Below are 72,089 nucleotides of genomic sequence, written 5' to 3'. Positions count from 1 at the left end.
TGATGTCTTCCCTTGGAGAGGTTGGAGAGAAGGAAGAAAAATCATCACCCTGTTTCCTCTTGGTCAATGTGCTGCCATTTCCCAATTTCTCTCTGTGAACAGCCTCATGGACTAACCAATCCCTGTGACCCCACACCTGGGTGTCATGGCCCAAAGGACTTCAACTGTCCACCATCATCTTCTTCAACATGAGGTGCTGTTGAATGAGTATCCGTAAGATACAATATTGGGAAATTTGAAAAGGATCATTTTTTAAATGGGATGGTACTGATTATGCTGTGGGGAGAGCAAGAATTGAAATCTCATTCTCATCATGTCACTCATCTGAAGAGGATCTTAGTCTCTGTAGGGCTGTGATCCCCTGTGAAATGGGACTTGCTATGCCTTCTTCATTGATGTCTGAGGATCAATGAGAAAAAGTATAACATGCCCATAGGATATAGCAGATTGCGCTTTAAGACACATCAATGGTGGCCCCAATGCCTCTTGCCTCCCAGGTGGAGGTGACACTGTCCTACACCCAAGAGCATAACATCATTTCCTACTACTCTTTTGCTTTCCTGTCCCCCTAGTTTACCATCTAGTGTGACACTGGAGGAGTAGTTTCCCATTGATTCTGAGGTAGAAAGGATAGTATGGTGTAACACAAGATGTAGGTTAGACAAAAGCCTGGACATATTCATGACTACAGAAACTTGGGTGAGTCATTTCTCCTATGCTGGCCTCACCCTAGAACAATAATGCCTTATAACAGTGGCCTGAGTTCTACGGGAAGAAAACAGTTTAAATCTGGACCACTGAAGTTTGAGTGATTTTTGTTTATTTTTCTTATCTGAATCTGTGTTGGACACAATTCGAAGCAGTCATCTAATGGCATGCTTAATTCTAAGATGACATCTAGTGGCACTCACATGTGAGTAACTCCCACCCCTGTGAGTGTAGGGAGAACCTATGAATATGAGATATCACATCCATAGTTATATTCTCTTATACAGCAAAAAGGAGACTATCTGTATAGGCCTGACCCAACAAGTCAAGCCCTTTAAAAGCACAGTTTTCTCTGGCTGTTCAAAGGAGAGGAAGTCAGAGATTCAAAGCACCAGAAACATTAACACACCATTGCTAACTGGAAGATGAAGGAGGTCACATGGCTGGGAATTGGACTAGTACTTAGGAGCTGAAAGCACCTCTAGATGACAACCATCAAGGGAATAGGGACTTCCATGAATAGTCATGAGGAAACAACGAGAAGAATGTGCCACCAATAAGAATGATCTTGGAGGTATATTTCCCCCCAGTGACCTCAGTTGAGCCTATACTGACACTTGAATTCCAGCCTTGTGAGACTCTGAGCAGAGAATAAGGTCATTCCCTGCCAGACTTCTGACATGTAGATCTGTGAGCTAAAGAATGGGTGTAGACATGTGTCAATACATACATGGTCACACAGCTGCAGAAAATAAACACATTCCAGTTAATCAAATCCATGCTCAATGCATATATATTATGTGTTTGTGTGTAGTTGATAATTGGAGAGAATATATGACAGGATAACAGCTTTTATTAGTATATGATGGTGCTGAAGGTTATAAATAAATTTATAGTGGTATTTGAATGCATTTTCCACCTTTTCTCTTTGTTATTATAATTACTAACTCATATTAATAGTACACATTAATGGGTTTTATTGTGTCATTTCCATACATTGTATATGCCATTGATCATGTTCATGCTCCCTTCCATCCTCTATTACCCTTCCCTCTCCCTGCTTCTGACCCCTTTCCAGTTCTTAATAGTCGATCTTCATTTTTCAGGTTACTATTTTCTCATTACTTTCCACATATGAGAGAGATCCACATTTTCTAAATGGATGATGGGTTACTCGTTCATCAGAAATAAAGGCCTATAGAGATTTACTCGTGTCAAATACGTTAGGTTTCAGACATTTAAAAAAGTATAATAAATACCATAGTAAGCAGGCATCTATACAATCAAGGTTATAAAATCCAAAATTGCAGAGTGGGTGCCCCTGAGTAACTTTTCTGATTACTTCATCTCCAGAGGGGGCCTTTATTCAAAATGTGTTTTTAACATTCTCATGCTTTGCTGCACATTTTCCTACTCATGAATATATCCCTAAACAAAACACATGATTACTTTGCTTATTTTAAGCTCTATGTAAGTAATATATATATATACTACTTATTGAATTTTTATTCATTTAAAATACTGTTCCTGTGAGCTCTCTAATAAAGCAGCTATGGGATTTTGATATTTTAGCCCTGCTGGGTGACTGTTACTTTTCTCTCAATGCTGAGACAAAATACCCAACACTCAAAGTTAAATGGGAGAAGGTTTATTTGGCTTACAGTTTGTAGAGGTTTCAGTCCATAATCAGCTGGCTCCAAGGCAGGGTGGCATGTGGCAGAGAGGCATTGGAGAGGAGAAACAACATGGCATACACAAAGTAGAAAAAGCAACGAGGGAACCTTACCAGAGTCTTCCTGCCCCCTTTTAATTTATTCAGACTATTTAGGGCAGGTAGCACTCACATCCTTGATCTCAGTGCCTTGAGGCCTAGCCCCACCATGAGTCAATCACATACTTTAGATTCATGCTCCTCTGCAAAAGCATGAGGCTTAGGGAGACATCTAAACACAAACCATAACAGTGACCATGCTTGTATGTGTCAGAGACTCTCTGCATTCTTGACTTCAGAGAACAGCAACTGATGGGGCTTCACTTGCAATCTTCCTTTCCCTGGTGGCAAGTGTTTACAAAGAAGTTGTACCAATTTGTCCTTTTCCACCTGTGTATGGCGATTTCATGACTCTGGAATTTCTATAAATACAAACTCAGTGATCTGGTTTTATTGACAAACTATTCTGAGGCATAAAGTGAAACTGTCTTTTCATTTGGAAATGCAATTTATATGGAAGTAAGATGGAGAAAAATAAAAAGTAATCTAACAGTCTAACAATGAGATATTACATTATCAAGTATTAATAACATTGGGAAGCATTACACAGATTTGAAACAGGTGCTCTTGCCTTGTAGTTGGTTGGGATACATATTATTAAAGAGATTATAATTTTAACTACAGCAATACTTCTTTTTGAGAATGTTTCTGTTGCAAACAACTTGGTTCTCAAACAAAAGCATTTGACAAAATTTTGCTTCCATTCACAAACTCCATATCAGGTGACAAACAACAACCACGGCCAGTCTTCCCCACAGAAACACAAACGCAGCCATCTTCCCCAAAACCGTAAAACAAATTAAGTTCATGAACCAAGGTACCACTGTATATAGTTTACATTAAAATGTTAAATGATCATTTTTTAAAATTAAATTCTTTTATTGATACATTGTAGGTATACAACGCAATTACATTTCTCATTGGGAATTGTACCTTTACATAATGCATCTTGGTTCTTATTTTTTCCCCATTCCTAGCCCTCCCTTCACCCCCTCCACCCTTCCCTATTTACAAAGACTTTATTTCCATTTTTTCCATTTCTCATCATTTTTCCTTTCCCTTCTTTCCTTTCCCCTGCCCCTCCCAGATCATGTTTTTAATAATACATGATCATCTTTAGAATTTATCCTCCAGATACAGCCTGAGGATTTATGGGGTGAGCAGACCACTTCCCTAGCTGGTTTTGTGACTTGGAGCACTCTAGAAAATTTGCCTCAAGGCTGAGATGGATAATCTACAGAGTAACCTCAAGGTTTGGTACTGGGAAGTGCTCAGGTTCCTTCTCCTGGAGGGACCTGTTGATCTCCCTGATCTCTGTGTGGCAATCTCCTTTCCCCTTTCATTGTGTCCTCAGTGGCTCTCTCTTCCCTATCATGTACAAGCAGCATAATTCTTCCCATGAGTTTACATTTTCTTAAAGAACTGAAGAAACACTAGCTTCAGACAGCTTCTGCTATCAGCACTGCTGTAAACCTCCCCTAAGTCCATGGGAAGAGCCACTAGGCCTGGCTCCCAGCTGGGAAGGGAGGGAAGGTAAACAAAGGGAGAACTAAGAATAATCATCACTTTAATATGTGTTCTGATAATAGATCTGCCATCAGCAACTCAAGATCCCTAGGCTGGCAAGGTCTCTCGTTGACTCTAGCAGTAGGCCTTGTGAGCAATCTTTTTGCCATCCAACTCTGTGGTTAGGAGCACATGCTTTGCAGTTACATTCACGAGGAGAGGATTAGTGATAATTCACAAGCACAATTGTCAGGAGATTAAATCAAGACGCTAATGTGAAGAATCTGGAGTTGGGTTCCTTTATACAATTTGTTCCATAAACATTAGCTGGCTTTCTTTTCTGGAGCAGGCACTTCCTGTGCCAACTTCTCCTGTCCCCCCAACCAGGGCTTTTTAACCAGGATGTACATCAGAATCAGCTTGATGAGTCTTTCAAATTTCTTACTAGGAACTCCCTTGTTGGTGAAAACAAGGCTTCTACATCAAAGGCCAATCAAGTAATCAATCTATAATAATATTGGCCTCAGTATGTGGGTACACACATTTGGATCCAATGGTGTATACAAAAGTCTGTTTACTATTAATTCCACCAAGGCTAGGTGTTATCAGCTTTTATCTTTATGCTACTTTGATCTGTTCCTTTCATCAAGACCGCCCCATTTTAAGTGTTATTAAACTTGTATATTAAGAGGTTCCTCTGAAGAGTTGCCAGAGTTAACAAATAAAAACACAGAGTGCCCAGTTGAATTTCCATAAACAAAATAATATTACATGCCAACTCCAGAAAACCAGAGTCAATAATGTATGCTCTTGGGGCTGGAGATTTAGCTCAGTGGTTCCATTGCCTGCCTTGCAAGTGCAAGGTCCCGAGTTTGATTGCTGGTCCCCCCCCCCCAAAAAAAGTATGTTCTCACACAGAGAATTTCTTTTCAGGAATCGGTTCATATGATTATGGATACTGGAAGCCCAGTATCTGCAGGATGGGCTAGCAATCTGGAGAACAGATCCAATGTTGGAGTACAAGTTAGACTACGTTTGTGATCCGAATTCCTTCTTACTCAAAGGCCAGTCCCTTTTTCTATTTTGCCCTCAATGAGGCTGACCCATGTTATTATATGAGGGCATTAGGCAAAATCCACGAATTAAATGTTGATTCTATTTTAAAAAAATAACTTTTTAGGAACTTTGAGATTAATATTGATTGGATATCTGGACATACAGAACAGCAATGATGAGATATCTGAACAATGTGTCAGAGTCAAGTTGTCACTTAGAATTATCACACATTTAAAAAAATTAGCGTAGCCAGGTGTGGTAGCATACTCTTATCCCACCTACTCATGAGGCTGAGGCAGGAGATCACTTGAGCCTAGGAGTTTGAGATCTGCATGGGCAAAATAGCAAGAATCCAGGTCAAACAATTATGTGTTGTTTATCTATAATTCAAATTTGACCACATGCCTTCTGTTTTATGTGGCATCTCCACACATGGAGGGCTGTGTGAAAGACCAGGTTGCTCCAGGCATCAGCTGCTATTTAGTTCCTAGCACTGGTCATCATCCATGTGAACGACATCTCTGGATGTCTTAGATGAGTAGAGCCTCCAGATGACCACAGCCCGGGTGCTAGAAAACATGGAGCAGAAAACATGGAGCAGAAAACATGTGGCAGAACCCATTCAGTGTAGGAATTCCTAATACATAGTAAATGGATATTGTTTAGGGGGTGTTGTTGAACATAAATGGATATCCAACTATTAGGCAATGGTTTTGGTGACTTTTCTCTCTTTATGGTTGTCTGGTATTGGATGAAAAAGGGATTCTCTTACCCTTGAAGACTTAAAGAGGGGGCTTTATTATAATTTTGACTGTAGTATATGATACAGCAATACTATACAATAAGACAGGCCCTGCCTTGACTCCATGTTGTTGTTTTTTTTTTCCACAGAATGCTTTGTTCCAGAAATGTAACAGTTTGTGCTGCCAGGCAGCCGCTCCTGCCCAATGTACAAAAATGTTTTGTAACTGAACTTCATGCCCTCTCAGGAATGTTCCATTAGCTCCGCTCCCTCTCAGGAATGTTCTATAACTCCACCCCTCTGTTTCAGTGAGCATGCTCACAGGGCATGTGTTTCAGGAATGTTCTGTAACTTCTCTCTGCTTCAGAGAGCATGCTTGCCTACCCTGTAGATCCCTATATAAGGAAGCCCTCATTTCTGGTAGAGCACTCAGACTTAGGAGTATGAACTCTTCTGAGCCTGCTGGCGTAATAAAGGTTTTTCTCCACCTCTTTGAGTGACCATCAGATTCTCAAGTCTTCAAATTGTGATAGCCACGACTGAGCGCTGTAATACTGAGCTGTAACATGCAGCTGTGCCTCAGAGTTGTAGCACTTGGCTGTGACACTGAGCTGTTCCGATTTGCCACAACAGTATATGTGTGTCGCTATGTCTAGGTATGTGATGTTTCTGACCATACCATCAATTCTCTGTTGAAGAGATTTCCCAGGAATATTTTCATATTGTATACTTTCAAAACCTGTCTTGAAATTTAGAACCTAATTATATTCTCCTTCTGTAAGATGGGCCTCCACTATACTCCCTTATGTTAAGGAATAAAGATACAGTAGCTAAATCTTGATCCCTGAGCCATGTGCAAAGCTGTATCTTCAGCAGTTCACTTGATGAGTATACAAACAGAAGAGGGGCCTTTAGCATGTCAAAAAGTGTTTCTCAAAAAAGGTGTGCTGAAACACTTTATCCTCGTACCAGGATAACCCATGTCAAGAAAGTAACATTCTTGGACACACATACACAAAGCTCCTTTAGCAAAGAGGTATGCATTGTAGGCCTTGACCTTTGTGACTGTCCCTAAACAGCATCGCTGGATGGATAAGTCTGTCTAATCCATGAATTCATACATAGGAAGCTGGTGTGCCAGCAATTATAAGTCATATTCCCCAACATCATGCTTATTAGAAATAAAGTCAATGTAATGTTCTTATTCTTTGGTAACATTTCTTAATTTTTATGCAGCTCAGATTTGGAGCAGAAGGGTATATTGAAGGGCCCTAAAAGACACAAATACTGTGAAGTAAAAACATAGGGATAGTTGGAGCCATAAAAACACAAAAAGAGAAAGCACCCTTCACCCCCTCCACCCTTCTCTATTTACATAGATTTTGTTTCCATTTTTTTTCTTTTCTTATAATTTTTCCTTTCCCTTCTTCCCTTTCCCCTTCCCCTCCCACCACCCCTACACCTTTGGACCTTTTCCTATTTCAAATTATCAATTATTCATTTTAATCATTTTAATCCTTATTTATACTTTCAGTTTCTCACACTAGAGAAACTATTCGGTATTTACACGTGTGTCTTATTTATTTCACTTGAGTATGGCCTCAATATGCATCCATTTAGCTATAAATGTCTCTAGTTTCTTGTTCTTTATGGCTGAGTATACTCTATTTTACTAAAAAACCCACATCTTCTTTATCCAGTTTCCAGTTTATGGGCACTTGGGCTGTTTCCAAGCTTTAGCTATTACAAACTGTGCCGCTATAAACATAGGTGCACATAAAAATTCTTGAGGGTAATGCTATATATATATTTCAATTGGAAAATTAAATCAATTTATAACTATTAAATAAGTATAACATTCCAGCCATTGTTCTGTGAAATAAATATAAGATTCCTCAGATGGTATTTTTTCCCTGGACATGTGATTGTGGACAGTCTCTTAGTTTTCTGCCACTAATGGCAAACTACTTAGCCATGTGTGTGAATTGTGCATGCTTCCCATCTGAGGGATAGATCATCCCCAAGGGCCTAGGAGACATCCTTCTGATAACACAACATGAAGGTCAGTTTTAAAGTGAACAAGTACAATACCTGGCAATAGGGACATGTATGTTCTACCAAGCTGCAGAGCTCCCATAATTATGTGGGTCCCAGTCTGGTCCTTCTAATTAGTATGGTTTCTCAGCTGGTGGCCTGAAGAATAGAGATTTCTCTCAATGCAAAGCAAGAGGTCAGAGGACTGTAGTGAAGAATTTCCAGTTTAGTGGAAGAGGCTGCACAATGTGGTCACCATAGTAACCTGACAATGTCAGCGACTGTGACAACACTGTCACATTGTGACTGGCCTAGCAAGAAAGGCACATTCCTTCCTGCAGGTGTTCACATTCAGGTGAGGGCTTAGTTCCCTGCCATGTTGTCTGTAACTCCCTGGGACATGGGGAGAGGGAAGGATCCCGGATATAAGTGGGCTCTTACCTTCCTTGGGACTCCATGCCCAGCTGTCCCCGGAGAGAGATGTAGGACACTCCTGGTCCCAGAGAGTTTGGTATCCTGCTCCAGGGCGTCCTGGAGCTACTTTCCATGTAAGGTGGGGAATGGGAGGACAGTATATGGGATGATTGTCTCTGAGACCAGCTTCTCCTTTTATAACATAAGGGTAACAGTGTTTACCTGCAGGATCACGGGAACCTTCAGTGATAATTTGGTGTTTCTCATGCGTCTCTCAGATGCCTGTTGAATTAACTCATTGGATTAATGTTCTTCCTAGAAGTTTGAGATTTTAACATGCATGCTTCAATTCTTTTTACCATGATTTTTCAAGAAACAAGAATTTATCAAGTATTAGCTATATTGTCAAAATGCCAGGGATAAGAATTCAGTATTTTCAAAAAATAAATCTGTTCTCTTATACTCACTTATGTCTGTAAAATAGTGAGATAGGCCTAAATATTATTATTTACCAGGATATAAAATTTGAGTTCTATAACACCTAGCCTTCCTAGCCTCCTAAATCCTTGCTCTCAAGCAAGCACAGCACTTCTTTTAGTAAAGATTAGATTTGACATCTCAGGAATTTATTTATGTGTAATCAAGGAGGGGTTTTGGTTTTGATCTGGCTTCTTTCAGTCACCTTATGTTTTTAGATTTATCCACTTTATTGCATATATCGGTGCTATCTGTCTGTCTGTCTGTCTGTCTGTCTATTTATCTATTTATTTATGGCAATGCTGCTGGGGGTTGAGCCCAAGGACTTGTGCTTGATAGGCAAGTGTTCTACCAATGAGCTTTACACACTGCCTGGTTCATTCCTTTTTTCAGTATTCCAGTATATGGCAATATCACAATTTGTTTTATCCATTCACCTGTTGTTGGCTATTTGAGTTGTTTCTAATATGGGACTGTTAGACATAAAGCTTCCATGAGCATTGATGAATAAGTCTTTTTAGGAAAATATGCTTTTTTTCCCTAGGGTAAATATATGGATGCTCAAGGCCTGGATCTTATCTTAGATATAAGATTAATATGGTAAAATTCTGCCAAACTGTTCTCACATAGTTGTATCATTTTTCATTGTACCAGTGGTACATGTGAACTTCGTCCTCCTCAACCTTGCCAGTGCTTGTATTGATAAGGCCTTTTAATTTTGGCCACTTCTGGGGAGTATAGTAATCTTTTATTGCAGTTTTCATTTACTTTTTCCCAATGATTAATGATGCTGAACATTTTAACCTTTGTGAATCTTATTTAGTGGAGTGTCCTAAAGTCTTTTGCTCATCTCTCTTGTAGATTATCTATTTTCTAATTGACTTCTGTGATATTCTTTGTATTCTGTATACAAATTCCCTGTCAGACATATAACTTGCAGACATTTCTCCCAGGATTGAAGAGAATTTGGTTGAATCATTATCAACCATGTATGTGGAAGAGCTGAAGGGGTTTTTTCATTAAGTTTATTGGAAGAGCTGAAGGTTTTAACTTTGAGGTATTATAATTTATCCAGTTCGTCAAATATGGGTTGTGATTTTGAGATTTTAAATAAGAAATCTTTGCTTGATTCATAGTCACAAAGATTTTCCCCTGTGTATACTGCCAGAAGTTTCACAGGTTTGGGTTTTATGTTTAGATCTATTATCTATTTTGAGATGACTTATTGGTATGGTAAGATATATGGATTGCAGTTTATATTTACATATATGGATATTCATTTGTCCTCTATTATTTCTTGAAAAGCCTATCCTATCTCCATTGAGTTGCCTTGGCATATTTGTCAAAAATCAGCTGTCAAAATAAGAATGGATATACTTCTGGACACTTTTATTTGTGCCTTTGATTTATTTGTCTTTCTTGATGCTAGCAGCATGCTGTCTTGATTACTATAGGTTCATAACAAGTTTTGAAATCAAGTAGTGTCCTCTAACTTTTTTTTCTCTTTCAAAGTTGCCTTTCATAGTCTGGGACCTCTGTATTCCATAAGAATTTTCTAATTGGCCTTCCACTTTCTTTAAACAATTTTGTAGGATTTTATTGGCGTTACATTGAATCTATAGGTCATCTTTAAGAGAATAAACATCTCAATAATATTGAGACTTCTGACCCATGAGCATGATTTGGCCACCATTTATTTAGCTCTTAATACTCTCCGCAATGTTTTGTGGATGTGGAGGGTACAAGCACTGCACATCTGAGGCCAAATTATAAATATTCTGTACTTCTTGACCCTGCTATGCATGGAAGTATTTTAAAAATAAACTCTGAATAATTATATGTTCAATCAACCTTCAGCCATCACATGTTTGGGGACACAAACATTTGGAGACATTAAGGAGATGTCTTTTGTGAGAAGTCTTTTTGGTTGAAAGCATAGGTTACTGCAAGATGCAAAAGGTATTTGATTTGTAGCATGGTTTGTGTATATTCTTATATCAGCTGTCACCACTGCCTCCGAATGTACAAGACTTTCAATACAGGTTTGGTCTCTGTTTCTCAATGAACAGAAAAGCTGTTTTCACCACCTCCCTGTGTGTGTGTGGGGGGGGCGGGGGTATACGTCACTGAATCACATGTTCTCTGACCTGCAGTAGTAATCTATTTCTTCTGTAGCAATGGATCCTATTTTCTTCTTCCCCTCTGTCAGTTCTCTTGAAGTTCTCATGTGTCTTCTACACCCTTGTTGTTGTTTTTTTTTGTCTCCAGGCTGTTGATTTCCAGACTCTGGGTACTTTGTCCTGGAGAAGCTGTGCCACTAACACTCACTACTCTGCCATTTTTCTCTCTCGTTGCTTTTTCTTTAGATTGAGCAGGTCAAACCTTTTGAAGGATACAACTTAATTGTGAGGTTGCTGGAATCTGCTGGGTGCTTTTCAGGCTATTTTCCGTGATGTGTCTTGAGGCCTGTGGAGAGAGTAAAGTAGGCCTGGGGACTTTTGGAGAGCATCTCATGCAGAAGGACAAGTCTGTTGAGTATACGAGGCATCCCCTGTGATACCTTAAGTATCTACTAAGCAGACATCTCTCCTCAAAGCTCTGGTGGTAGGCACAGGTACCTTTTTTGAGGACTAGAGCCCCATGAGGCCCCTCTCAGCCATGGCACTCTCCATACCATGGATCACTAACACCTTAGGGAGAAGGGTGAAGTTCTAGGGGCACCCTAGCCATTTGAGAAGCAGTAAATCAGGGTGTAACACTCACAGGGCTCTCCTAGCTTTCTGGGAAACAATATCCCTTACACTTATTCTGTCAATGTTTTCAAAATTTGTTTAGAGCAGAAGATGTTACCTGAATCTTCAGAGAATCTAACCCAAACACCATATGTTTTCTGAAAATAAAAGTTTTACCTATAAGGGTGAAAAAATGGAGAGGCCCTCCAATCTATATTTTCTTTTCTTATTTATTTATTTATTGAGACAAGATCTTGCTATGTAGTTCAGGCTGGCCTTGAACTCATTATGTAGCCCAGGCTGGCCTCGATTGCATGGCAATCCTCCTGCCTCAGCCTTCTCAGTGCTGGGATTACAGGCGTGCACCACCACACCTGGCGAGACCCTACAATCTGTGTCTATTTACAAGATTACAGGAATAATTTTGAGTATTTTAACCATCTTTTTACACCCTCAGATTGTGAGAAATTTACAAATACAGTGGTCAAAGGAATCTTAAACAAATCCTTGATTCAAGGTAATAAAGCACTATGGATCCTGAATCTGCATGCCTGAGTCACTTGAAGGGAAAGGAACTGATTTACTGTCCCTTGGAGGAGGTAAATGAAACCTCCCAGTGTGGTTGTCTTTATGTTTAATAAAGACAATGATAAAGGTTGGCGAGACCCATACTAAGAGACAGGTGGGTATTCAAGGACAGGATCATCAAAGAGCCCTCTCTACCTGCAGAGCTGTATAACTCTATGATTGTAACTGAAGCTTATTTGAGTATAAATGTTTTAAGTATACAGAGGAGACAATATGTTTGGAAAATTAAAGAGAAAGTCCAATCTTTTAATTAATATAATTTTTAAAAAATTTCAATGTTGCTATTTAGAAAAACTGGTTTACCTAATAGTACCTTCTGCAAAAGGGAATAGAAAAACTGACTATCTTTTTTACATAACGAGAATGTTCATTTTTCATGCCTGTTGTAAAGGTCAGTGTTCTAGAAACACAAGGAAGTACCTGCACACTTATGCAAGAGTGTCTGTCTTTTCTAAGAAGTTAGCATTAGGGCAGTAGGAAGTGGAGACTCTTACCTAGGGACTTAGGACCACTTTTGATCCTAGACAGACTAGGTTTTTAAATTGTTGGTTCAGAAAGGGCCTATATCACTTTTAGTTTGTGTTGGATCCCAAGCCTTTTTAAACTTAGCAGTTTAATGTTGTTGGCATGAGACCTTTTATTGTGCCAAGCACTAATGGCTAATTTAGTCTTGTGGAATGGCCTACTGCCTTGAGCACCAAACCCAGCTGGTATTGTCTCTCTGAGATCAACTGTGAAGTGAACCTTCAAGACACACCATGTTTTTTGGGGGGGCATCATTTGGCCAGAACTGCCATCATTTTCCTTTTAGTGATTTTTAACCCGGGAAGAACTGGCAGGGACAGAGACAGGCTAACCTCAGAATCTGTCTGGTAGTGGACAGTTGTGAACACACATCCTGTCTTTTGAAACATAGAAACTTTTGAACTGAAATGGTTTTTAACTCATAGTAGACTGGCCAGATGACACACTGATAATGATTTAGAGGGAGCTACAGAGAGAGGAAGACAGGTGTGCAATGTGATAGACAGTGACAGTAACAATTTGATTGAATAAGCTACCACATTTAGGCCACAGTGATTTGAATGCAGTAGTTAAGAAACCCCTAAATTGGGGTGGGGATTTAGCTCAGTGGTGCCATGCCTGGCTCTCAAGCACAAGGCCTTGAGTTTGATCCCTGGCATAAAAAACAAACAAACAAACAAACCTAAGTCAAATAGTATAAGAGAAGCAATGGGCAGCCTTCTTTGTGAACATGCTCAGCATGTTGGAATGAAAACTGGAAGCACAGAATGTATGTAGTCATTTTATAATGATGGCTACCACATTGAGGATGCAAAGAAAATGTGTGTGTTTTTGTTTTGTTTTGGTTTTTGGTTTTGGGGTTTTTTGCTGTTCCCTAGATATATCATATATTGTTTTTCCCACGATTTTTTTTCCCTTGGATGACTGTAGTTACTGTTTCAAAATTTCTAAAGAAACCCCTTAACAAAAGAAAAAACTATCACAGCAATACACTGGGGCTGCTGGAGTACCCTTCCCTCTGCATTGGTTTATGGTGTTTTTCAGGGTGTGTTTGACGGGAATCATTCAGTCTTATTAATCCACTTGATAAAGCCAGCATGAACTTCAGTCCCATGTACACAGAGCTACAGTGGATGTATATGTATGTGTGGCTCTGGGGACCTAGACACTGCCCCACTTTGTAACTGTTGCCCAGAACACTGGGGTCACTTCTGCAGGAGATTCCAGGTAGTTTTAGAGTGCCATTAAATACTCAGTTCACCAAAGCTGACCCCTCCAATGTCATGGGATGATTTTGTATCTGCAGAAGTTCTGTCTGTTACCCTTAACTGATGGGGGTGGAGTGACAGGTGTGAAGCAGACATGGACTTTAATGTTGGGTAAATGGGTCCTGAGTCTCTTGATCCTTGTGCATGTAATCTGCCAGCAGTTGTAGAATTCTATCTGCTTTAGGCTGTAGCAGCTCTTTAGGTATTCCAGGGATGTCTCTGTAATGAGCAGGCTGTAGTTTAGCTCAATCACCTCCAGCTGGTCATGTGTGTAGACCTCGTTCCCACAAAACAAAAACAGATCTAATGCCACTACTCTTCAAACTTCTTAATCAAAATTGAATGGGAAGCAATTCCCAAAGTCTTTCCTAGAGGCAAGTATTATCCTGATACCAAAACCTGAAAGGGATCCAACCAAAAAAGAGAACTACAGGCCAGTATCACTAATGAACACAGATGTGAAACTCTTCAATAAGATCCTGGCAAATAGAATGCAGCAAATCATCAAGAAGATTATATACCATGCCCAAGTTGGATTCATCCCAGAGATGCAGGGATGGTTCAACATATGTGAATCAATAAATATAATACACCATATCAATAGAACCAAGGACAAAAACCAGATGATCATTTCAGTAGATGCAGAAAAAGCATTTGACAAAGTCAAAAATCCACTTATGATAAAAACCCTATAGAAAATTAGAATAGATTTTCTTTATTTTAATCTAATAAAGCCATCTATGACAAACCAACAGCCAACATTATACTTAATGGTCAAAACGGAAAGCTTTCACTGTAAACTCAGGAACAAGACCAGGATGTCCACTATCACCACCCTTATTCAATATAGTTCTGGAAATATTAGCCAGAGCAATTAGACAAGAGAAAGAAATAAAAGGAAAAAAGATAAGAAAGGAAGAAACTAAATTATCATTATTTGCAGATGACATGCCACCTTACATAAAAGACCCCAAAATTTCCACCAAAAGATTCCTAGATTTAATAAGTCAATTCAGTAGTGTAGCTGGGAACAAAGTCAAAACTCAAAAGTCAAATCGCATTACTGTACAAAAATAGCAAGCTCACTGTGAGGGAAATTAGGGAAACCATACCTTTCACAATAGCATCTAAAAATTGAAATACTTAGGAATCAACCTAAGGAAGAATAAACTTTACGTTTGAAAGTGCAGTACTATGAAAGACAATATTGAAGAGGATGCCAGAAAATGGAAAGATATCCCTTGTTCTTGGGTAAGAAGAACTAATATAGTGGAAATGGCCATACTCCCAAAATTGTTATGCAGACTTAATGCAATCCCAAATAAAATATCAATAGCATACCTCACAGAACTAGAAAAAACAATCCTAAAATTCATTTGCAACCAGAAGAGACCTAGAATAGAAAAAGAAATTCTGAGCAACAAAGGCAAGGCAGGGAGCATCACAGTCCCTTACTTTAAATTATACTACAAAGTTACAGAGATGAAAACTGCATAGTACTGCCAAAACAGACCCAAGAATCACTGGAACAGAATAAAATCTGCAGAAACAACTCCAAACACACTCAACCACCTTATTTTTGACAAAGGGGCCAAACACCTTCACTGGAAGAAAGATAGCCTCTTCAATAAATGGTGCCAGAAAAACTGGTTTTCCACATGCCAAAGACTAAATGTAGACCCATATCTCTCACAATGCATTGAATTAAAATTGAAATGGATCAAATATCTAATTATTAAAACAGAAACATTAAATCTGGTGAAAGAGAGAATAGGTAGAATTCTTGAGAATATAAGTGTAGGCAAAGACTTTGTGAACAAAATCCTAATTGCACAGGAAATAATACAAAGAATCAACAATTGGGATCTCATCTTATTAAAAAGCTTTTGTATAGCAAAAGAAATCATCAAGAGAGTGAAAAGACAACCCACAGAGTAGAAAAAAATTTGCCAGCTGTTCCTCAAAGGCCTAGTATCTAGAATATATTAAGAACTCAAAAAAAATCAGACCTCCCAAATTTAAAGATCCAATCCAAAAATGCACATGTGAAATGGTATACACACTTCTCAGATGAAGGCGCAGAAAAGGCAAATAAAGATATGAAAAAATGTTCAACATCACTGGTCATTCAAGCAATGTAAATTAAAACAACACTAAGAATTCATTTCACTCCAGAAAGAATGGCTCTTATTAAGAAATCAACCAATGACAAATGCTGACAGAGCTGTGGGGAAAATGGAAACCTTCTCCGCTGTTTGTAGGAGTGTATAATGGTGCAACCACTGTGGAAATTGGTGTAATTCCTCAAAAAAACTAAAATTAGATATTCCACTTGACTCAGCTATTTCCCTTCTAGATATCTTCCTGAAAGAATTAAAAGCATTCAACAGCGATATATGCACACCCATGGTTATGTACTATAGTTTGTAATAGCTAAATCTTGGAAACAGCCCAAATACTCATCAACTAATGAATGGATAAAGAAGATGTAGTGCCAGGGATTTAGTTCAGTGGTTCTGCCACCTGTCTCGCAAGTACAAGGACCCGAGTTTGATCCCTAGTACCCAAAAAAAGAAGATGTGGTTTTAAAAAAATATAATGGAGTACTATTCTACCATAAAGAAAGATAAACTTGAGGCATTTCTAGGTAAATGAATGCACCTTGAGACCATACTCTTAAGTGAAATCAATTGTACATACATGTTGAAATATTGTATTGTTTCTCTGGAGTGAGAAACCAAAAGTGTAAATAAGGGACAAAATGTATAATAGATATTGTGAAATAGGAAGAAAATTTTTCAAATGGGAAGGGGAACTTGGGAGGTGGAAAGGGGAAAAGGAAGGACAGGGAAAGGAAAAAAAGAGAATAGAGGAAAAAAATGGAAACAAAGCTTTTGTAAAAAGGAGAGAAATAGGGGTTGAAAGGAAGGGGAGAGAAAGGAGAAAAAAGAATCAAGATATATCATGTACAGGCACAAATTCCCCATGATGAATGTTATCTTTACGTATATCTAAAATGTACCAACAAAATTAATAAAATCAATAGCAACAAGAACAATTAAATATTTAGGAATTAACATAACCAAAGAAGTGAAATATTTCTAAAATGAAAATTACTGTACACTGAAAAAGGAAATAAAAAAGAATATCAGAAAATGAAAAAATATCCCCTGTTCCTGGATGGGCAGAAGAAATGTAATCAAAATGGTCATACTTCTAAAACTGATAAACAGATTTAATACAATCCCAATGAAAATTGCAGTAGTATTCTTCACCTAACTACAGAAAATAACCTTAAAATTCACATGAGACAAGAAAAAAAACCAGAATACCAAAAGCAATCCTAGGTAACAAGATCAAAGCAGGAGGCAATACAATCTTGAACTTGGTGTTATATTACAAAGATATAGTCATAAAAACAACACGGCACTGGCACAAAGACATACATGAGGATCAATGGAACAGATTAGAAAGTGCAGAAGGAACCCAAAGAACATTCAACTATTTGATCTCTGACAAATTGGTAAAAAATATGCACTGGAAGAAAGATAACCTCTTTAACAAATGCCGGTGGAAATACTGGCTAGCCAAATGTAAAATATTAAATCTATACCCATATGTTTCACCATGTACTGAAGTAAACTCAAAATGGATCAAAGAACTAACTATTTAAACAGAAACACAACTTGTTGGAATAGAAAATAGGTAAAACTCTTGAAATCATAGGTGTAGGCAAGGACTTTCTGAACAGAATAAACAAATGTTATTATATCAAAAAAGCTTCTGCCCAGCAAAAAAGACAACCAATAGAATGAAAATACAATTTACAGAATGGGAAAATAACTTTGCCGGCTATAGCTCAGACAGAGTAATTATATCTAGAACATATAAAGAACTCAAAATATTAGACCACTCCAAAATAAAAAATCCAATCAAGAATAAGAAAGTAAAAGTAATAGTTCACAGAAGAAATAGTACAAATGGCCAACAAATCTATGAAGAAATGTTCAACTCTCTTGCCATTAGAGAAATGCAAAGTAAAGCAACACTAAGATTCCATCTTACCACAGAAAAAATGGCCATCATCAAGAAATCAAATTAGGTAATAACAAATGTTAGTGAGGTCATGAGGAAAAAGAAACCCTTCTACACGTTGGTGAGAATGCAAACTAGAACAACAAGTATGGAAATCAGTAAAGAGATTACTAAAAAATGCATGTAACTATTCCATTTGACCCTGCTGTTCCCCTCTAGTTATCTTCCCAAAAGAGTTAAAGACATCATATTACAGTAATATATGCATATTCCTGTTTATACCAGCGCAACACTTAAGGGCTAAATTTTGAAAATGACCTATGTGTCCATCAACAGATTAATGGATAAACAAAATGTGGTATTTACATAAATGAATTACTATTCTGTCATAAAGAAAGAAAAACGAGTCATTTGTAGGAAAATGGATGCACCTTGAGGCCATAATGTTACATGAAATAAATCAGGCACACAAGATTAAATATTGCATCGTTTCTCTTATATGAGAAACCCAAAGTGAAATAAAGAGCAAAGTAAAAGAGAGCTAGTAGACAGTAGGGAGAAAGATCTTTCTCAAATGGGTAGGGGATCAAGAGATGGAGAAATGGGATTAAATAAGAACAGGGATGAAAAGAAGAATTAAGATATGTTATGTACATGTTTCAACTATACAGAACAAATGCAAACATTATGTCTTGGAAACATGTACAGAAAAGGGAAGAGATTAAGAAATGGATAGAAGGGGCAGGGAAAGAAGGGAAAAGGGAAGAAAAAAGAATTAAGATGTATTATATGCACGTGCCAATTCCCCACAAGGAATGTAAACATTATGTAATATAAGCATTTACTACTTTAAAAAGTGCAAAAAAAGAGTAATATGTGCAATATGTACCAAAGCAATGGAACAGTGGAAGAGGGAGGTGCATCATAAAAAAAAGCCTTAGGTAAGTCATTATATTGTTTTCCAAGGAATTATCTTTTAATCCATACTGCAAATAGCATCATATTTTTCATTGGATTAACTATGTAAATATAAGTCCTTATATCATTTTGTGGTTTAATGATCAATTGTGCACATTCATAAGGAAAGGTATATTTATATCCCTGGTCCCTCCCTTCTTTCTCTACTTTCTGGCTGTTATGGGTTGAGTGGCTTTCCTCCACCATATCCTTTCTTCCTTAGAACCAGCCAACTGCAAACTAAACACTCTAAAATTGTGAGTCAAAATAAACCTCTCTTCCTTTAAATTGTGGTTGTTGATTATTTTGTCCCGAAGATGGGAAAGTGACCAATATAGTGTATTTCTCACCATATAGGTTGTTTACAGACTCCATTTACTAAAGCACTTTGTCACACTTTCTTGTGTTTACAGAGTAGGAAACAAGCTTTACTTGATTACATTGTGTTGTGGAGCTGATCATCACGCAGTCTACATGTGGACACCCAGGGTACCAGACTCAGCTTTTCCACATAGTAGCGGGATAACACAGCCAGCTTATTTAATCTCTACTAGAGACCCCTGAAACATTACTGGAAACCTCTACAGTAGGCTCCAGTCTCCTGCTCCATGTACGATGCAGGCCTGAGAAAAAACTAAAAGACAGAACAAAGAGAGAGACAAAGTGGGGTGCCAGGATGATCAATGCTGGTACAATTGACAAAGACGCTGGCCAGTCCAAGCCACTGATTTTTATTGGTAATCAATTGGGGTAAAGGCAAGCTAAGTGCAAGGGCAGTACTATGTGAGAAGATGCACAGTCCTGCAGTTTGTATGGAAATTAATATAAGCAAGGCTTATAAAAGACAAGACAAAGTATTCTTGAATTAGGAACAGAATAGACAAAATATATGGTTGTAATTAGAACATTGTCCTTCTAGTTAAGATTTTAGTTGTGGAAATGGAATTTGGGTTTGAGTTACTCTGACCTCAGCATGTAGGCTTAAGCTAGACTCACTTCTATAAACAAGCCAATTGTGGGGTTGACTCTTTAGAGCGTGCACTGCTTACAGCCTGCTTTGGGCATAATCAATATTGCAGTCTCCCACAAACCTCTGTACATTTTTGTTGCCCAAGCTCCAAAACAGTGTAGATACCATACTCTCTACTTCCACGGAATAATTCAATGCTCTGGACACCTCTGTATCTTTCTAATTAATATCTGCTTTATGTATACTCTCTCTTTTTGCAAACAAAATTCTACAAAACTCAACACTCATTTCACATCTCCCCACACCCTTCTCAGTCCCCAGTTATGAGATAGTTGAGACACAAATAGCACGACCCCCACCTACAAGAATCTATGGGACTCACCTTGCTTGGAGGTTGGTACTTTAAAAAAAGTGATAAATCTCTTACACTATCTCATATTGCTGATGGGGATGTCAATAAGTATGGCTTCTTTACTCATTGATTTGCCTATTTCTATTAATGATTCAATGCCTCTCTTCCTGTATGATTTTATTAACTGCTCCTTCAAATATTCATACACAATGATATTTATACACAATGTGGTACTACTACTCTGGCATAAGAAGAATAAACTTGAGCCATTTGTAGGAAACTGGATGCATATTGAGATCATAATATTAAGTGAAATATTTCAGATGCACAAGCTTAAATATGGTATAGTTTCTTTCATATGAGGAATCTAAAGCATACAATAAAGAGCAAAATAAATAATAAATAACAGGAAGTAGGGAAATAGATCTTTTTCAAATGGGCACGTGAAATGAATAGACACTTCTTGTGCTTGCCAGGCAGGTGCACCGCCACTGAGCTAAATCCCCGGCCCAGGTCTGTTTTTTTTCTCCAGTACCAAGCAGTTTTTATCACTGTTGTTTTGTAGTATATTTTCAAGTCAGTCAATGTATATCTAAAATGTACCAATAAAATTAAAAATAAAACAAAATAAGCCAATTTAAAAAAACAGAAATCTTGCCACAAGGTTAGTGGCTTTTCAATAAAATCAAGACATGGGCGGGGAATTTAGTTCAGTGACACTATGCCTGCCTGGCAAGCAAAAGATCCTGAGTTTGATCCCTGGTAAAACAACAACAACAACAACAAAAATGAAATAAAGACACACTTAAAAAAAAAGAAAAAAGCAACAACAATTCGCTCTCTGTACTACTACTACATTGCATACTTCAGATAGAGAATGTTCAGGCAGCACATTTTCAATTCTGCAGAAATTTCTATTGGACAATGCTGATAGAGAATATGCCACATTTTATTTCTGAAGAGTGGAGCAACTTTCTATCTACCTTTCTATCTAGTAATTTAACTGTATATGTAGTACTTAATTATTTTATTAAAAGTTTGACCTTGGGCCGGGGATTTAGCTCAGTGGTTCTGGTGCCTGCTTCATAAGCCCAAGGTCCCGAGTTTGATCCCTGGCACCAAAAAAAAAAAAAAAAAGTTTGACCATTAAATGAAAACTAAGAAAAATGATTACTGTTAGCATGAGGAAACAGCCCAAGATGGAGGCTGATGATATAGATTTTCTTACAAATATAATACCTATTTACTGTTTCTATTCTCTGAAAATGGCAAGAAACATTGAGTAACCTGGGAGCAATAAGTAACTCAAGTGCTCAGAAAAATTTATCTAAAGTCATTTCCCACTAAAAGGAGCCAGGATCCCTTGGGGGAAATGGCTGGTTCTAGGTCTGGGATTTAGAATGTACTAAATGTCTCTGAACTAAATGTTCATTTTAGAGAGCATATCAAAAAGACTTAAGAGCCAAGTTGAAGAGGCTCACATTGGACAATTAAAACATAAAAAACATAAGCACCATGGTGTCACTATAATAAAAATAAAAACCTAAACAACCTCACTGTTTAACTTTGGAAGATGTTGGGGGAGACAACTGATTGTTTTGAAAAGTAGAAATTCTACAAGAGAAAGGATTTATCCTACCTTTCCTTTGTGTGTCATTTCTGAGTGTTGCTAGTATTAGTTCAGAGATGTTTGGGATTCCCCTTGATGGATAAGAAAGACATCAGACTCAGAACAGCACCTGCTCTGCAACTTTTAATATAATGTAGATTGAAGTAGTGATCATTAAAGGCTGAAAAAACTTGCAGTGAAAGATAGATGTGATATTTTATAATAAATAGATGAGGCTGCCAATACCTGAACTCAGTGACAAATCTCAACACACAGGAAGAGAAAAAACCAGTAAGAGTGAGCCTGTTGATATAACACTGTAGGAGTAAATACCAATATGCCTCAGGTACTCTGGCTGCAAACTCTGAATCTCAGAAAGCCTTAAATCTAGATACCAATAAAAAAAAATAGAGTTAGCCAGAGGAACAGAAACAATATAATAGGCAAAATACAGAATGTAAATTTCACAAAACAAAAAGATCCAGTTTTCTAAGAAAACAATTTGAAGGTTAATAAGAAAAAGCATGGATTTTATTTACATGGATGTATAGGTTATTTCAGAGAAAGTTTAAGAGAAATTAAAACAAAGAAATTAAAGGGAAAATCACAGTGAGCTACAACAAAACTACCAGAACAGTAAAACTGAAAGACATGGAAAATAGCGAGTACTGGGAAGGATGTGGAACAAGGGGCAACTTTCCATGTTAAAATCTGTGCTAAAAGACAGAAATACATTCTACAGAGGAATGGCAATTAGAAGTTATCCATATGCTATCATGTGGGAAATTTAAACAGATATTGGTCTTAATTCACACCCTTACTGGCCAACTCCCTGAAAACAAAGTCCTATCAGATCCTGACCCAGAGGAGCTAGCCCTCTGATACCTAATCAGGAGATCTGGTGCTCCTTAAAACTTGGAAGAAAGGAAAGCAGATAGGCCAGTTAAAACCAAGGTAAAGGAATCTGTGATACTTCCCATGCCCACTGTGGTAGAGGTGGCAGAGATAGATAGATTTTGTCTCAGTTACTTTTCTCATTGCTGAGACAAAATACCCAACACCCAGAGTTAAAAGGGGAAAGGTTTAGTTAGCTACAGTTTGTAGAGGCTTCAGTCCATAATAAGCTGGCTTTAAGGCAAGGTGGCATGTGGCAGAGGGGCAACAGTTCATGGTGAGCCAAAGGTAGCAGAGCAACAAGGGAAGGGGGAGGGGCCCTCACTAGTGACTTTCTGACCGTTTTATCTTATGCAGATTACTTAGGGTGGGTAGCACTCACACTCTCAATCCTAGTGACCTTTAGCCTAGCATTGTACCATGAATGCGTTCCAGAAAAAGCTCCAATGATGACTGCATGATGCTTTAGTGGGATATCTAGACACAAGCCATGACAGACCTAACTTTCTTTTTTTTTTTTTTTTCGGTATCAGGGATCAAACTTGGGGTCCTTGCGCTTGCGAAGCAGGTGGCAGAACCACTGAGCTAAATCCCCGGCCACTAGACCTAACTTTCAAAGATGAGGACAACTTCATGTAACACATCAGAAAAAAAAGATCTTTAAGTGAAGAGAGCTACTCCTATGAACTTCTGGAGAATATGAGGTGCCTCTTCAGAAAGCAAAAAAAGAGATAAATCAAGTCACCATAAATGTACATCAGTAGTTTACTCAACATCTGTCTTTCCTTCCTCAGACTCCTCAAGTTCACTAATCTTTTTAATAGTAATTGACTTTCTTTATCATAAGACGATACGTTGACTCTTTCCTTGAATAGTAAGAGATGATGTCATTGAAGTGCCACAGATATTTTTTTACTCAGGGAAATCTTAATTAATCTTTGGCCCAGGCTTCTCACATAGGGTATGATGCATCACTCTATGGCAGTTAAGGCTCCAACTACAATAATGAGAGATGTCAGACCTGAAGCCATTAAAACTTTCCATTATCCAAACCAGATTTTTTAGCCACCCTGTAAAAGGATCATCTATTTTAGAATGTTTAGTGAGTTTGTTAGCTAAAGTAATGAAGCCCTGTAATACCTTAGTGACGGTCCCCATCTGGGGCTGTGTTATTAGGGATAAAAATACAACATTTTCCTCCTAACATGACATAGACATCCCTCTTTTGCCAATATCATATCTAGAGCACTCTAGTTTTTCCAGGCCACCCAGATGGTTGTATTTAATTGGCTAGCTATGCTTTGAACTGCATCTTTTGTGTAGTTAATAAACTTTTGCTGATTGTTATATAGTTCATCTAATCTATATTTTCATTAATATTGGACTACCAGAAAAGTACTGACTTGAATCTGGCAGTTATATGATTTTGTGCCTTAAATTTATTGGGGATTCCTCTGAGCACTTTGATTGAATCAATATATATGTGACGGGTCAAAGAATCCTGGTAAAAGAACCCTCTGAGATTGAGAAGTCTCTTGTTTTTGTTACCGGGTTTCGAACTCAGGACCTTGCGCTTGTGAGGCAGGCGATGGAACCACTGAGCTAAATCCCTGGCCTAGAACTCTCATATTTTGAAAGCTGATAGAATTCCAGGGTGAAGAGAATGGCCAGTTGGACTAAGACACACGTCCCAGTTCAATTTGGAAGTAATAAAAGTACAGATGTTCCTTTTTTCACAATATTACCAGATATCAGCACTAGAAATGGTAAGGGACGAGTAGTTGCATGGCCCAGCAGTGACATTTAGGACATGGGTATAGGTAGTTAAGTCTCTTAAGAGTTTAGTAAATTGTTCTCTCCACCTAGAGAGGCAAGAAGAAAGAAAAAGGGAGAGACTTCCTTCAGGTCCATCTCCCAAGACATGGGGAATAGCAGTGAGAGATTCTTAGAAGTTTCATTTCCCCAAGCATCCTTGTCCTGATATAGGGCCACCATGTAATGCATTCTATCAGGATCAGTGTCTCATCCTAAAGAGGAAGGAACCACTGGTGCCTGTGGTCTTGACTTGGTGCATTCATAGCAGTCACTTTTGTTAAGGGCCTGTAATGAAAATTTTACCTATTTAACCTGGGCATTTATTTCTTTATATCTTATCTCAATATCTAATATTGGCCCTGAGTCTTTTATTTTCACTATTAATCATTTTGGGATCATTATTTTAGAAGTTAGGGAGTTAGTTGGGGTAACCTCTGGTTGAGACCAGTTAGATTTAACTATAAGGACAAGCCTGCTTAGAGTGTCTGATCCTGTGACATTTTAAACTTTTAGAAGATAGCACTTGGCAGGCATCAAATCTCAAAGTCAGAGAGACTATAATTTTAGTTATATTAATTATCAACTTAATGGAGGTAGCCAAGAATCCCTTTCCAACCTCCTAATCCCACACCCTAACCTCTAGTTTTTTACATAGTAATCTATCCAATTTACCTTCCAGAGAGGTGACCAACCAGCTCTTGTTTTTTTTTTTCTTTCTTAGAGTCAGCTTTAATGGTTTCTCAGGTGACCCCAGTATCTCCCAGTGTTTCCCTACAGGTCCTCTGATCTAGTTGTAGTGAGTCTACTCCTTTTTAGCAGTCCTTATGCCCGCCTTGGTATCAAGAGCATTTGATAAGGGACTTCCCAGGTCAGATGGAGTTTGTTCTCTCTTCAGGTCTTTATTGGTACCAGGCCACCAGGCTGTAATGGATGGATGGTAAAGGTCTAACAGTCAGGTCTGGGCAAGGAAAACTTAAACTTTTGGTTTATCCAGCACAAATATGTTACTATAATATATTTACTAGTATTTTATTAGTTTAGTTATCAAAATATGTACAAGTTAAAAATATTTTTCTCTCTTATATGTGGGTGTGTATATGTGTATGCTGCCAATAACAGAAAATGGTAATAGATATATGTAGAATTATACATATGTATATTCATTGTGATGTAATTTTAATTTCAAAAGAACAAAAGAAACACAAATATCTGCCCACAGGGGATAGCTGAATAAAATAAGACACAACCACACAATAGTGTATAACCAGAAGTTTCTAAGGAAGAATGGTATCTCCACATAGGGTTATTAGAAGGGTTGTCAAGATATACTGTTTGATAAAAACTCAAAGGACACAAAGGTATGCATTGCATGGTATTATTTATCTAAGAATGGGAGAGTTGAAAATGCATGCGTTTTGCAAAAGGGCATGGTGGTGCACATCTGTAATCCTACTGTAGCTACTCGGGAAGTTGAAACAGGAGGATCACAAGTTTGAGGCCAGCCTGGACAACTTAACAAAGCAGAACAAGACAAAACAAAACAGAACAAAATGGGCTTGAGATACAGCTCACAGGTAGAGTGTTTGCTTAGCATGCTGAGGCCCTGAGTTTGATTGCCAGTATACATATTTTCTTCATATTAAAAATGAAAGGGAAGGATTTGTGATTTTTGTCATAAGATAAAATAAATATATTTCTCCATATTATACTAGCTAAAACTCTGGGCATCATATATAGAACAAATATAAGAATACTTTGAAAGGCTGAAAGAAGTAGAAAGATCAGTTATGGACATTGTGGCCAAAAGAACAAGGCATTGAGTTCTCTGATTTAGTATACATTGAATATTCATTATCTGAAATTCTTAGTGAAAACTATATTTGGATTTTGAAATGCTGCATGTACATTATGAGATATGTTGGATCCAAGATCAAATACAAAATCCTTTTATGTTTCATGTATAGCTCATAAACACAGCCTGAAAGTAATATTTTTGTTTTTATTTTTTGAGACAAAGTAATGTTATGTTGTTCAGGTTGGCTTTGAATTACAATTCTCCCACCTCTGCTTCCAGAATAGTTAGGATTATAGGAGTGTCACCATGCCTGGAAGCTGAAGGTAATTTTATTCAGTATTTCTAGTGTATATGCATTTTGACTTTGACCTATCATATGAGGTCAGGTGTAGAATTTGGGACATTTTAGACTTTAGATTCTTTGATGGGAAGGCTCAAACTCTATTGTTTTGTGTATCCCAGACTGGTTACTGTAGAAATATGCAAGCCAGAGATATCAACAACCTTAAACACAAAGAGCCTCAAGAAAAGCCTCCTGTTTTAGCCAATGGACCAGAGAAGGGGAAACCTAATAAGACAGAATGTTTGTACAACAATTATCCTATTACAGTTGAACACCACAGAAAGAATGGCAGATCTAGCCCTAATCCATGTGAGCAAAGACCAAATAAGGAGTGTGAACTTCCATTTTCACCTTTTATGAGGCACCCCTGCCCATTGTTTTGGTTGGTATCAGAGAAGCCTATGCACACAAACATGACATTCATCCTTATCTGGCAGAAATGAGACTCCCCAGGGAGTCAGAGGAGGCCATCAGGAGAACCTAGACTTTCACCCTCACTGGACACTTGAGGGACAACAATCTCCTTTCTCCACCGCAGAAAAGAAGAAACCCAAAGAAATCCACAAAAAGACATCCTAGCAAAATTTCAGAAGGGAAGTCCTTGGGGAAAATGGAAATCTCGTAGTCACAGTGATGGGAATACTGGAAGAAAAGAAGGAAAGAAGGGAAGGAAGGAAGAGGGAAAACCCCCATCCTGTTCTCAATTGTGAAGTAATAATTTTAAAAGGAATATTAGAATTGGAAAAGCAACACTTCACAACTATTTTAGTAGCCAATTTTTCAGACATGTCATAAATGGATGTTCAATCTGCGCCAAATCCCACAGCAGTCACTGAGTCACCATGGTAACCATGTGGCCAAAGAAAGCTGGGAAAAATCAAATAGCAAAACTAAACTCATTTCAAATAAGTTATAAAAGCTGAATAGGAACGATATAGCACACAGTAACTAAATTTAAGTATACATTATAGTACACATTTCTGTAAGCTTTAGCAATATTCAAATTAATGCCTAAACACATCCAAATACATATATGCTCTCCCTCTTCACCATCCAAGTTTCCAGGAATTTTCTGAGATGAATTTACTGGGGATAAAAAAGTACAACTTCATATTTTCAACACATTCAAATACAGTACATAAAATGTGGAAAGCTATTAAATTATACCATTTTAGTGATTGACTTTTTAGGAGATGATCTGCAAACTATCTCTGGGACATTTTCCTCCCTTGTTTCAATGTACTGCCAATGATTTCTAAACACTGATGTGAAAATACTTGCACATATATATTAAACATCAAATTCCTTTTCTATCTTAGAGTAGCCTGTGCTTTCAAGAATATTCCTTAATAACTACTAAGCATTGGTTTATTGATGTTACAATGAAAATATAATAATCATGTATTTTATTTAAGACATAAAGAACAAAATTATAAATGGCACCTTCTCAAAGTTAAAAATTTTGACTCTTCCAAAAATACTGTTTAAAGAATGAAAGGAAAAGCCAATGTTTGTAAACGTTATGTAAAGTCATATAACTGACTATTTATATCTTCAAAATATGAAATACCTAAAGGTGAGTAATAAGAAAATTGACATACCAATAAATAAATGGAAAAACAATTTGAACACTTAAGTTGTCACAAGTAAAGATGTTCGGTATCATTAATCATTAGGAAAATGTATATTAAAACAAAAATTAGATACCATTACACCCTCATAAAAAAGGCTAAATTTAAAAAAGCCTGATCATACCAAATATTGGTAAGGTTTTAGAGGACAGAACTCTCATATACTGGTGTTGGGAATGAAAAATGTCACAACCGCTTTGGGAAACAATTTGGTAGTTTCTTACAGTGCTAGTATTATGTCTACCATAGGATCCAGCCATTGCACTCATAGTATTTACTCTGTTGCAATAAAAAAATATGCCTGCAAAGATATTTACATATTTAGAAAGCTACCGACTATGCACAAAAGATACAGGTATATAATGAAAGAATAGTTTCATACCCATATAATGCAATATTACTCAGTAATTTTAAAAAGGAACACTTTAATCATACAACAATATGGATAAACCTAAAGCTAATTAGTTGAATATAGGAAATCAGACCAAAAATACATGCTATATGATTCTATTTACATGTTTTAGGAAATGCATACAGTGAAGGAACAGTGGTTGCCTGGAAATGGGAAGGGGTGGGAGAGATGTGGAGGCTGGAGAGAGATACAGTATATAGGCAAAAGGATTTAGAGGGTCAAGAAAACACATTTTAAGGCAGTGGTGTTGAACCTATGATATGTGTGCTGCAGTGGGCTGTCATCACTGAAAGCTTTAAAGGTTCACCATCATTGTTTTAGAGTGATGGAAATCTTCATTTCCTTGGCTATCATGTTGATTTCACTGGTATATAGATATGTTAAAATTTACTACAGCAAAGACTTTAAATGTGTGTAGTGTATTGCATGTCAATCATACCCCAATTAAGCATGTGAAGTATATATTTGTAATTTTCAGAGATTTAGTAAAATTCAATTAACCAAAAAAACTCCCAATAATATGATCTTTTTTTTTTGGTACCGGGGATCAAACTTGGGTCCTCGCACTTGTGCAGCAGGCAGCAAAACCACTGAGCTAAATCCCTGGCTCCAATAATATGATCTCATCATATGAATGGATGTACATTCTATTTCCATGTTTTTCTTCTTTGTTTGCACCATCTTTACCTCCTATCTCCTACTCCACCCATCTCTTGTTCCCCTTGCCATTGAAAAAGAGCTCCCTACATTCTGTTATCTTTTATTTTCCTCTTTATTTACATTTTGGGCTTCCCATATAAGAAAAACCATGCAATATCTAACTTTGTGTGATTGATTTATTTCACTTAGTTATGGTCTCAAGATGAATCAATTTACATATGAATGCCTCAAGTTTACCCTTCTTTATAGGAGAGTAGAACTCCATTGTTTAATAAATAACACAATTTCTTTATCCACTCATCTGTTGATGGGCATATAGCCTGTTTCCAAGATGTAACTGTTATAAATTGTGCTGCTTGAGTATGTATGTGTCACTATAATATGATAACTTTATATCTTTTGGGAAGAAACCCAGAAGGGGAATACCTGGGTACAATGGGATTTATATTTTTAGTTTTTTGAGGGAACACCATGATGATTTCCATAGTGGTTGTACTAGTTTACTTTTCCAACAATAATGTAGAAAGATTACTTTTTTCCTGCAGCTTCACTAGCATTTATTATTTGATTTCTTGATGACAGCCATTCTTTCTGGACCAAGATGAAATATCAGTATTCTTTTAATTTACATTTTTAATTGCCAGAGATTTTGAACATTTTATCAGGTATTTATTGGCCATTTGTACTTCTTCTGAGAAGCATCTATTCATTACAGTTGCCATTTTTTACTTGGTCTTTCACTTTTTTAGGGGGTAATTTTTCTGAGTTCTTTATATATTCTAGATATCAGTCCTCTGTCCGAGGAATAGCTGGGAAAATTTTTCCATTCTGAAGGTTGTCTGATTACTCTGTTGGTTTTTTATTTGCTGTGCCAAAGCTTTTTAATTTGATATGATCCCATTTGGTGATTTTTGGTATTATTTCTTGTGTCATTGCAGTTCTGTTGAGAGAGTCATTGGCTATGCCTATGTCTTCAAGAGCTTTACCTATTTTTGTTTTCCAGGAGACTATTTCTGTTTTAACATTTAGATCTTTGATACATTTTGATTTTAGTTTAATAAATTGTGAGATATATGGCCTAGAGTCAATCTTCTGTGTGTATGTCTCCAATTTTCCCACCACCATTTATTAAAGAGGCTGTCTTTCCTCTGTTGTATGTTTTTGGGCCTTTTTCCAAGATCAAATAGTTATATGTGCCTGAGGTTGTTTCTACTTCATCTATTCTGTTCCATTTATCTACGTTCCTATTTTTGTGCTACTACCATGCTGTTGTTACTACTGTAGCCTTGTCATATAACTTCAGATCTGGGATTTTGATGCCTGCTGCTTTGCTTTTCTTTCCCAGGATTGCTTTTGGTATTCTGGGACTCTTCTGATTCCATACGAATTTTAGGACCCCTTTGTCTAGATCTCTGAGGAAAACTGTTGGTATTTTGATTGGAATTGCATTAGATCTATATATCAGTTTTGGAAGTATAGCCATTTTGGCTATATTGGTTCTGTCTATCCAGAAACATGTGATATATTTCCATTTCCGATGTCCTCTTCAATTTGCTTTTTCAGTGATGTAATTTTCATTGTAGAGGTCTTCCACATCCTTGGTTAGGTTAATTCCTAAGTACTTGATTTTTTTCTTGATGATATTGGGAATGGTATTATTTTTCTAATTTCTCAGTGAGTTAATTTTTTTTTGGTTAGAAATTATATTTATTATCCCCTCCCCCCATGAACAGATTACTTCTCAGAAACAAGAAGATATTATCAATGTCATCAATTACAGTTTATAGAAAATAACTCATATCCTATCAACAATATATTTATGTCATTTTTAAAGTAGTAGCCATTTTATTTCCCATGTTAGTTCAAGAATAGTTTTATGGGTTGTTTTTTTTTTTGGATCAAATCAACACAGCCTTTGTTTATAGGTAACAATTTCCTGACAGAGCCCCTCCCCCACCCCTAAAAAATGCTATATCTTAAGTGATAAACTTTTCTTGTACATTCAGCAAACTTTATATTGAAAAAAGGAATAATTTATAGGTATTTACTCTCTGCACAGTAATAAATCTAGCTGAGCTTCTACACCTTGCTTTGCAATGTTTATATAAAATAAATCATCTTATCAAGTTACAATGGTAATTTATTGAAATGTAAATATGAAAGCTATACATTTAATCCACTGCAATTTCCCTCTTTTTTTTGGTACCGAGGTTTGAACTCGGGTCCTTGCACTTGCGCAGCAGGAGGTGAAACCACTGAGCTAAATCCCAGCCCTACCTTCTTTTTAATCTGTAATTAAAACATCACCATAAGGACAAGCTTCATCCCAAGATGTTTCCCTTTTCCCTCAACCATCTCTCTGAAAGCTGGAATCTTCTCTCAGATCATGTAGAGATACATTAAAAGCACAGAAAAAAAAGTTTTAGCTTGCTGACATAATGCTCTTAAGACTTCTGATATAATGCCCATATTTTAACTTTAAAATGTAAAATCAGTGTTAAAGCATTACTTAATCCATACAGTACATTAATTAATCAACAGTGTCCCACTGACTTCAGAAGTTCCCTAAATTGATGTCTTCAACTGGTGTCCTCTTTGCATAAACTTAGTAAGTCTGTAACTACAACTCAATCAAAAAATGTGCTTGTAATAGGCTGCTGGTTTAATTTTAGAATTACAAGTATCATACAGGGCTACTTTCAAATATAGAAATGCTGAGTGGCAATATGAACTATTAATTTTGTTTCCCATTACAGGTAGAATTTATTCAAATAAAAATTTACAAGACAAAATGTGAACCTGTATACCTATATATGGACATATACATGTATATCTTGAATCTAACTAAAGTTTTATAAGCAATACTAACATAGGTCTGGTTACATATTCCTAAAGACATAATCATTTTAAAAGATACGTGTTGAGGCTTATGCAAAAGGCAAAAATGAAGAATCAACATGATCTTCGAGGTTTTTGATATTATTTCAAAAAGCTGTTTCTACCCCCATAAAAGAAAACTATGCATTTGTTTATCTTAAAAAACAAAATATAAAAAGATAATGCTATCATGTAAAGAATTCACAAAATTATAACTGTATATCCCATAAAAGTCATACCTAAGGTAGATCACAATTATGGTTTATATCATATTACGTCACTATCTCCTTTCCTCTTTTACAATGAGAGGGTTCTTTTTTTTTTTAACTCAGCCAGTGCCACAGAAATTCAGATCTCAGTAGCAACAAATTAACCAAGATTACAAAATAAGGAGGGCTGGGGACTTAGCTCAGTGGTCCTGGCACCTGCCTCGTAAGCGCAAGGTACTGAGTTCAATCCCCGGTACCAAAAAAACAAAATAAGGCATTCTGCTCACATAGTGAAAGTAACAAGCTTAGTGGAGTAAAGCAAGTTCTTAAAATTTTTGCAATTTTGTATCATCTGAACATTACATAGAAGGCAATCTTTACCAACAAATCCAATTAATTGTTATTTTCCAGGGAAACAGAAAACATACATAAAATTCTCAACTTTGACTATTTCTCCCAAACAGAAGCTGATCTTATCTGTTTAATAAAGTCCACAATTAGAAGAATGGATGAAAAAGTCTTTGACGATACCATTTCTAAGTCTGTAGGTCACACACTAAATGATTTTTCAAATTACAGATTAAATCTAATTTGACAAAATCCCTGTAGAGTTAGTTACTCGGCGGGGGGGGGGGGTAAGTGGACTCAGGTACATGCCTACACATGCCAACAGTTTGCTTAAACATTAATTCTTCAGATAGGATCAAAATTCTTTATCATTGAGCTGCAGCATGTATAAAAGGGGCAGCATTGCAACCTTTATTACCACAAGGTAAGAATCTGAGTGAACTTTTAAAAAACTAGTACCTTGAAGCAAAGATTTTACCAAAGATGAACTCTAAAATACGTATTTTTTGAAAGTTGGACTTAAGTGTTGCTTAAATAAACAAAAATAGAGGATAAATTTAATATTCTACCATGTAGTATTTTTAAAGCAATGGTTATGTCATCATCAACAGGTAAAATGCACCTATTTGGGTCTTTTGACAACTCTTGTTTTAAGTTTATTGTATGATAAAGTTCTTCTCAGTTTAAAATATTGTGAAGAAATATACTAATGTATAACTATTCACATACATAGTATGTACACATACTATGTATTTGATGCATCCATAAACTCTGAATATGTGTGTATCATCAGGATACGCTACACATATGCAAGGAACCCTGAATAGATTGATGTGGACTGTGAAATAGTTTCCCAGAAATGCTCAGAAATAACAAGAGTATTATGATGAATAATTATAATAAAAATTTTTTTACCTTATTTACATAGCGCCTATCTCCCAAGAGGTAAATAAGCTTTTATAGACATTTTCAGTATCTCTGTGAGGCGAGGCATTAGGGACACTATAAATCCTCATTTTCCACAACCAAGTAAATTGCCCAGAATCATCAATTTTAAAAGTGGCAGAGTAAAATACATACATGGAGAACTCCTAGCTCCCCAAATCTCCAATTACCAGATCTAACAGTCGTTTGGTGACACTAAGACTTCCAATATTCAACAGTACTTCTACCATAAAGGACTAATTTCAAAGTCTCATATTTGGGATTGTGTATCGTATTTATACCACAGGGAGATCAAAATGGTTTTTGGTTTTGGAAGATGAAAAAGTCTAACATTCAGTGTGATTATAATTCAGTGTAACTTCTCCAGTTTAAGTGTGACACAGCTGATTGGTCTATTGGGAAGATGCAGTCGATATCTAATCACAGCTGAAGAGTTCTCAATCCAAACAACTATTGCTTGATTACAGAGATAGCCTACAATCTTGTATTGTCTTAAAGGTCTTTTCTTTCTCCATATGTGATACATACATATAAATAAGCTAAATGCACAAAATATACAGTTAGTATCAGTTCATGTTCAAATAAACAAAGGCTTTAAGGGTGAACTTTAAAGGCCAAGAGCTCCTCAGAGTGCATGTTATTTAAAGATCGAAGATCTGGCAATTTTAGAAGTAGTTTTGTAAAAATAGAGGCCTCATTTGGGTGGTTTTTTATTATTAAGGTCCTTAGTGCACGGATGAGGGTTTCCTGCAAAGCTTCCACAGAGTTGACATTTTCTATCCCAGATAGGTCTGCAGACACCAGGACAACTGCTGTAAACAAACTCATCTCTTCGTCACTCAGCTGGAGGGCATTTAGCTTCTCACTAAACTCAAACATAGAGTTTAGCAGATCCCCTGCTCCCATTGTGTGTAAGTCATCCACACTATACTTCTTTCCACTTAAAAAGATGACTCTACGCTCCTTCACATTAAATAATGATGCAAACTGTACCATCAAAACCTCAAAAGTCCCAGCCTTTAAAAGGTTGACCTCGTCCAGCTGAGAGAGATCCCTGAACCCAGGAATAAGCTTTGCAAATTCCACTTCTTTCACTGCTGGTGTGAAACTCATCGAAAATTCTTCCCAGGTTTCATGCCCCGATTTATGTGGATCCACATATGGAGACTTACTCATTGGACAAACCTTGCATACACAAAACAAAAAAACTCTTAAAACTTGTGAGATGTGGTAAAGAAATTTCAAAGGCAGCATCTCAGTCATTGGAAACCTCAATGTGAAATAGCCAACAAACACAGTAAAAATCTATTAATCTTTTCTCCTCTGGCTGCTCACCTTAATATAGGAAATCTAAGGCAGTAAATATGTAAATAAAAACTTTCAATTTACAATTGAAAAATAAACAACTTCTAGTCAATGAAAGATGACTAGACATTTAAATAAGAGGTAAAATGAAGTGCTTAACCTCTATATTAAAAAAGGAAACCTAATTTACATAGCAATTACTTATTATAAAAGAGGTAGCCAAAACAAAAATCCTATCTATGATAAGCTATTTCAGAAACCTATTGCACAGGTTTAAGAATTTATTTTATCACACTGCCACCACCTTATGCCAGTATATAGTGCTTCACAAAACAACTCAGATTGGTCTGATTCTCAACTCAGTAATAACCAATGATAATTATCTTTTATTTTTTTCTTTTTGCTGTGGTAGGGTACAAAACCAGGGCTTCGAGCATGGTAGGTAAAAACTCCAGTACGGTCCTATAACCCCACCCCATAACTAACATTCCTTAAGTGAGAAAATAAGACTTTTGAAAGGATTTTGGGACAGTGGAGTATTGAGGCCCCCCACTACTATTGTACTAGTGCATATATGACTTTTCATGTCCGTTAGCATTTGTTTTATATAGTTCGGTGCACTAGTGTTTGGTGCATAGATATTTATGATTGTCATCTCTGCCTGTTGGATTGTTCCCTTTACAAGGATGTAGTGTCCTTCTTCATCTCTCTTAATAAGTGTTGGTTTGAAATCCACTTGATCTGCAATGAGGGTAGCTACTCCTGTTTTTTTTTGGGTTCGCATCGCATGGAGTATTGTTTTCCACCCTTTAACTTTCAATCTATGAGTTTCTTTTCAAATTAAGTGTGTTTCTTGTATGCAGCATATTGTTGGATTTTGCTTCTTGACCCATTCTGCCAGTCTATTTCTTTTGATTGGTGAATCGAGACCATTAACATTGATGGTTATAACTGATACGTATTGACTTATCATTGTCATGACTTTTTCTTTTTGTTGGGTTCTCCCCCTTTGCTTTTAATTTCTTGTCGCACCCGATGGATTCATTCTGCTGTGCTTCCTGGAGTTGTGATCCTTACTGTCTGTACCTAGAATATTATCTAAAATTTTTTGGAGTGCTGGTTTGGTATTCCTGAAGTTCCTAAGGTGCTCTTTGTCATGAAAGTATCTTATTTCTCCATCCATTTTGAAAGATAGTTTTGCAGTGTATATCAATCTGGGTTGGAGGATGTTTTCCTTTAGGGATTGGAATATGTCACTCCAAGCTCTTCTTGCCTTGAGGTTTGCATTGAGGAGTCTGCAGTGATTCTGATGGGCTTTCCTTTGTAAGTGATTTCTTTTCTCTAGCTGCTTGTAGAACTCTGTTCTTCCATTGGGCTTCTGGAGTCATAACAATTATATGTCTATGTGTAGATTTTTTTTTGATCAAGGCTACTTGGAGTCCTATATGCCTCACTTATCTGTATGTCAAGTTCTTTTCCCCTTCTTGGGAAGTTTTCTGCCATCACTTCTGTGGACAATTTTTTTACATCACCTGCACTATCTTGTTTCTTCATTGACACCAATCAGTCTTATGTTATTCTTCTTTGCAATGTCTAGCAGCTGCTGGATTGATTTCTCATGGTCCCTTACAATTTTGAAGCAATTTTTCTTTTCCTTGTCACTGATTGCAATCTTATCTTCTATATTTGAAAATCTGTCCTCACATGGGCTCATTGTGCTGTGTAGACTTTCAATGGAATTTTTAATCTCCTGGAAATCTGTTTGTATCTGTTTCATGGATTCCATTATTTTCCTATGTTGAGATTCCATCATGTGCCTCAGCTCCATTATTTTTTAATCTGTGTCTGCTCTAGATTTATTAATCATGTCTTGCATTATGAGCACAATCTCTGCTGTTATCTGAGACATTATTTCTGATTTCATTTTTTCCAGATCCTCTTTTGTTGCCAGTTCAGAGAGTCCAGGTGGTTGAGTATCAGAGTGTTCCATCTCCTTTCCCTTTGGGGTTGCTGCAGGTGATCTGGAAGTCTGGTTTTGTGACTTGTCTATGTGTCTTCTCATTTTGACATGCATTTATGATAAAAACCCTACAAAAAACTGGAATAGATGGTCTCCACTTCAATCGGATAAAAGCCATCTATGAAAAACCAACAGCCAATATCATACTAAATGGCCAAAAAGTGAAATCCCTCACACTAAAATCAGGAACAAGAGAAGGATGTCCACTATCACCACTTTTGTTTAATATAGTTTTGGAAACATTAGCCATGGCAATTAGACAAGAGAAAGAAATAAAAGGAATACAGATAGGAAATGAACAAGTCAAATCGTCATTATTTGCAGATGACAAGATACTCTATATAGAAGACCCCAAGAATGCCACCAACAGTCTTCTAGACTTAATAACCAAATTCAGTAGAGTAGCTGGATACTAGGTCAATACACAAAAATCAAGAGCTTTCCTCTACACCAATGACAGACTCACTGAGAGAGAAATAGGGCAAACAATTCCTTTCACAATAGCATCCAAAAAACTGAAATACCTAGGAATCAATCTAACAAAAGAAATCAAAGACCTCTTCTCTGAAAACTATAGCACTCTGAAAAGAGAGATTGAAGATGATATCAGAAAATGGACAGACATCCCCTGCTCCTGGGTAGGAAGGATTAATATAGTGAAAATGGCCATACTTCCAAAACTGCTATATAGATTCAGTGCAATCCCAATGGAAAATCCAGCAGCATATTTCATAGACCTTGAGAAAACAATCCAAAAATTCATTTGGAACAAGAAGAGACCCGCAATAATGAAAGCAATTCTAGGTAACAGAGACATGGTAGGGGGTATTACAATCCCCAACCTGCAACTATACTACAAAGCTACTGTGATAAAAATAGCATGGTGCTGGCAAAGAAACAGACCTGAGGACAAGTGGAACACATTAGAAGATGCAGAAACAGCTCCAGACACACTCAGCCATCTCACCTTTGATAAAGGAGCCAAACACCCTCACTGGAGGAAAGATAGACTCTTTAATAAATGGTACTGGAAAAATTGGGTTTCAACTTGCCAAAGATTAAAACTAGACCTATATCTCTCATCATGCACTAAATTGAAATCTAAATGGATTAAAGATCTGAATATTAAATAGAAATGCTGAATCAACTGGAACAGAGGTTAGGTAGAACTCTTGAAGACATCGGTGTAGGAAAAGATTTTATGAACAAAACCTCAGTTGCCCGTGAACTAGCACAAACAATCAACAAGTGGGATTTCTCATTAAAAAGCTTCTGCACAGCAAGCAAAACCACCAGCAGTGTGAAGAGACAACCCACAATGTGGGAAAAATTTTCACCGGCGGTCCCTCAGACAAAGGTCTACTATCTCGAATTTACAAAGAACTTAAAAAGATCAGACCTCCCAAATTTAAAGACCCAATTCAAAAATGGGCATCTGAAATGAACAGACATTTCTCAGATGAAGAAGTATAAATAGCAAATAGACATATGAAAAAGTGTTCAACATCACCAGTCATTGGAGGGATGCAAATGAAACAATGCTGAGATTCCACCTCATTCCAGAAAGAATGGCTGCTATCATGAAATCAACCAATAACAAATGCTGGCGGGGCTGTGGGGAAAGAGGAACCCTGCTCCACTGCTGATGGGAGTGTAGACTGGTGCAACCACTATGGAAATCGGTATGGAGATAACTCAAAGAACTAGGACTGGAAGTCCCACTTGACACAGCTATTCCCCTGCTGGATCTCTTTCCCAAAGAATTTAAAGAATCATACCACCGTGATATACGTGTACCCATGTTCATAGCAGCAGAATTTGTAATAGCTAAAACTTGGAGCCAGCCTAAATGCCCATCAACTGTAGACTGGATAAAGAAAATGTGTTTTTTTTCCTAAAATGGAGTACTATACAACCATTAAAAAACAAGAAATTAGAGACATTTATAGCTAAATGGATGCACGTTGAGGTGACACTCTTAAGTGTAATAAATAGGACACACCTGTGTAAATACCGAATAGTTTCTCTAGTATGAGAAACTTAAAGTGTAAATCAGGACTAAAACGTATAATAGATAATGTGAAAGAGGAAGAAAAGGGGCAAAGGGGAAGGGGAAGTGGGAGGGGTAGGGGAAAGTTAAGAAGGGAATGGAATTAATATGAGAAAATGAAAAAATGGAAGCAAAGTGTTTGTAAATAGGGAGGAATGGAGGGGTTGAAGGGAGGGCAGGGGAAGGTGGAAACATAAGAACCAAGAGAAATTAAATAAAGGTGCAAATTTCCAATGATGAATGTCATTATACTGTATACCTAAAATGTACCAATAAAATAATATTAAAAAGAAAGAAAAAGGAAGCAGCCCACATAAAAGCAAATAAAGATCATTCTAAAGATGAATTCTGGCTGGCAACAACAACAAAAAAAGAAAGGTTTTTTGGGGTTTTTTTGTTTGTTCTGATTTTCTCGCTATGTAGTCGAGGCTGGCCTTGAACTCACTTGTGTAGCCCAGGCTGGCCTGGAACTTAGGGCAATCCACCTGTTTCAGCCTCCCAAGTGCTGAGATTACAGGCCTGTGATACCACACCCAGTGATTCTGAAAGGTATAGTGACTTATCCTAGTCACAGGCCTAAAACCCAAGTCTAATTATTTAATATTTCAAAACTCACTTATTTCTAAGTAAGCAAAATTACAACGCTATAATTTCCCAAAAAAATGGTAAGGTACTTTTTTAAAAAGCTTACTGATCATTGATTTCATTAACAATGGTGTGTCCACTGACCTCCACTTGTTCTATTAGGGAAGAATGACTGCAGATACAAGGTGCACCTTCTAAATGTGAACTGACTGAGGGAGGGAAAAATAGGAAACCAAATACTAAGAAGATTATGAAACATGCACTGTCTACTCTTATTAATAAAACCAGCCTTTAAATTGTCATTAAATCCATACAAGATCCAGGAATGGGATGATTCTAAAACCATGGAGACTATCATGCAATCAGAACCTAAATATTTACAAATTTTTCCTTCCTCATGGAATCCACTAAGACCAACAAAATATAAGTTCACCTCGTAGATACATGAAATCAAATACATGCAAGGGACAAAAAAAATTGAACGTGAAGGCTGGGGTAGAGTCAACTATTTTAAAAATGAAAAAAGAAGACTTTAACTACCTGTCAGTAAAAAATATCAAGCACTACCAAAGCACCTCACAATATAAACTGGAAATCATTCAGAACTGCTGTTTTTGATGAAATTTTGGCTGAATATGAGCACTGAATTTTCATGTAAAATGTAGTATTTGATGGAAAAAAAACTTGAATGATATGAATAACTTATCTCATAGGATGAAGTATGAGAAAATTCCTTAGAAATTAGCCTAATAAATTAATATTGCTAAATTCTCAAACAATAAAACACCTAGGTTCTATATCCAAAGATCTTTTTTTTCCTCCTTTTTTGGTACCAGGAACTCAGGGCCTTGCACTTACCAGGCAGGCACTGAGCCACTGAGCTACATCCCCGGCCCTCCAAAGATCTTTTTGGGGATTTTTGGTACCGGGACCTCATGTTTGCGAGGCAGGCATTGGAACCACTGAGCTAAATCCCCAGGCCCCCAAAATCTTTTTGTAATAGTTTAAAAAAAACCCACTCTCTCCTGGCCTCAGTGGCAAGTGCCTGTAGTCCCAGCTACTAGGCAGGAAGACTGCTTGCACCTAGGAGCTCAAGGCCAGCTTGGGCAACACAGCAAGGCCCTGTCTCAAAACAAAAAGAAGAAAAAAACCTCTCTCTATAGAAATCATAGAATTTCTGACTATGGTAAACTAAAAGATTACCCCGGCTTAGAAAACACCAAAGCTAATAAGGTGCTCATTAATCATACTTAATTTGCAAAGGGATTTCTGAGAATTAAAGGACCAATTCTGTACAGATCATATTTTATATAAAATCTTAATCCCAATCACACTATCAATTAAATCATGTGCTTGTACCTAGCTTTGTATGAAATCAGGTCTTTCAACAAATGTTGTTTATTAAAATTATTTGAAGTAAAATACTGTACAAAACTTTGGTTCATTGAAGCACTTTCAGTGGACTGTGTTGCCTCAAGGAATGGCTAACAGCCCCACATTGTGTCAGCTTTTTGTAGCACAGGCTCTTCAAGCTACTCGTAAATTATTCCCTACTGTATATTTAACACATTATATGGATGACATACTAATCTCTGCAAATACACAACAGCTACTTTTACAGGCCTTTGCTGTTGCAAAAAAGGATTTAGTGAGTTTTGGATTGTGCATAGCACCTGAAAAAGTTCAACTATCTTAGCCTTATATTTACCTGGGTACCTTGTTATCAGAACGATCGGTTAAGCTACAAAAGATACAATTTAGGACAGACAAATTAAAAACATTAAATGATTTTCAAAAATTATTAGGTGATATTAATTGGATTAGGCCTAAAATAGGGATAGCAACTTTTTAATTGCAGAATTTGTACAAAATATTACAGGGAGATTCTGATCTTAATTCCCCTCAAAAATTAACTCTGGAGGCACAAAAGGAGTTACAATTAATAGAACAAAACATACATAACAGTCAGGTTTTTCATATCAGCTCTAATTATCCAGTTTATTTGTTTGTGCTTAACACCCCCCACTCACCTACAGGCTTAACAGGGCAATGGTATGAGAAATGGGTCTTTCCCATGGAATGGTTGTTTTTATCTAACCAGTTAGTGAAATCTCTACAATTATATCTAGAACAAATTGCAAAAATAGTTTCCTTGGGATGTAATCGTACCCGACAATTATTTGGTGCTGACCCTCATTTCATCATTATCCCAATTGATAAGGATCAAATGCAGATGCTGCTACAGACTGCTTTATATTGGCAAGTAGCCTTTGCAGATTTCATTGGACACATAGATAATCATTACCCTAGTGATCCTCTGTTTCAGCTTTTTTCACGACATGAGTTCATTCTCCCCAAGACTACTCAATTTCAGCCATTGCAAGGTGCCTCAACCTATTTCACTGATGGCTCCTCTAAGGGCCAAGCAGCAATTTGGAGCTCTTCCTTTAGTTATGTGTTGCCTACAACTGGTCTCTCTGCTCAGCGGTCAGAGTTGCTAGCCATTTTATTTGTGATTGAAAACTTTCCCTCCCAACCTCTCAATATTTTAAGTGATTCCTTTTATGCAGTTTGCTTGACTCAAAGACTGGAAGGAGCTAAGATCCGCTCTACCTTAGAACCCAAATTATTAAACCTGTTTTTAAGATTACAAAAGGCCATACGTCAAAGAACTGCTCCCTTTTATATTGGACATATTTGATCACATACGAACCTTCCTGGGCCACTTTCCTATGGCAATGCACAAGCAGATCAGCTTATAGGATTCCTTGCTGCTTTTGATCAGGCTAAGGAATCACATAGTTATTTCCATCAAAACTCCAAGGCACTACAACATGATTTTCAGCTATCTCGAGCTCAGGCACGACAAATAGTTATGGCCTGTCCTAGTTGCCAGCAGACTCCACGACCCATTCCCCCTGAGGGAACTAATCCTTGAGGCCTAGCCACCAATATGATTTGGCAGATGGATGTGACACATGTCCCCTCTTTTGGAAAGTCTCGATTTGTACATGTCTCTATAGATATTTCACACATAATACATGCCACGTGTCACTCTGGTGAGAAAGGTCACCATGTTCAACAACACTGCTTGTCTGCCTTTGCTGCCATGGGAGTGCCCAAAAATTAAAACTGACAATGGTCCATCATATGTTAATAAATTTATTCAAAAATTCTTTCTTATTTGGCATGTTAAGCATAGTACTGGTATCCCGTATAATCCACAAGGACAAGCCATAATAGAAAGGGCCTGTGCCACCCTCAAACATCAATTACTTAAACAATCACAAGGAAATCAGCTGCCTCCACAAGCTCGTTTAGATCTAGCTGTTTTTGTACTCAATTTTTTGAATCCTGTAGCAGGTTCCACACAACTACCTGCTATGCTCCATTGGCAAACGGATGGTATGGTTAAGACTCAAAAACCACAAGTCCTTTGGAAAGATGTCCAAACAGGTAAGTGGAATGGCCCCGCTGCCTTAATAACTTGGGGGAGAGGTTTCGCCTGTGTCCTAACAGATAAAGAGAAAACCTTGTGGCTGCCCTCCTGGAATGTGAGACCGTGGGTCACGCTGGTGGAGCCACCAACATCTCGCAGAATGAGTGATAGCACCCTGGCTGAAAGCGATGAGCCAGCTGCACCTCAGGGACCCACCTCACCAACGACAACCAACAAATCCATGGCAGGGTCCAGGACTGAGATGATGCCCCCAGAGGAATGATAATTATAGATTTATGGTAAAAAATTTATAAAGGTGGGGGACAACTTCAAAATGCTCTTTTTATATTTACAGGTATAAAAGCACTTTCATTCCTTCTGATTCTAATCTCGAGATCTCTGTTAATTGACTATTCCAAAGTTTTTGACTAGTCATACAATTATAAATCTAATAATCATAAAAAGGATATTACAATTCAATTTGGCCAAATATATTTGAGTGCACTCTAATTTTATAAATTGTCTTATATGTTTGTCTGTTGTCTGTTGTTTGTCTGTTTGTACAGTTGAGCTCAATTTTTTTTCTCTTCCTTTTCACCTTTTGAAAAAAAAATTTTTTTTAAAAAGATATTCACCTATTGTTAAATTGGCTTACAGATAAATGTTATTAAATTAAAGGCATGCCCTCCTTCCCAGGTTGCCAACTGATCAAAGTGCCACCGAGATTTATTTTATAAAAGTAATGTGTATTGTCACCTACATGCAATAATCAAATTGCAATAAGCAGTTGTAAAATAACAAGATATATATATTCTTATTCTTTGTTTGTCAAAGTAAATAGAGACTGTGGGTACTCCCTTTGGTGAATAAAGAAGTGGCCACCCAGAAAATAATTATTCTGGTTTTAATTCACTAAAGGGACCCCCTAGTAATTTTTATAATCTTATGGGAGACACACCACAACAAATATTGTCTCAATATGTTATTATAAATTGATTACATTGGTTATCATTGAAGTTTAAATTCTAAATATGTTATAAATTGATTACATTGGTTATCATTGAAGTTTAAATTCTAAATATGTTATAAATTGATTACATTGGTTATCCTTGATGTTTAAGCACTAAATATGTTATTGTAAAGTGTTTACATTAGTTAAGTTCTGAATATGTTATTGTAATATGTCCACATTGGTCATCTTCAAAAGCTTAATTTCTGTGTCATAAAAAAGAGAGTGTTATTACAAAGATGGTTTTGCTACCAAACTACAGTGAAGAACATAAGGTTTTATGTAACTGTGATATTTATTACAGCTCCTTTTCTGGTGTTCAAAATGTATTCATTCCCTCTAATTGTATGGGTCTTCCAACATATTGTTTATGATAATAACCTTTTGATTCAGGTATTTGCCCTTCTCTTATGCTCCAGCCACCTATAAAAATAGGCACACTTGTATGCTGATATATTTTCCTTAGATGACTTCCTATAAAAAGCTACTCAGGGATTTAACCACAAGAACAACTATCATTGGCAATAATAACAGTTTAACTATATTTTTATTCCAAAATGCTTATATCCAGGTAAAATTATAATAGTTGAGTTCAATACTCCTCTTACAATGCTAATGTTATTGATCTTCTCTTCTGGGTGTTCAACAACCAAAGTTTAGAGACCAAAACTGAAGAGGTATTTGGGCTAAGAAGGCAGCCAATATTTTGGCCCTGGCCCTCCAAGGTCAACAACAATAACAAAAAGATCCAGGACATGAGGGAACCATCTCCAAGATCCTGCATTTTTGGTGAGTCACCCAACTTCCTGAGCAGGGAGGTTGCTGAACACCAAAATAGTAAAGATCCAACAAAAAGTGTGCCAAAGGAATGTCACCTGGAGGAAAAAATCTCCCATGCTTTCGCAGGAAGCAACATGGTCAAGCAAGGCCGTGACATATCCTGATGGCTGACACTGACAGAGGAGCTAAGAGGCTCTATGCATGGTTCCAAGACAGTGCCTGTGGAGAGTTAATTGACCTTGTTAAATAACAAGAGATTGACTTTATTTAATATAGATCTCACTGTAACTTGGTCTTGAACATCTAGTAGAAAAGTATAACTATATAAGACAATAGCTATTTGAGTTCAGCAAGTTTTAAGTTTTTTTAGCCAACATTGTTTAAAAAATGAATTTATTATTTGGGTTTTCATCCTTTTACAGCCCCAATTAATGGAAATTATGCTTGTAGACAGCTAAGCCAGTCAAACACACTATAGATCCTCACAATATATAGGCTCAAGCTATTGTTGGGTGTGCTCACTTTTCCTAAAAACACCTTCACATAAAACAAAAAGAAAGGGAGATATGTTGGGAGCAATGCTACATAATTCTAGGGAAAAATCATTTGAGTAGGCCTAGTTCTCTTGCCTACAGCCCAGCTACAGAATAACTCCAGTTTGCCCTCCGGTCACAACTGAGACTTCAGTGATCCAGTGATGCTGTGATTCTCCAGGACAAGAAACATCCTGGGAGAATAAACATCTGCTCAGTTCCTCATTGTTCTTGGACTGTTAACATCTTGTTTACCGGAGATGTACTGAACTCTCTGCAAGCCTTTTGTTACACCTTGTTTATCCCAATGTGAACTACTGAACTCTCTGCAAGTCATTTGTTACATTTGTTTCTACCGATGTACTGAATTCTCTGCAAGTCATTTGTTACGAGGTACTGAAAAAAAGGTGTGGTAAGCTGGGGGCTTTTGTCTTTGCCGCCCAGAGCAGCACTGATCAGACCCAAAGCTCAGCTTCTTCTCAGTCTCATTTTTCTACCTTTCCTGTAATTCGCCGTGTGCTGCCATGGCTCACAGGAGACCAGGACTAACTGCAGAGGTTCTGGTAACGTCCCCTTCCCCTGTTCCCTAAAGAACACTCTGTAAACATCTGTTAAGTTCATCTGTTCAAGAGTTCGATTGAATTCTAGTATTTCATTACTTATTTTTTGTCTAGTTGATCTATCTATTTCTGACAGTGGGGTGTTGAGGTCCCTCACTACAATTGTATTAGTGCATATATGACTTTTCATGTCTGCTAGTATTTGTTTTTTATAGTTGGGCGCACTAGTGTTTGGTGCATAGATATTTATGATTTTCATCTCTTACTCTTGGATTCTTCCCTTTACCAGGATGTAGTGTCCTTCTTCATCTCTCTTAATCAGTGTTGGTTTGAAATCTACTTGATCTCCAAAGAGGATAGCTACTCCTGCTTTTTTTGGGGTTCCTGTTGCATGGAGTATTGTTTTCCACCCTTTAACTTTCAGTCTATGAGTTTCCTTTTGAATTAAGTGTGTTTCTTGTATGCAGCATATTGTTGGATTTTGCTTCTTGACCCATTCTGCCAGTCTATTTCTTTTGATTGGTGAATTGAGACCATTAACATTGATGGTTATAACTGAAACGTATCGAGTTGTCATTGCTGTGACTTTTTCTTTATGTTGAGTTCTCCCCCTTTACATTTAATTTCTTGTCATGCCAGATGGGTTCATTCTGCTTTGCTTCCTGGGGTTGTGATCCTCCATGTCTGTTCCTAGGATATTGTGTAAAATTTTTTGTAGTACTGGTTTGGTATTCACAAAGTTCCTAAGTTTCTCTTTGTCATGAAAGTATCTTATTTCTCCATCAATTTTGAAAGATAGTTTTGCAAGTACATCAATCTGGGTTGGAGGCAGTTTTCTTTTAGGGCTTGGAATATGTCACTCCAAGCTCTTCTTGCCTTGATGATTTGTGTTGAGAAGTCTGCTGTGATTCTGATGGGCTTTTCTTTGTATGTAATTGGTTTCTTTTCTCTAACTGCTTGTAGAACTTTGTTCTTCTGTTGAGTTTCTGGAATCTTAACAATTATATGCCTATGTGTAGATTTTTTTTTGATCAAGGCTATTTGGAGTCCTATATGCCTCACTTATCTGTATGTCAAGCTCTTTTCCCCTGCTTGGGAAGTTTTCTGCCATCACTTCTGTGAACAGTTTTTTTATGTCATCCACACTCTCTCCTCTTTCTTCATTGATTCCAGTCAGTTTTATGTTATTCTTCTTTGCATCATCTAGCAGCTGCTGGATTGATTTCTCATGTTCCCTTATAATTTGAAGCAATTTTTCTTTTCCTGGTCACTAATTGCAATCTTATCTTCTATATCTGAAATTCTACCCTCACATTGGCTCATTCTGCTGTGTAGATTTTCAGTGGAGTTTTTCATCTCCTGGAAATCTATTTGCATCTGTTTTATGGATTCCATTTGTTTCCTATGTTGGGATTCCATCATATTCCTGAGCTCCTCTCTAGATTTATTAATCATGTCTTGCAGTAAGGGCACAATTTCTGTTATCTGAGAAATTATTTCTGATTTCATTTTTTCCAGATCCCCTTTTGTTGCCAGTTCAGTGGGTCCAGGTGGTTGAGTATCAGAGTGTTCCATCTCATTTCCCTTTGGGGTTGCTGTAGGTGATCTGGAAGTCTGGTTTTGAGACTTATTTACATGTTTTCTCATTTTGACTGGGGGGGGTGCGGCGGGTGCTGTTGGCCCCCTGCGTGGCTCACCTCCTCTGAGCTGGGAGAGGTGGGACAGGGGCCTGGAGGGGCCATAGGTATGGTGGCCTGGAAGCCCCTTCCTCTGGTCCAGGAGCAGTGGGATGGCAGCTCCGAAGCCCCTACCTCTGGGCTGGGAGCGGCGGGATGAATGATAGCCTGGAAGCCCCTTCCTGTGCACCGGGAGCGGCAGCATGGATGGCAGCCCCAAAGCCCTTTCCTCTGGGCTGGGAGCGGCAGGAGGGATGGTGGTCGGGAATCCCCTTCCTCTGGACCAGGAGCAGTGGGACGGTGGCTCCTGTTGCCTGATTAGTCTGGCTAATGTTTTGAGTATAATTTTGAATAGAAGAGGTGATAGTGGACATCCTTATCTTGTTTCTGATTTTAGAAAGAAACCTTTCAGTTTTCCTCCATTTAATATGATGTTAGCATTATGTGTGTCATAAATGGCTTTCATCAGATTGAGATAAGGTCCTTCTATACTTATTTTCTGTAGGAGTTGTTTTATTATGAATAGATGTTGCATTTTGTCAAAGGCTTCTGTGTCTTTTGAGATGTTCATGTGATTTTTGTTCTTTTTTCTGTTTATGTGATGGATTACATTCATTACTTTGCATATGTTGAACAATTCTTGCATCCTGACAATGTATCCTACTTGGTAGTGATGTATGATCTTTTTGATGATCTGTTGCATTCTGTTTGACAATATCTTGTTGAGTATTTTTACATCTACATTCATTAGAGAGATTGGGCTGTAATTCTCTTTTTTGTTTGGATCCTTGTCTAGTCTAGGAACCAAAGTGATACTAGCTTCCAGGAATGATTTCTAGAATACTCCTTTCCTTTCAGTTTTATAAACCACTTAACAATTTACACCAAGTGTCACTCAAGCAGTGCATTTATTTATATACTGTCTACCCTGAGCATCACTTGGGCAGGTGCCAATAATCACATTGTTTCCCTAACCTGTAGTGTGAGGGGTAGTATGGTTGGAAAGCCCAAATGAAAGTGATTAGGGTAGTCTTTGCCTGATAAACTGGTGAAAAAATGTGATGATTCTGTCAAGTACTAAGTATATCTGTCCCAATTATGCATTTTGGAACAGGGGAAATGACTACAAAATGGATTAGAAAGCATACTGGACCCATTGTGAGAGAGACTTTTTGCAAAAACTCCATTGATAACCCTATCTCCATAGGCCCCTACTCTCACTGGAAGGCCACAATGATGTTTTGAATCCCCTGAAATCAACATTAGTTCAGAACCAGTGTCCAGCAGTCCCTAATATGTTTGATAATTTCCCTTCCCCCAATGTACAGTTACCCTGGTAAAAGACCTTAGGATCCTTTGGAGAAGGATGAGAGAAAGATGGGCCATATAAATTTTTTGGTGGTGCATCACCATCCTTCCAAATGGGGGCCCAACCTCCCATTCATTCAAGTGATTCTGGGTCTGTAAACTGTCTCAATTTTGGGAACAGATTGAGGGGCCATGATTCTCTGTTACTATGATTTGAAGTATGTTTCTGTTCATCTGCCCTTAAAATTTTCTATTATACAAGTATAGCAAAAATTTTGTGGGCTTCTTGTATATTTTACTTTTTGCAAACCCTGTGGGTAATCAGCCAACACCATAGATCACGTGTCAAAGCATTTCAGTCATTCTGCCTCTGCTCTCCATTAAGGTAAGAGCATACACATTGTCTGTTTCTGAAGAAACAGAAGTGAGCATTTCTTCTTTATTCTCCTTTTATTCCATTCAGGAAACAATAGATGGGTCTTCTGTCTTCAGTAAATCCCTTCAGCCACACCCAGAACTATGCTGATCCAATTTAGTTGAGCACTTCTTACTCAAGTTGACACAATTAGTTAGTGATTATAGTACCTGATCATTTGCTTGGAAGAAAAAAAATGCCCAGATTTGTGACTATATACTGAATCATGGACTGTAGCCAATGGTCAGGATGATCAGGGATTTGGAAGGAACATGGCTGGAAAATTAGTGACAAAGATATTCAGGAAAAAGATATGAAGATAGACCTGACCATATTGGCAAAAGATGTAAAGATATTTATGTCTCATGTAAATGCTCAATAAAATGTGACCTCAGCAGAAAAGGACTTTAATAATGAAGAGGATTGGATGAACCATTCTGAGGATAGCAGTCAACCTTTTCCTTCAGCCACCTCTGTCATTTCCCAATAGGCATAAACAAAGCCATGACAGCAAAGATTGGGGATATACTTGGGATCAACAACATGGACTTCCACATACCAAGGCTGACCTGGCCGCAGCCACTGCTGAATGCCCAATATGCCAGCAGCAGAGGCAAACACTGAGACCCTGATATGGCATTATTCTCCGGGGTGATCCGCCTGTGATTTAATGTCAGATTGATTATATTTTACTGCCTCCATCTTGGAAAGGGCAGTGCTCTGTTCTTATTGACAGAGATATTTATTTTGGATATGGATTTGTCTTCCCTGCACATAAAGGTTCTGTAAAACTAACATCTGTGGACTTACAGAATGCCTAATTTGTCATCATGGTATTCTACGAAGCATTGCTTCTGACCAAGGAGCACATTACACAGTCAGTAAAGTGAGTCAGTGGGCTCACCTATACGGATGTCACTGGTCTTACCATGTTCCCTCTATCCAGGAGCAGCTGAATTGATAGAAAAGTAGAATAGCCTTTTGAAGATTCAATTATAGTACCAGCTAGATGGCAGTACCGTAGAGGTCCAAAACACTACTCTCCAGATGTCTTATATGCTTTAAGTCAGCATCCACTATATGGTACTGTGTCCCCCATAGCCAGGATTATTGGGTCAAGGAATCACGGAGTGGAAGTGGGAATTATACCTCTCACCATTACCACTAGTGACCCACTAGGAAATGTTTGCTTCCTAGTTCTTTGACCTTATGCTCTTCTGGCCTATTGGTCTTAGTTCCAGAGGGGTAGAGCTTGTGTAAGGAAGCACAACAATGATTTCATTGAGCTGATTCTGTTTCATTGAAATTATTTCATTGAACTATGATTCTTCCTGGTCATTTTGGGCTCCTGATGCCTCTGAGTAAACCAGATAAAATAGGAGTTATGGTGTTGACAGGAATGATTGATCAAGACTATCAAGGAGAAATTGGACTATTACTCTTCAATGAAGGAAAGGAAGAATATATTTGGCATGCAGTAGATCCCTTAGGGGATCTCTTAGTATGACTATGTCCTGTTACTAAAGTCAATGGGAAGCTATAACAACCCAATCCAGTCAGAATGTCAAATAGTGCAGAACCTTTAGGAACGAAGGTATGGGTCATACCATTAGGAAAAAAAAAAAAAACCCAGACCTGCTGAGATGCTTGCTGAAGGCCAAGGGGATACAGAGTGCATGGTAGAAGAGGGTAGTTATAAATACCAGCTACAACTGTATGACCAGTTACAGAAATGAGGATTGTAATTGTTCTCTCCTATTATGTTAATATGCTTGTGGACACACACACATATATTAAGCAGTTATCTGTGTTTTCTTTTGTAACGTAATGTTGACAGACTTAATATTGATTCTTAAGTATTGTCAAGCCCATATAATAATATTTAAGTTATGAGATGTTATGAGAAGAGTAAGCATCACCAAAAGAAAAACTTTGCCTTCTATTCTGATGAGGGAATTAGTGTACTTCCATTTGTACACAGGATAGTTATATCATGTTAGGTATAATTATGAACTTGCTATTGTATTTGGAAACTAAGTATGATTTAAAGCAATTTGTCTGGTTGTCAAGTTGACAAGGGGTGGATTTTGATAGTTAATTGTGTCGAGTTAAATGAGAAATGCCTAGCAGATTAGTTTGGCATAGTTCTGAGTGTGGCCGGATGATTTGACTTATTGAAAAGGGAAGACCCACCCTGAATGTGTGTGACACCAATCAATAGGCTTTTAGCCTGGATAGAATAAAAAGGGAAAGGAGAATGAAGTTTCCTCTTTTGCCTCTTTGGGGCAGCTCCAGTCTTTGCCATCATCTTTGGATTTTTCACTCAGGTTTCCAGTGAAGACTCTTTAGATTTCTGGTGCAGGCTCTGCAGGCTTCCAATGTAGACCCCTCACCTTTCTGATATGGACTTGCATCAAACTGTGCAATGAGCTCCAGCCCTTTGATTTTTGACTGGATCCTCTGGCTCTCCAGCACACAGACAACCCATTTGCAGTCTTCCACTCCTTATTCTGTATTCAGCCACTGTAAATCTCCTTTGTAAATCATTCATATACAAAATCTGTTTCTCTAGTAAAACCTAAATGTTAGGAGGATTTCTTAAGTACACATACAAAACTGCAAAAATTTAAATATAATTTGCCAGGGCCAATATGTATTTTACCAACGAAGAATATATAGTTTTGAGTGAGATTGTCTCTTACTGATCAAGAGAAATATAATTTTTTCTTCATTATATGACTATAAACAATATACAAAGTAGCAATTTAGCAAAAACAATTTAGTTACTTTTATACCATATTAGACAACAATCATGACTGACTGTATTATACCAGGACATTTAAAATTTTTCAAGTCTTTATATTTATTAGTATAAGTTAAGGGAAGGGAAAGAAGGGAAAAGGGAATTTAAAAAAGAAAATAAAAGGAAAAATGGAAACAGCTTTTGTAAATGAGGAGAAGAGGGTTGAAGAAAGGGGACAGGAATGGAAAAAAAAAAGAAAAGAAAAGATTAGGCTATATCCAGACATTTAAAAAAAAACTTATAATAATAGTGTTAATGTAACCAGAATTGTAAAACAAATTTAAACTGATATCCAAATAAATATGAAAAACACCTTAGACTTAATTTTTCTAACCTTTAAAAACCTAACAAGACAGTAAAACCTGAGGAATTATTATTTGTCTAAAGATGGTCTAAAATGATAACTGCTCATCATAGAAATAAAAGATGCATTAAGAAACCTGTCAATTATGAAAATGTAAAAAGGACTATACAGAGCAAAAAACAAAATCTAGCTGTCTTTCATAGCTGATTAGAAGAAGCTTTCTGTAAATACACAAACCTAGATCCACTTTCAAAGGAGGAACAGGCACTAATGAGACAAACTTTCATTAATCAAGTAGCTCCAGATATTCAGCACAAATTACAAGAACTTCAGTTTGGCCTCCTGACCCCTGTGACCCAGTTGCTGGAAACAGTCTTTATTTTTTAACAACCAGAATTTGGAGGAGGATGGAAAAACAAGGACTAAAATAAATAAATAAAAATTTAAAAAATCAGGCCCAAATTATGGCTGTCAAAACTGGCAAAGCTTTAAGCACACCCAAGTTGTTCAAAGGAAAACTCTAGGGCAATTAGGAGAGAGTTTCCGTTTTGTATGCAAGGAACCTGGACACTGTGCATGCAACTGTACCAAGCCATGCCTGCCCTCTGCTCCATGTGACTGGAGGCTGATGTGCCTGATTCATGGTACTGGAGTATTGACTGTCCACACACCGAGAGAAGAGCTAGGCTAGCCAAAACCCTCACTTATCACTCTGATGAACAAGAATAAAGGGGTCTGGGGGAATCTGCAATGCCCTTGGTCTACAGAACTCTCCATCTCTTACAAAGAATCCCAGGTGATCCTGGAGATCATAGTTAAGCAAATCAAATTGCTCATCAATAAAAGGGCAGCTTACACCTTGGCCTAGCGGGAGGTAATTACTGACCTTTTTGTCTAAGCTGGCTTTGTAGCTCACCATGTGATCTTTCCTTTTCACATGTGCTCTGGCACTAATGCCATCCACCATGATGTGATTTAGTCAAGGGAACCTGTCTTAATTAGTTTCCTGTCCCTGCAACAGGACACTTGACACCCACAACTTTAAAAATGAGAGATCTATTTTGTCTCACAGTGTTAGTTTGTGTTCAAAAAGATCCAATCTAGAAATAGGATTTCAGAGGGCCATGGTGGAGGAAAAGGTAATCAGTCCATGGAAGCCAGGAAGCAGAGAGGGGGTGGAGACTGACTCTGAGACCCATTCAGGTCTCACAGCCCCGGTGACCTACTTCCAACCGGGCCTTACCTTTTAATAACAAGTCAGCAATAGCACCCCCATGATTCAGGCACCTTAAAAACATGACACTTTTGGTGAACATTTCAGATCTAAACCATAACAGGGCCCTCATGAGAGTCAGTGATATTTAGTTTGGACTTCCAGCCACCAAAACTGTGAGTTAAGTAAACCTCTCTTCTTCATAAAGTATTCAACCTCAGGTATTTTATGCTAACAAAAAATGAACTAATGCACACGTGTGTATATAAGTTCATATAGTTTCAGCATCATATTATAAATGACTGATAAGTACAATTTTTGTCTATCAATTTTATAAAGGAAAGAAGAAACCTTAAAGACAAATGCATCAGCAAATTAGTACTAAAATGTTTGTAAACCCCCTCAGTACTTCCCAAGTTCATATGTTGAGGCCCAGTTTCCAATATGGTAGTATTTGGAGATAAGTACTTAGCAGAAGTCTTGATGGCTAGATGATTCCATAAACATGGGGCAGTGATCTGATGGGATTCGTGTCTTTACAAGGAAAGCTACTAGACAGCTCTGCCTCTTTTCATATGCATGTACTGTGGAGAGGTCATCAGAGGACCTGGCAAGAAGGTGGCCATCTCATAGCTAGAGAGACAGAGAGAGAGAGCACTCATCAAAGATAAAATCTTTTGGAACCTGTGTGGATCCTGCTGCATTGTATAATGGAATACCTGGGAAGGCAATAGCAGCTACAGGTATGCTAACAAAAGAAGCTATGGAACTAACAATGAAACAAAAGCTAGAAGTTCTGACTCTTCATCAGTTCAAAGTTATTCTTGAGACAAAAGCTTATTTGTGATTGACAGGAGAATGTCTTACTAAGTCCTGAGCTATGCTTCTAGACATCCCTGAAATTGCTGTAAAGATTCACAATACTCTTAAACATGCCTCATTATGCTTATAGCTCAGAGGTTAGCCATGCTTGTGGAAAGGTGATTTCAAAGAATTATACAAATAGGCAGGACAGCAGACACATGACTCACCAAGACCCTGAGGAGAAATGGTTCACTGCTTTGTCCAAGAAGGTCATCAAAATGTAGGTTATGCAGTTGTCAGTCTGCAATAGGTTACTGAGGCCAAAAACCTTTCCCCAGGGACTGCTTCTCAAAAAGCAGAGCTCATAGCCCTTACTTGGTCATTGATATTAGGAAAAGACAAAAATCTAAATATTAACATAGACTCCAAATATGCCTTCCTTGGTGCTATATGCACATGTGGTAATCTCAAAAATAGGTGGCTTGCTAAATAATAAACAATCATCTATAAAGCACAAGTAAGAAATTCAACAACATTTGAACAGCAACCAGCTTAGCCAGGCAGTCAGAGGTCCCTGGCCTCCTGGAGCCCTGCTACATCCAACCCGCACCACCCCCACTGGAGACCAGCCGGATGGTGAGGACCCCTTGCCACACCCACAGTGACAAGCTTAGCCAGGTGGGCGCCTGCAGCCTGCACCTGCCCCTGCCTCTGGCCTCTTGGCTGTGCAGCTACCTGGTTCCACACTACAAAGGCACAAGGGGGCATAAAGGACATTGTCTTGAGCTTCAAAAGATAGAGCAGAAGTGAACAACAGATAGAGGGCCTCTCTCAGGCTCCTTGATGAAAACTGAAGCCCACTGGAAAAGTGAAGAGAATCTCTGCAATACAGCCACACCAGACCACCACACTTGGTAAGTTGTAGGGATCATCACCTCCCATAGGAACCGGGACTATCTTCAGGGGAAAGGCAGCTGGAACCTGCAGTAGAGCCTAGCAGAGTTCAACCCTGCAGGAGGACAGGGAGCTCAACTTGGAACTTGCAGCCAGAAATCTGCCTGAATCTCATAGGTCTGTGACTGGCTTGCAGAGACTCATTGACATATCTGCACACTGCTGCCCATGTTGTCTATTGTGACAGCAGAGACTTACCCTGAAGAGGGCCCTTCATTTTTATTTTTTATTTTCAAAATTATTATTATTATTTTTTGCTCTTATTTTTAATTTTAATTTTTTTCTTTTTCTACACTTTTCAAATTTTTATTTTTCTGTTCTTTTTTATCTTTCTTTTCTCTTTTCTTTCACTCGCTCACTTGCTGTCTTGCTGTCCCACATTGTTCTTCATCTCCTTTTTTGTTCCTCTTCTGGCCCTAATTTGGATTTCTTCTTTATTTTTCTTTTCTTCTCTTTTTCCTTCTCTTGCCCATGTCCTCTGGCCTCACTGCTAACCTTCCCCCATCCTTCTACGTATCTATTTATCCCTCCCCAACTCCTTCTAACTCCCTATCCTGAAGGGTAAAGTTGCTATATTGAAGAGTTTATTCACTATAAACATATGTTGGGTTGGTCTTCAATTTTGATTTAATTCACACAAAGGTGATAGATTAATAACTATCACAAATTGTCATTTTCTAAGATGTACTTGATGCTATGGTGTTGCTGATTGTATCACTTGGGCTAAGGTGTTGTGATTGATCTAATCAGTTCTCCTTCCTGGTATAATGAAAATGAGATAGCCTCAGAGCCATTTGAGACTCAAAATTTAAAGACCAGCTATACTATATCTGGAAGACACCTCTGAGAAGCAATCATTCCATAAGGGTTCTAAATACAAGCAACAAAGATACTTACAATAAACATTTTGAAGTATCAACCCAGGAACTAAACCAAGGACAGTATCAAAAAAAAAATGAGAACACATTTAAGCAAGGCACAAACTCACACTTCCACCCCACCAAAGTAAATTCTGGGGAAAATGAGGTGGAAAAGTCTGATGATTAGCTACCTGTACACCCTGAACTGATAGCATAGGAAGTAACAAAACAGATAAATGAGGCTCGAGAAAAATTCAAAACAAAAATAATTTCCCAGATAACTAGAGAGATGGTGAGCACAGTGAAAGACATGATTAGAGGCTCTAGAAAAGAAACAGATTAAAAAAAATAGATGAGCTCAGAAACATGCTGGAAGCCATGAATGCCCAGCATAAGAAAAAAATGGAAACCATGATAGCTCAACCTAAGAAAGAAATGGAATCCATGAAACAGATTCAAACAGATATTCAGGAGATTAAAACCTTCATTGAAAATATGCACAGCAGATTAAAGGAATGTGAAGATAGAATATCAGATATAGAAGACAGGATTGTGGTTAATGACCATGAAAACAGAGATTTCTTCAAAGTAGTAAGGGACCATGGGAAATCAATCCAGCAGCTGCTAGATGATGCAAAGAAGAATAACACAAAACTGATAGGAGTCCATGAAAAAATAGGAGAAAGTATAATTGACATAAAAACTTGTTCACAGAAGTAATAGTAGAAAACTTCCCAGACAGAGGTAGAGAATTGGACATACAGATAAGTGAGGCATATAGAACACCAACTAGCCATGATCAAAAAAAATCTACACCTAGATGTATAATAGTCAAGATCCCAGAAACCCAACAGAAGAACAAAATACTACAGGCAGTTAGAGAAAAGAAACAAATCACCTACAAAGGAAAGCCCATCAGAATGACGGCAGACTTCTCAACACAAACCCTCAAGTCAAGGAGAGCCTGGAGTGAAGTATTTCAAGCCCTAAAAGAAAATAACTTCCAACCTAAACTGCTGTATCGTGCAAAATTATCTTTCAAAATTGATGGGGAAATTAGATACTTCCATGACAAAGAACACCTGAGAAATTTCATGAACACCAAACTAGTATTCCAAACAATTCTAAACAATATCCTAGGGGAAAAAAAACAGAAAAAAACATCTAGAGGCAGTTTATATTCCTAGGCAGGTGTCTGTCATTCATTGCAAGGGACACCAAAGTAACCAGAAAACCAAAAGGATGATAGAGAGGCAAAAGTACAGCCTTATATCCACTCAATACCCTTGTTTTAGTCCCACTTCCTGAGAAAAAAATTAAAGCCAGTCTACATCCCCTAGGGAGATAAATAGGCCGTAGGACAAAGAAAATGAAAAGGATACCTAGATGAAATTTGGAAAACAAACTCATCCTTCCTCAAGGGACACAGTGGAAAGCTATAAAACCTTTCATGCTTTTTTCCACATGAGGATTAATGATATATAGGAGATGGTCACTCGGATTTTCAAAGGACCAGGAGTAGTGGTGACCACTCAACAGGTCTGCAAAACTTGCCCACTCTGTGACTACAATAACTCTGGCAAGTTCAGATGGTCTCCATTGTTAAAACCAGTGCAGAGGGGAGGGACATATCCTGGAGAAAACTGGCAATTAGACTTTACACACATTGCCCCAATGGGGGGGATTTAAACAAATATTTTCCTAATTGACACTTTTACAGGTTGGATTGAGGACTTCCCTGCCTATTCAGAAAAGGCTACAGAGGTAGTCAAGGTGTACCTCAAAGAAATCATCTCCTGGTTTGGATTACCCCAGTCCTTTCAGAGTGACATTGGGCCTTCTTTTACCTCTCAAATAACTCAGAGGCTGGCAAAGTCTTTAGGAATAAAGTACCATCTGCATACTGCAAGGAGAACTCCTTCCTCCAGAAAGGTTGAAAGGATACCCTGGCAAAAGTTTACCAAGAGACTTCTGAGTCTTGTCTCTCATTATTGCTGGTGGAACCCTTTGAGGATTCAAAACACCTCCAAAACTGGGCTAAATATGAGTCCATTTGAGATGCTAAATGGAAGGCCTTATCTATCTTCTGATATGGTAGTGGAACCAGAGACCACAAGATTAATACAATAAGAATTAATTTGGGCCAATTACATGAAATTATCCAACCATATGGAAACAAAGTCTTGCCAGCTCTTTGCCCAGGAGGACTACCTAGTAACTGAAAAAGAAGTACACTCTGAAGAGTGAGAGTGGGTCAGTGGACAGATTCACAATGGCCTTGATAATAAAGAAAGGGAGTCTTTTTATCTGACATTCCTAGATTGAACAGGAGCTTCAGATCATCCTGAGATTCACAGGAGTAGCTTTGTTGGGAGGCTGGTCCCTTGCCTCAAACCATTCAGGTGGGGCTGGCTCTGGCTTTATCCTAGAAAAGTGAATCTAGCTATTTATTTCTGCCACCTTTACTGCAGTGGGTGTGACAAGTGTCACTGAACAGGGACCCTTTTATTTTGGTTTTAATTGGTCTTTATGAGTCCTTTATTTCCAAATTTTAATGAGCACTTGATCTCCAGGGCAGATACTAGATGGTTCCCCTGGGCTAGGAGCTGGCAGGACTTTATTTTTGTATGGTTAGATAGCTTCATATAATTGGCCCAGATTAATAAGATATTGTATGAGCCTTGTGGCCTCTGGGTACACTAACATATTAGAAGATAGATAAAGCTTTCCATATAAAATCTCGAATGGATTCATATTTCACCAAATTTTGAGGAGTATTTTGAAGCCTCATGAAGGCTATTGGCAGTAATCTGAGCCAAGACTCAGAAGTTTTATTGGCAAAGTTTTGCCAGACCTTGCCAGAGTTATGGTCTGGTGGGCTCTTTTATCCATTTTGGAGGCCTAAAGTCTCCATGGAGGATGCAGATGGTACTTTATTCCTAAAGACTTTGCCACCCTCTGAGTTATTTGAGAGGTGAAATAAATCCCAATGTCAATCTGAAAAGACTAGGGTAGGCCAAACAAGAGGATGATTTTTTTGAGGAGCACCTTGACTACTTTTGTAGCCTTTGTGGAGTGGGTAGGGAAAATCTCAATCCAACATGTGAAGGTGTCAATTGATAACAATAGTTGTTTGTATCTCCTATGTGATGGCATGTGTTTAAACTGTCAGTCTTCTGTAGGATTTATTCATCTCTTCTCTAAGAATTGTAACAAAGCAGGTGGTCTCAAATTGCCATGGTTATTGTAGGTACAGAATGGGCAAGTTTTGCAGATCTGTTGGGTGGTTCCTGCTAGTCCTGGTCCTGTGAAAATTTGAATGACCATTTCCCATGTAACATCTCTTTTCATGTGGAAAGAATCATGAAGGACTTTTATAGTTTTTATTTTGTTTCTAGAGGAAAACTAATTTGTTTCCCAAATTCCATCAAAGTACCTTTTCAATTTTTCCTCGCTCTAAGGCCCATTTATCTTTCTGGAAGGTATAGGCTGCTTTTAATGGTTCATTTGGAACTGGAAATAAGTTCCCATGGTCCTGAGGAGTGTAAGGCTACCCAGCCTTTTTATTTTCCAGTGATATTGTAGACATGTCCCTTTGGTGTCCCTGACATTGAATAACAACAAACTCTGTGAGAATTTAGACTGCCTCCAGGAGGTATAATTTTTTTGCTTGTTCTTTATAGATGATTGGTTTTTAGTTAACAAGGCCCTTTTTTCAAATCACTGCATGGGCATGTAGCACCAGAATAGAATTTTTGGAGTTACACAAATAACTATTTAGTGTTTTGCCTTTTCCTAATGTCAATTCCTGAGTAAGGGATATGAGCTCTGTTTTTTAATTAAACTTCCCTGGGAAAAGGTGTTTGGACTCAATAATCTGTTGTAGACTGACAACTCTATACCCTGCCTTTTGATGTCCTTCTTGAACAAAGCTACTTGTATCAGTGAACCATTTCTCCTCAGGGACTTGGAGGGGCATGGCTCTGCTGTCCTGCCAGCCTGTATATGTCTGGAAAATCACCTGTTCATAAGAGTGGTAACCTCTGAGCCTATAGACATCAGTAAGGCAGGATTAAGAATATTCCAAATCTTTATGGTAACATCAGGGTTGTCTAGAATCATGGTCTGGTACTTAGTATGCTGTTCCCCTGTCAACAGCTACTGACCTTTTGTCTCAGGAATGGCCCTGACCTAATTGGGAGTCAGTACTTCTAGTTTTTGTCTCAAAGTTAGTTTTGTGGCTTCTTCCATTAGTATAATTGTAGCTGTTATTATCTCAGGTATCATGACCATCCAGCAGCTGCTGTCTCTAACTTTTTGGAAAAAGTATGCCACTAGACAGAATTTCTGTCCCAGCTTTTGGGTCAAGACACCAAGCAATTCCTCTCTTTTCTGATACATAGAGGAAGAAGTTTTTTTTTTCCTGTGTATTCCCAGGGCTGGATCCTGAGTGAGGGCATGCTTTATTTCTTGAAAGGCACTGCCATCACTTTTGTCCATTCTAACAGCTTAGCCTCAGCACCTTTGACAGCCTCATAGGTTTTTCTGTTAGTCCAAAATTAAATATCCAGAGTCAGCAGAATCTGGCCATTCCCAGGAAGCAACAAAACTATTGCTTGATAACAGAGAGGCTTGAAGTCACAGACACCCTGTATCTGATCCCTAGACAGTTGTAATTCCCTGGATGTAAGAATGTATTCCATTATTGGACCCTCAGAAGAGATATCCAAGCCTTTTTTTGATGCATTATATCCCTTTTTACCTATAAAATTGAGATTTTGGAGATTATTATGGTTGAATAGCTTGCAAATTTGGCTCCAGCTTAGAATATCATTTACATATCTTAAAATGATTCCCTGTATAGGTTCCAGGTTCCTGAAGACCTTTTCCATTGCTCAAGCAAAATGGCTGTGAGTAGCTCAACTCTATGGGAGAACTGTCAAAGTATACTGTTGTTTTTCCTTTGAGATGTGATTTTTTTTCATTCAAAGGCAAACAGGAATTTGGAGTTTGGATGGAGAGGAATAAAAAGGAAAGCATCTTTGAGGTCCAAGACTTAGAACTAATTTGCATCACCTGGAATTTATGACAGGATTATTTATGGATCTGCAAGTAGAGGGCAAAATGAGATTACATCCTCACTAATGAGCCAGAGGTCTTCTACCATCTGGTAGTCTCCTGAAGATTTTACTATGGGGAGAATGGGAGTATTGCAAGGGGACTGAAGAAGCCACAGAAAGCCATAATTGAGAAACCTTTCTATAAAAGGCTGGAAGCCTTTGTGGGCCTCTTCTTTGATTGCATATTATTTTTAGTTGAGAAATTGGCTGAGATCTATTCATTTTGTAACAACCAGCACTGCTACATTTGCCCTTCCAGGCATTTCATTATACCATGTAGCAGGATTGATCTGCTGACTAATTAGGTCAGGGATGCCTGGTGTAGTTTTGACATGTGAAATCTGCTTTGGTCTTTGCTGGAATTAAAAAACTTCCCCCTATTTTACTAGCCAATCTCTTAGTAGGAGAGGAGGACAACACGGAACAATTAAAGACTCATGTTTGAACAATTGACTTTGAATTGACATGTCAATGAAGTAATAAAGAGTAAAGAAGCTATGGCTAGGGCTCCATTCAACCCCAATTATAGCTATAGATCTAGAGGAGGATTTTTTTTTTTTTGAGAAAAACTGAGTAAGTTGTGTCTAGTGAATATAAATAAATAAATAAATAAAATATAAATAAATATAAAATAAATAAATAAATTTCCCCCCCCAAATTTGTTCCAGAAATTGAATTTGCTTACCTGTGACATCCAGGGTGGCCTGGAGTTCATTGCAGGAGATGGAGATATCCATGGACAGGTGCATTAAAGTTTGCACTGGGCCCTTTCGGTCCTCTTTGTCAGAGTGGGATGTGAAGGTTTTGGCTGGCTTGGCTCTTCTTTGGGAGTGAGGACAGTCAATCCAATACTGAATGAGTTATATTAGCTGCCTAACATGCAGAGGAGATCCTGGGTGGTGATCTAGTACAGTTGTAAGACTGAGGGCCTTACCAAATGCTCCGAGGAGCTGACTGCAGTGAAGAACACCCGGGAGGGAACACTGGACAAGTTGAAAAAGTAAAACAGACCTTTATTAGTCTGGCCAGATGGCACCCTCCAAGCAAACAAGCTTAGAGAGGGCCCCGAGCTCAGGGGGTTGGAAGGTTTTATAGGGGCTGCAGGGGTGCTTAGCAAGCAGAACTACAGAATCGGAATTTTTGCGGTTAGGGGACGGTTGGGCGGGGGGCGTTGCAGATGTTCTTTACTTAGCAAACAGGATGTTCCTTACACAGAAACAATGGTACATTCCATGGTGTCTTAACAGATAAATAAGTACATTCTGGGAACTCTGTGTCCTGTAGTGAACCTGAAACCCACAGGGACAAGATGGAGGGCCTGTAACAAGATGGCGTTGCTTGTACTAAGTCTCATCTGGGTCTTACACAGTCGCATGCCTAGCGTCCAGTTTTCTTGCGTTTAAAACAAGAACTATTTTCTTGATTGGTCCTGGATTTTCATTTAGACAATTTGGGTGTGCTTAAAGCATGGCCAGTTGCAACAGCCATAATTTTGGCCTGCTTTTGTTCTCAGTTCATTTCCTTTTACCCTCTTCTAGATTCTGATTTTTTAACACAGAAAAGGTTTTGTCCAGGATTTGGATCAATGTGGTCTGAGTACCCATCTGAAGTTTTTGTAATTTGCATCAAAAATCTGGGGCTGATTGACTAATGACAGGCATTAGTGCTTGTCCCTTCTTAGAAGATCAATCTAAGTTTGTATTTTTATGGAAAGCCTTCTAACAGGCTATGAAACACAGCTGGACTTTCCTCTTTGCCCTGTGTAACCTCTTTTACCTTTTCATTATTAATAGGTTTTATAAACTTTTTATTCCCATGATAAGAGTGGTCATCATTTTAGACCTCATATTTAGTCCATCTCTAGAATCATGGTACAAATAGTATAAATTTGTTTCCATCAGAGTGACAGTAACCTCTCTGGGGTGATTCCTTTTTCTTCTTACATCCTATTGTTCATCAGCATATCTTGCAGCCTCTTTTAGGATTGTTTTTCATCTCAAGTAAAGAAAGTGGCCAAGACAAACTGGACATATCACCATGATGTCCAGGTCAAAAGCAAGCTGCAAAGTTTGAAACCCATCAGCAAACCTACTAGGACCTTCTACGTTCTTTGTGTTCTGAACAAAGAATTGGACAAAACACACAGAAAAGGTAGCAGGGATGTACTTTTATTAGAGGTGAAATAGAAGTACACTCTGTAGTGTGAGAGTGGGCTGGTGAACAGACTCACAGTGCCCCTGATAATAAAAGAAAAGGGGTATTTTTATCTGAAATTCTTGGACTGGCTTCTCCCTCATGTAAATAATGCATTGGGACAGTGATCCTAATAAATACTCACTTATCCTGGTGCCAGATTTAAACTGCCCTGTGGAAAGATTCCCTTAGCTTCCCACCAGATGGAAGTAAAGAATGGAAAATAGCACTTTTCTGATTGGTTGTTCGTACAGTTCTCTGTGCATGTCCCTTGAGTCTTCACGACTCTGGCAGATTCTTCCCACTTGTTTGATTGGCTTGTCTGAGCCCTAATCTCCTACTTCACTCTCATTATAGAATTCTGGCTGCAACCTGTACAGTTAGTATGCAGCTTCTAAATGGTACTAAAAATCTGCTGCCTATCCTAGAATAGAGGTGGTTATTAGACCAGAAAAGGAAACCAAAACAAATGAGTACTGCAAATCAGCAAAATCCTTGAACATTTTTTTCTATTCCTGAATCTCTTTTACCAGTCAGTGCTCCAAAATTACCTCTAGTAGTCCAAGGGGCCCCAAATGATGAAGACGCTTACTTCACTCAAATGGCACTGCCAGTGACCTACGAGAAGGTCCAAATGTTATGGACAGTAGATCCTTGGAGGGCGTTCTTCAGTGGGAAACCACTGAAGCTATTCCAAACAACCTTTTCCCTTTTAACAACATATACATATATATATATATATATATATATATATATATATATATATATATATATATGGGCAGCTGATGTTATAAACAGGAAAGGAGGGAGGATTCTCAGGTGCAGAAGTCTCCCTGGCAGCTGCTGCAATATCTCTGGAGTGTACTCCATGGGTTCCACTAGCCATGAGCAGTCAGTCCCTTTCCCCAGGTGCTTGCCAGGATGCATGGCTCTCAGGAGCTGGGACTTGCCTCGTGGCTGGCTACGCCAAATCTATTATCAGCCACCAAGTTTCATATGCTCATGTTCTTTTTCTAGCTGCTGACTAAATCAAAGCCCCCTTTTATTATTAAAAAAAATGAAAAGAAAAAGGATTTATTCAAAGCTAGCTTTGAGGAGATGGAGGGGCCCATTTGCCTCAAATCATAATTTTACCATGTACAGTTGTGTAAGGGTCTTTTTAAAGCAAGGGACAGAGGGGAGGGGAAGCACAGAGAAATAATGGAGATCTCTACCCTTGATTTGTCACTTCCAGCCACCTTAAGCTCATCTTCCCCTTTCTTGTGGAAAGGAAACTGGGCTCCTGCTTCCTGTTGCCATTATCTTCATATTTTGTCTATTCATTTGGCCTGGGGAGAGCTAACGGGAGCTGTTTGTACCCCAGCTCTGAAAAAAGTTTGAAAAAGTTTGGAGACAATTAACTCTTTAAAAAAAATCTAACTTTTCAAGTTCTATTCTAGGTACCAGTTACACTGGGTCAATTTTTTGTTTCACAAATAAATAGTTCTGTCCTATTCTATGAAATAAATGTATTTTCTTTATGTTCCCCAAACTTCCAACTAACAATGGACTTGCTGAAATGTTATGGCTTGAAAAATTTAGTTCCTGATGGCTTGAAAATCAAAAACTAATTGAAAGTTGGTTGCTAAGTGGAGAGATTAAAAAATTAAACATGGAAAGCTAAATGTGTTTCCTAGGCAGGGGATTTTGAAATAGGCAGTGTGTTTCTCATAAAAGGCTCTGAGTCTGACAATAGCATGACTAATTATAGAACAAAAGTAGAGTTGAGGATCTAGCTCAGTGTTAACAATGCTGGCCTAACGTACTTGAGGTTTGGGTTTCAAACTCCAGTACCTCAATTTAAAAAACGGAGAGAAAAGTTACAAGAGGTATCGAGTAATTGGATTACAGTTTTGTTTATAATAGCCTACATTTTCAGCATAATCAGAATATTTATAATGACCTTGTAGTATATAATTATAAAAAAATATTTTAATATGTTCCTCACATACACTTTTAAAACATGAGTACAAAATACCCACAGACACAAAAATATTGTTGTTATATATATTTGGGGTAAAATATAACTGCAATCACCAATTTAATAAATGAATTAATATTGTTATTAAACATATACTGTTATGCAATGTGTGAGAAACTGAGCTGTAGTGTGACTAAAACAAAATTACTGTAGAAAGCTTGGACTTGCATAGAAATGATAATGCATAATTTATTTAATAACTTTACTGTAAGTTAAAAGTTCATGATGATGAATTAACAGGATATCTAGAAATATAAAAACTGTACTGGTTAAAAATAAGCATACATTGGGGCTGGGGATTTAGCTCAGTGGTTTCACTGCCTGCTGTGCAAGCGCAAGGACCTGAGTTCGATCCCCGGTACCAAAAAAAAAAAACCATATATTGATTACTTAATATAGTTCAATTTTAGGAATGTTTTATTTTGGAAATATATATTCACTGTGGAATCAACTAAGGTAACTCAAATCATTTTTATAAAATGGGATCATTTCTGTCAGTGTTTATGCCTATGTTGCCAAAATTCAGATGCATGAAAATCTCTTGGAAAGCTGTCCAAATAGGCTGGCAGTAGGAAGGGTGCCCATGTTAGAATGTAACATTTTTCCTAGGTGATTATGATACAAGTACAGGGCCTGTGTTCCCTTAAATGCTATCATATAAAAAGTTTTTGGATTTTAGAGACTTTGCTATGTTCCTTTAGAAATTAAATATACTTTCCACATAATTAGTTACTTACCTTCAGCCTCCATGTTAAAGGGTCTATTAGAAAGAGTGTTATGCAGGGTTTGTAACTCCATTATAGTTAGTCAAAATATTTTAATATCTACTATATCAGGTACCATACTAGAAACTGAGCTCCTGGATAAGATAAAATCACTCTGAAGAATGGCACACATTTCTATAGAAATCATGTCAAATATTTTATGTAGTTCCTAAGAGCTTACAAAGTAGTATCATCTTTCAAATGCGGATGGAGAGGGCTTCAGCTTTAATAAAAATGTGTTCTTGCACTGTAATTTACATGCCTGGTTAAATCTGTAATACTAGATGGGCAGGCCTGCTGTTATAGATTGCATCTTTATGTCCCCCCAAAGCCTCATGTGCTCATAAGTGAGGCTTTTCAGAGGTGACTGAATATGGATTAAAGGGTGATAACTAAAACAGTCCACTGATTGGTTTAGCATAGTTCTCAGTGTGGACGATGGAAAGGCCCACCTTGGGTGTGAGTGGCTAGGCTTGTTGCCTAATGTGATATAAGGGAAAGGAAGAATCGCTGCTTCACTGCTTTCTGTTTACCACACCATAAACTGTTTCTCTCCTGTCATTACCCTGTGCCATGCTGGCCTGCCTTGGAGCCAGCCAACTATGGACTGTAATCTCTACAAACTGTGAGTTAAAATAAATCTTTCCTCCTTTAACTTGTGGGTATTGGGTATTTTGTCCCAACAGCAAAGAAATAACTAAGGCACCTGGCAAGAGTCTCCGTTGAGAAAAACCACACAAAGGATTTAAACAGAGGCAAAAAAAAAAAAAGTCTTCAGCTTATTTATGTTATGGAGTTTTGTTGTAATACAATTCTGGGCACAACCTGGTGAAACACCTCGATATATCTCCTGAGCTAGGCCCAGGGGCATTCATGTCTGAGTTCTTTGAAGAGAAGGGGCATAAAAATAAAACCAGGAAGCAATATTTTGTGAAACATCTATGTAAGCCCAAGAACCATGGGACTTACACTCAACTGGAAAATATAAATCTAAAATTGTAAATAAAAGCATTCTTCACACTTCTACAGAGGCCACAGAGGAGATGTGGCTCACTAGGCACTCCAGAGAAATCATGGGGTTCAGCTATCTTGAGGACTGTAATTATGTCACCAATAAGAACAGAAACAGAACTCAGCAGAAGTGTCCCACTAACATGTTAATAATCAGAAGAACAGGAGGATTGCAAGTAATAGAGGAATGGCATGGGGAAACCTACTTATTTTTATTGTATAGACTTGTGATCATGAATGAGAATGGCCTTCAGTTTTCTGCAAATACCTGGGTCCCATTAAATGGTGGGGAGTTGGACAGGAACCAGACCAATATAGTTCTATACCTTGTCTGTTCCACTCAGCAGCCTTGTAAGACAAGCATTATTCCCTATATCACTGAAGAGAAACAGACCATTTAAAGGAATGTATTTTAATAAAGGGAGTGTTTACTCTTAAGTTTGTCAAGCCAGTAAATACTATGTATCTGCACTACACTAAAAACACTCATTGAAAAATTATTTTCATACTCCACGTAATAAACAGAAAAAAATCACATATCATCCTACCAGAGAAATATGTGCCCCAATTAACACTCTGGTATATTGTTTTTTTTGGTTCATGTCTTATATTTATATATACATACATTTTAAAGGAGACAATACATGTATATATAGCTTATTAAGTGCTTTATTAACTTCACATTTTTCCATGCAAATATGTAAAACTCTACTGCTGACAGAAATTTAGAAGTGTCTAAAGCAATCTCTAATTAGAAGCTGGCAACACAAGACCCACCTGACACATGGAAATAACAGAAGGTTCACAGTAAATAGATCAATAAAGGCATATTAAGAAAATGCAATGAAAACAGTGAGAATCACAGTATCAATCTCATGTAAAATGGTAGAAGTCAAGGCATAAGGCAAAATTCATCATGATGGTCATGGTGATTGGAGAGCTCCCCCATAAGAATACGCAGACAATTTCTCAACTGTAGCTCTCTAAGTTTTCTCCTGATTTCTCTCATCTCCTCCATAAACATTTCCATATCATCTCCATCTCCACCCATCCCATCATTGATCTGCCTATTGGGTATGGCCCATCGAAAATTAGGGGCAAGTCGGCGAGACTGTCGTCTGTTATTTCCTGCAGGCTGGCGGCCTTCACCTCCTCCCAAAGGTTGGTTTTCCTCTCTATTCTGCATGTGCTGTTCCATTTCTTCGTTTTCCTGGTGGATATTTGCCATGATGAGATTTTTTTTCTGGTTGTTTTTCTTTGAACACAAGTGAGACAAGAGCAAGGAGAGAGACTGAATGCTTAGTGCATGCACTAACCAGCAGATTTCAGAGACTTGATATATATCAGTAAGGTTTTTTTTTTTCCTTTTAAATGTCATTTTCCCCCATCTAAGAGGCTACACACGACTCTAGGGGTCCTCTAATTTGAGCCCCTCCTTTTATTTCCTCCTCTTCCCTCCCTCCCTCAAAGCCCACCATTTTTCCTTTCCCAGAGCTCTGCAGGCACCAAAATGGAGGACGGAAATGGGGTAGGAAGAGAGAAGGAAGGAAAGGAGGGGGAGGTGGGGTGGGGTCTCGAACTGGGCTTTCCACACGCGCCCCCTTCCACCTGCACCGACCTGGGCCTACCTTTATCTCCTCTTCTTCCCTGTCCCGATTCTTGCTGCCAGGAGCGCAGCCTTGGCCCTGGGTCCCACAAACCTGCAGACGGTGGGTGGGACGTGCCGGGCAGCAGGAGCCTAGTGCTCACCACTGCCTCCCGCCCCGCCCCTGCGCCTTGTCCACTTCCTCCCTTCCTCTCCGCGCCCAAGCTCCACAAACCCAGAGTCTCCACCCATTCCCCCCACCCCCGCAGCTTTTACAACCAGGGTGATTTCCCTTCCCTCTGCCATCCCTCCTCCTGGAACCCTAGTTGCCCCTGCATCCCCGCTGTCAGTGTGCCCAAGAATGCTGGGGTTTAGAGAAAGCTTGGAGACCTGCGGCTCAGTTCTCCTGCACTCACCGCCAGGTGGGCAAGCTGCTGCTGCTGCCTAGCTGTGCCACGCGGGCCCTGGGGCCCTTACCTGCTCCGCTTTCTCAGGCCCAATGCCAGCCTGCTGTGTGCAGGGAAGCGCGGAGCTGGTAGCTAGATGAGAGTGAGAACTGCACCTAGGGCTATGTAACTCTGCGGTCAGGGTCACGTGAGGAGTGCACGTCACTGGTGAGCTGGCCCCCTCACTACTGGCAGCCAGTGCTGCAGGAACATACCAACGCCAGCCTTATGCACGTACGGTCCCCTTGCCGCTTGTTTGTATGCTGTGCTCCTTTGCACACCGCCAGTTACTCATCTTGGTTCTCTCCTATCCAGGGGTCTACAAATAGCGTCACCATCTTGAGGTTGTATTTGCTCCTTTTCTGGTTGCTAGGAAGGATCTACAGCATCCACCACCGCCCCTCCCACCTTGCCCCCCCCCCGCCCCACACACCTTGAGGTCGAGTGGGCTGTATATAATTCCTTTTTTTTTTTTAAGGTAGCATAACTCAGAAATTATGAAGTCTTCACCTTTAGAAGAAATACTTCATCCTGCAACGTAAAAAGGCTTGTTGTTTATGCTGATCTGTACCACAGAAATATTTTCTCGAGGCTGCACATCATATAAACATCACTTTTGAAACACTGTATACTAGCCTGTTTCTAAATTTTATTTTAAAAAGGAGGAATTGTTCCTGAATACAGTTAGCATTTTAAAAATGATCTAGAGTAAATCTGGGAGAAGTCCAGTTTTCACATCTTGGCCATTTTATGTAATTTTTTGTATATTTTATTTTCCTGTGAGATGTTATATGCTTTTTTGAAAGTTAAAAAATTTATTTTAGTTTATTAGTATATTTGTGTAGTACATAATGTTTACATTGTTTATGGGAAGTTGGTACATGTATATAATACATCTTAATTTCTTTTTAAAGATCCCCTTTCCCTTCCCTCCCTTTTTTGGCTCCACGGTCACCAGAGAAACCTTCTTATTCCCTGCTTTTCCTTCCAAACATTCCAAGCCACCCCTACAAATGCTTTCTTAGAATGAGCTCAGAAGTTACATATATAGTATGCAGAAATTAGTTCCCAAGCCATCTCAGTGTGAACACTTCAAAAATATTAGAAATAAGCAGGTGATGGGTGAAACAACTAAACTAGAAGCTAAAACTCAGGATCCTGAGTGTAGATGTTCCTTTCTTCAACCTTGAAATCCACTTTTTAAAAATGCTTATGAGGTAGTAATGGAGACAGCACAATTGGGAGCTAAGAGACCATTTTTCTCCATTCACTGAAACCTGGTTGATTGTCCCAGGGCCAACCCTCAAGCCTACCTCGGGGTTTACCACCTGGTGGTCCAGATAAAGGAAACAAAAAACCCCCCAAACCCACCAGGGAAAGTTCTGAAAATGCCAAATCAAGATGCAGGCACACTAGACCTCCTTGTGTACCCTAGAGTAACCTTTCTTGTCTTGGAGCTCATGGAAAATTCGTGCATATAGACTGGCTCTTATACATACAAGTATAACAGAGTGAATTAGGGTAAATGATAATAGTCCCAGCAGACATGGCTCAGTAACCTGTCAATCATGCTGCCAGTCATGTTCTGGAGGACCTGGATAAGAGGTACCTTAAAGCAGTCTGGATATGTAAATCCCTACACCTTCTAGACTCCTACTATTTTCCTTTCACCTGTGTGACCCTGCCCACTCAGAGTATATTTTCACTTTAATAAACTTTGCCACTGTTTCCTTGTGGTCCTGTGCTATTTGTTGCACACAAGAACCTGGGAGCCTCTCCTGGGACACTAAAGTAGAAGAAATAAAAGTTTGGTAAAATGAGCTAGTACCCATCTGGGAGGTAGGCTGCATTTTCATGAGGTTTCACCCCCCTCAAGAAAAACATAAATGATCCTAGTTCCAGAAAATAATTGCCTCTCCCTCCTGAGGGCCCAGTCTCTATTTCTTTCAGTGTGTAGTTTTGAAGTTTTGCCTAAGAAAACCCTTCCTGTGACTCTTACTGACTAGTCCTGAAAATTCTGCAACACTAGTCAGTGGACCTAGGAACCTATTCTACAGGTAGGGTAGGCAAGATTTCTTATTTCAGCTTCAGGAACCTCTTTGGACTCAGTCCTGGGCCATTCAACCTAGAAAATAGAGAGATCTTTAGGAAAGTGGTATTGTTATTAATAAATTTAGTAGGTGTTGGTTATGACAAAAGAATCAATTCATTGTATATATCACTGTAATAAAACAGACCAGACAAATGCTTACTGCCTTTAGTTTGGGCCCCAAACTCCAATATAATGTCCTACCCTCTAAAGGAGGTGGGTTATTGAAGAAAGGAAGAGTTTGGGCTTGGTGCATATATTGTTGAAGGTTTTAGAGATATATATTATAAAATTGCATATATATGCTTTTAGAGATATGTAGGTATACTAATATATAGGTCCAAAAACTCAAATAACAAAATCATACCCCATAATAGTCTTTTAAAGGAACATAAATAATCTCTGGATTCTGTCTCACAGTTAACAACTCTTCACTATTAAAAATAAAAACTTAAGACAAATTAAATTTAGCAGAATTTGAGCAAAGACTGATTCACAAATTGGGCCGAACTCAGAACCTAAATAGGTTCAAAGAACTCTGGTCTTAAAAATGGTCAGACAGCACTTCAT

At 38.1% G+C, this 72,089-nt stretch overlaps 1 protein-coding gene and 1 pseudogene across 11 annotated transcripts; both read right to left on the bottom strand.

The window, feature by feature from the left end:
* Positions 1 to 34,249: 34,249 nt before the first annotated feature.
* On the bottom strand, positions 34,250 to 34,936 carry LOC147822533 (nuclear receptor subfamily 1 group D member 2 pseudogene; annotated as a pseudogene).
* Positions 34,937 to 68,050: 33,114 nt separating this feature from the next.
* On the bottom strand, positions 68,051 to 69,629 carry Bex3 (brain expressed X-linked 3). Of its 11 annotated transcripts, none has more exons than XM_013069412.3 (3): positions 69,462 to 69,629; positions 69,028 to 69,099; positions 68,051 to 68,654 (listed from the first exon to the last, which is right to left on the bottom strand). In XM_013069412.3, exon 3 carries the CDS (start codon positions 68,625 to 68,627, stop codon positions 68,292 to 68,294), a length of 336 nt encoding a protein of 111 aa, XP_012924866.1. In that variant the 5' UTR covers positions 68,628 to 68,654; positions 69,028 to 69,099; positions 69,462 to 69,629; the 3' UTR covers positions 68,051 to 68,291. The 11 variants fall into 11 exon arrangements, with proteins under 11 accessions (XP_012924866.1, XP_012924865.1, XP_012924864.1 ...); XM_013069411.3 differs by having other exon boundaries at positions 68,051 to 68,609; positions 69,018 to 69,099; positions 69,401 to 69,590; XM_013069410.3 differs by having other exon boundaries at positions 68,051 to 68,609; positions 69,401 to 69,590.
* Positions 69,630 to 72,089: the final 2,460 nt, after the last annotated feature.

The sequence above is a fragment of the Heterocephalus glaber genome, unplaced genomic scaffold, assembly GCF_053883595.1.
Source record: "Heterocephalus glaber isolate CG9 unplaced genomic scaffold, H.glaber_assembly_v1.0 deba00001613, whole genome shotgun sequence".
Lineage (NCBI taxonomy): Eukaryota > Metazoa > Chordata > Mammalia > Rodentia > Bathyergidae > Heterocephalus > Heterocephalus glaber.
The sequence above is the reverse complement of the archived record's forward strand: the minus strand, read 5'-3'. Positions and strand labels throughout refer to the sequence as shown.

Excerpts from the sequence above, each read along its gene's own strand:
- Bex3 (XM_013069412.3), bottom strand. The coding sequence starts at position 68,627 with ATGGCAAATATCCACCAGGAAAACGAAGAAATGGAACAGCACATGCAG.